General features: G+C 47.9%; 2 protein-coding genes across 2 annotated transcripts; one reads left to right on the top strand and one right to left on the bottom strand.

Moving 5' to 3' along the window:
* The first annotated feature begins 9,832 nt into the window (after positions 1–9,832).
* On the top strand, positions 9,833–17,800 carry LOC135186289 (E-selectin-like). Its single transcript, XM_064163927.1, is given in 11 exon segments — positions 9,833–10,113; positions 10,778–10,860; positions 10,985–11,170; positions 11,802–11,987; positions 12,095–12,280; positions 12,548–12,733; positions 15,087–15,110; positions 15,113–15,193; positions 15,648–15,669; positions 15,783–15,853; positions 16,748–17,800. Coding segments are annotated over 11 exon segments (1,350 nt in total). The 3' UTR covers positions 16,792–17,800.
* Positions 17,801–49,846: 32,046 nt separating this feature from the next.
* On the bottom strand, positions 49,847–70,048 carry MYL1 (myosin light chain 1). The gene is made up of 7 exons (XM_064163990.1): positions 69,788–70,048; positions 58,644–58,671; positions 55,336–55,479; positions 53,064–53,237; positions 52,020–52,097; positions 51,485–51,534; positions 49,847–50,168 (listed from the first exon to the last, which is right to left on the bottom strand). The coding sequence occupies exons 1-6, from the start codon at positions 69,905–69,907 to the stop codon at positions 51,506–51,508; spliced, it is 573 nt and encodes a 190-aa protein (XP_064020060.1). The 5' UTR covers positions 69,908–70,048; the 3' UTR covers positions 49,847–50,168; positions 51,485–51,505.
* Positions 70,049–70,511: the final 463 nt, after the last annotated feature.

The following is a 70,511-nucleotide window of genomic DNA, read 5'->3' as shown; positions in this document are numbered from 1 at the left end:
CTCAGATCTCAGCCCAAACGCAGGCTCAAACCCCTCCACAACAGAGCAGTGGTGTAAGTGTCTGTTGGGCAAACTATTTTCACATGAACTCTCATGAAGTGTTTTAATTTACAGCTACTAGAAGAGAGTTGGAACTGGATTGCTGAGAGGTACTTAATTTTTGTCTGTTGACATAAAAGCATCATTAACATGGTTAAAAGTACAGACTTAGGAATATGAAATGCAGATGTAAGCTTTTAATGTCAGTAAAGAGCTGCTCTTAAAAAAAAAAACAAGGGAAATGAGTCTCTCTTCCTAGATGTACCTATGTCTGTCTGTTCTGGTTACCTGAAATCCCACCACAGTCTTGTCTTTGCCTAATTTCGGTTATTACAGCAAGTTCCACAAAGAATTTTAGATAATCTGAAATAAGTTCCCACTGCATTACATTTTCAGAAGCTGCTGTTCCTGATCAGTGTTTCTCAAGCCAAGACCTAAAAATGTCCTACAGAAAGCCAGACTCAACAAAATTCCCATTCTAGCACTTCATGACCTCCTCACTCAGAGGAATTGCCTTTAAAACTTTGTCATTCCAAATCAACTAGCCACTAATTGTGGATGTCAAGATGGTATGAGAGGATCCCTGGTTCTGTTCCAAAAGAGCATAAAGCCTCAGTCTCTAAATGCTGTATCAACTGTTGCTCGGGATCTGAATGCATTTTATCTGCTGGTGGCGCTTAAGGTTAGGTGCAGTTCACCAGAGGAGATTTGGCAGTGGCAGATGGATGGAGCAATTGCAAAGTTTGTCTTAACCAAAGCACTGCTGTTAATGTGTCAGAGCAGCATTTCCTATTGAAAAATGACAACCCATCTTGCATTCAGGATCTGCTCTTAACTTGTGGTTCTTTTGTTACAGTTCTTCTGCCTAGACAGCACTTTCCCACTTTGTGCTTTTGGTTTGGTGGGTTTTTTGTTTTGTTTGGCAAGTGGTTTTTTTCGGTTGTCTTGTTTTGATTTTTTGTTTGTGTTTTGGGGTTTTGTTTGTTGGTTTTTTCTCCCCCAGGCTAAGACCATTGTACTTGTTTCTATGGATTTGTCCTCATTTCTTTAGGATCACATCTCTAAGTCATCCAAATATTTGAGGCATAGCATTATTTCATTTGGAAGAGATCCCTAAGATTGAGTCCAACCATCAGCCTAACACCACCATGGCCATTAAGCCATGTCCTGAAATGCCTTCTCTATGTGATCTTCACCATCTCCAGGGATGCTGATTCCTCCACCTCCCTGTTCAGCTTATTCCAGAAGCCTGACTGTTGTCCTACATTGATCTTTTGGAACTCTTGCAATTCCACAAAGCATGGTGTCATCTGCAAATTGCCTTAAGCATTTTAGATGGTAATTTACCATCCAACTTACCCAGATTCACAGTTTACATTAGATTGGAAGGGACCCTCAAAGGTCATCTTGTCCAACCCCATCCTGCAGTAAGCAGGGACACCTCCAACTAGATCAGGCTGCACAGGGCCACATCAAGTCTCATAGACTCAAACAGGTTGACAAGGTGTGAATTCTGTCCAGCAGTTCCAGTAAGAGCCCTAGCACTCTCAGGCAGCCACAGGGATCTCACCCACAAGGTGACACTGGCCATGCCCTCGAGCTGGGCATGCTGAGTACCTGAGGAACCCTGTGCAGCACCTGCCAGAAAAAACTTCATTCCTCCATGGGGTAGCCCTGGCTCTAGAAACAAAGGACTGTTTTATCTCAGCACTGCTGTAGCTATCAGTATCACCAATCATCAAATCAGCCAGGTTGGAAGAGACCTCCAAGCTCATCCAGTCCAACCTAGCACCCAGCCCTGTCCAATCAACTAGACCATGGCACTAAGTGTCCCATCCAGGCTTTTATTGAACACCTCCAGGCACGGTGACTCCATTGCCTCCCTGGGCAGCCCATTCCAATGCCAATCACTCTCTCTGGCAACAACTTCCTCCTAACATCCAGCCTAGACCTCCCCGGCACAACTTGAGACTGTGTCCCCTTGTTCTGTCACTGGGTGCCTGAGAGAAGAGCCCAACCCCACCTATCTACAGCCTCCCTTCAGGTAGTCGTAGACAGCAATGAGGTCTGCCCTGAGCCTCCTCTTCTGCAGGCTGCACACCCCCAGCTCCCTCAGCCTCTCCTCACAGGGCTGTGCTCCAGGCCCCTCACCAGCTTCATCACCCTTCTCTGCGTACATTTCAGTACCTCAACATCTCTCCAGGGATGGAGCCTCCACCACATCCCTGGGAAACTTGTTCCAGTGTTTTACCTTAAAGTAGCTCAGGTTAGTTCAGGAGAAACCCCAGGAGGGCTCATCTATGTAGTCCTTTCAGGCTGACAGTGATCTTTGAACATCTACACTTTGAGCAGTGGTTGTGTCTGTCCTGTGCTCATTTAATGGTGATTCCAGTGAAGTGCTATTACATTTGTTTGCGTATAAGAACATCTCATGGGACAGTATTAACAGCCTTAATTATAGCAAACTCTATCAAACTAGTGTTCTTTGTTACTCACTCAACCTTGAAGTACAAGCTAGAGTGTTCTGCCAAGAAGAAGTCAATCACATCAGTGGCAGCCATTCTTGACAGTTTAGTAGCCTTCTGCTCTTTTTTCAGTGCTTTTCTTTAACATGGTCGAAGTATCTTTTAATCACCTAGCACTGAGAGAACTGCTGGATGAGGCTGCTAAACCCCTCCCTGTTCCAAAACTCATGGCAGTCTGGTGCAGTCCCCACTGACTGGAAAAGGGGAAACAGAACTCCCCTTTTCAAACAGGGTAGGAAGGAGGAGCCAGGGAGCTCCAGGCCAGTCAGTCTCACCTCTATGTCTAGTAAGATCATGGAGCAGATCCTCCTGGAGGCACTGCTGAGACAGGAGAATAGTGTAGAGGTGACTGGCTACAATCAGCATGGCTGCACTAAGGGCAAATCCTGCCTGACAAACCTGGTGGCTTGAAACATGGGTTTGAGGGGTGAAGCACTGGATGGATGCAGAACTGGCTTGATGGCCGCACCCAAGGAATGGCTGTCAATGGCTCCATGTCCAAGTGCAGGCCAGTGACAAGTGCAGTCCCTCAGGGATCAGTCCTGGCACCAGTCTTGTTCAACATCTTTGTGGGTGCCATGGACAGAGGCATTGAGTGCAGCCTCAGCAAGTTTGCTGCCCATACCAAGCTGTGTGGTGCAACAGCCAGGCTGGAGGGCAGGGATCCATCCAGAGAGAACTGGTCAGGCTGCAGAGGTGGGCACAAACCAAGCTCATGAGGTTCAACAAGACCAAGTGCAAGGTCCTGCATCTGGGTCGAGGCAATCCCAAGCACAAATCCAGGCTGGGCAGTGAGTGGCTGGAGAGCAGTTCTGAGGAGAGGGACCTGGGGGTGCTGCTGGATGAGAAGCTCAACATGAGCCAGCAGTGTGCACTTGCAGCCCAGAAAGCCAAGCAGAGCCTGGGCTGCAGCAGGAGAAGTGTGGCCAGCAGGGCCAGGGAGGTGATTCTCCCCCTCTGCTGTGCTCTGCTGAGACCCCACCTGGAGTACTGCATCCAGTGCTGGAGCCTCCAGCCTCCACAGAGGGATGTGGAGATGCTGGAGCGTGTCCAGAGCAGGTCCAGGAGGATGCTCAGAGGGCTGCAGCAGCTCTGCTGTGAGCACAGACTGAAAGAGTTTGGGCTGGGCAGTCTGCAGAAGAGGAGGCCTTCCAGGATCTGAAGAGGGCTACAAAAAAGCTGGGGAGGGACTTTTGAGGCTGTGAGGAAGTGCCAGGACTGGGGGGAATGGAGCAAAGCTGGAGGTGGGGAAAGTCAGACTGGACACGAGGAGGAAGTTATTCAGCAAGAGTGGTGAGAGGCTGGAATGGGTTGCCCAGGGAGGTGGTTGAGGCCCCATGGCTGGAGGTGTTTAAGGCCAGGCTGGATGAGGCTGTGGGCAGCCTGCTCTAGGGTAGGGTGTCCCTGCCCATGGCAGGGGGCTTGGAACTGGATCCTTGTGGCCCCTTTCCAATTCTGACTGATTCTGTGATTCTATAGCATCTTTTCTAGGTCTTGGCATGGAAGGCCTGGCCTCTAATTACTTTGATCTTCCTTTCCTAGATAGATTTGCAGTATTTGCATTTTGTCATCCCTCTGACACCTCTCCTAATGCTCCCAAGGGTAATTACTGAGGGTCTGCATCCTTAAGCAGCAACTCGATTTGGTGTAAATAATCTAAATAGTCTTCAGTCTCACATCCTTTGATGTGTTCTCTCTTCCCAATCCATATCACTATGCAGTGACTTTGTCTAGAAAGAGATTATATGTGACATGTCCTCTGTCATTGCTGTCCCTCTTTAAAGAGCAGACCTGGATTTTGGTATTCTTGCTGCTATTATATTTATGTAGCCTTTTCTTACATGTTGTGTGTCATAATGGCCTATTGTGTAAGCCTTCCAATGGGAGAACTAGAAGACCTGGAAAAGGAGGTGATCTGGGGGATTCTCATTCATTCATTAAAAAAAAAACCCAAACCAACAAAACTCCTGGACTTAGACTTGTGGAAATGAGGATCTGAGACTTTTTTTAGTCTCCTGCTTTTCTGGCATAGAGGAATTAGATTCATTTGAAATAATGATGTCTTGTGTTCAGATGAGAGTGGACAACAGCACCTAGCTGAGGGTCACACAAAATCAGATATTTACATCCTCAAAGTAATTGGCAAGAGGAGGGGAAAAAAAGAAGCAGAAATGTGAAATAACAGTAACAGTGAGAAGAGAATAAATCAGCAACATGGAAGCCAGCTAAGAGGCAGTTCTGGCTTGTACAGCCTCAGTTCAACCGAGGTGACTTTGTCAGAGTTATGTGTCTTGAAATACCTGTGTGACTTAGGAAGCAGTGCAGGCTTTAGCTCACAGGAATCTCAGTCTTCCCAAAGTTTTAATGAAGAAGTTTTGACCTCTTAGTTTTGTGCTTTTGAAAATGTTTTCTAGGGTTGCTTTCTTTGTTTTCTTTCTTTCCCCCCTATTCTGTATTTTCTTTTTTCTTTCTATTTTTTCTTTTCTCTATTTTTTTCTTTTATCTCTCCCCTTTTCTCTCCTCCTGAAAATGCTGCATTCATGTTCATTTTCCATTACATTATAGGGAGATAAAAACATAATTAGTCAATGGCAGAATTCCCTGGGAAAAAACAGAAAGAGCCCCATGTCAGTGATGCATAAGGGAGCACTGCCAACAAAAAGAGGCAGCCTTTTTTGAGGCTGGAGTTTTTACAAAGATACTACTTTGGTGGTTTTTTTAATGATGATGATCTCCTGCAGACAAGAGGTCTGGGACAGCCCCTGGGAAGGAAGGGTGCTGTAAACTGCGAACCATTCTCCTCCTTCCTTCAGAGATTCCACTGGCAAAGCACTTCTGATGAAGTTTGCTCCACTCAGCCTCAGAGCTTCTGCCAGGATGAGAATGAGAGCTTACCAGCAGGAAGTTCATAAAATGACTTGGAAAAGTGAATCTCCAGGAAGAGAGGTAAGATTCTCTACCTCCTAGCTTCAGAGAGGATTTAAACTGTTTATGGAGTTGTCTCTATTTTTGCTGCATCTACAATTAGAGCTTGTTGTGGAGGGGGATTTCTCAGTGCCTACGCCTATTTTGGCAGAGGGGAGAAATTAATTGGGGCGAGATAATTTATATAAAAATACATATTTATTAAATTCAATATTCTGAACTCTCGCCACCCCCAACCACTGTATATTAACATTAAAGTTCAGTACACAGTTATGAAAACAATTTAGGATAAAATATATACAGGGATTTGTTATTTAACTAGCAAACATTCAAACTATATACAGAGAGAGGAGTTTTCCCCACGGCTTAATGCCCCTCGAGGTCTTTATGCTATTAGCCCAGCAGAGCGGGCTGAAACTCTTTCTGCTCTATGGCAGAGGTAATTTATATTACAGAGGTATTGAAGCTTTTACTCACAATCCTTATTAATTATTAATTACCCTCCAGGGCTGTGTCACAGCCTGTGCCTAATGTCCAGTTCTACAGGGATCTCTGCCCGTGGACTTGGGGGATGGAATCTTCCCAGCTTGAGGGGAAAGGATAAATCTTCCCAGCTTCTGGGGAAATAGGTTTTCTCTAACCTTTTCTCCTGGCGAAGAGGCAATCTCTGCCTTTGGTGCTGCTGGCTTTTTCTGGATGCTGTGTCCAGGGATTCTGAGCTGGCAGGATTTCAGGAGCAGGAGAATAATATCGTGCTGTTTCTGGCACGGTTCATCACAGCTTCAGGCCGTGTGTGTGTGCAGACAATCCAGGGTCTGCTTCCTGGTTATCTCAGCGGCAGTGGCACGCTTACCAGGCAATGACAGGCAGCAGGCACGCAAAGTGTGCACAGCTGCTGGGAGTCTGAGCTCCGTAGGTAAATGCAATGCAGGATCTGGTCCTGATAGCATGATAGCGTGCAGATGTGCACAGCTGGCTTAGGAGGCTATAGGCTCCTTATATATATATATATGTGCAGGCTTAAATGAGCTCTGCATCTAAGGTACGCAGGCAGATGAGCTGCGAATGAATCAAAGCATGAGGGTCTGAGCCTCTGAGCATCAGAGCTATACAATGGCATCTGAGCATGGGGGTCTGAGCAGCTGAGCACTGCAAGTGAGGGTCAGAGCACGTGTCTGAGCCGTGCAGGTGAGTCAGAGCTGAGCTGCGAGTAGGGTCAGAGCACTTTGCTTACCTGTGAACCCCTATTTATTGAATGTGGGCTGAGATTAATGGCCTCTTTGGCCACTAGAATGACCAATCAGGTTGGCAGTCAGCCAAACCTTACCATAATAGGCAGAAGGCACTTGCCTAGACTATCCCAAATATGGAGATCACATGGGTTTACCCCAGGGAGACAGGGAGACATGAGCTGGGTGTGTGGGAGCTTACACAACCTGTTTACAACCAGGGGTCCTGGCAGAAAAACATGTCCAGCAAGCATAGGCATAAAAAAGCTTCTTTCAGGCCTACAGGCCCTCCACGACAGAGCTGCTGATCAGTGTTTTAGGGAAAAAAAATAGGAAATCTATCCACACTCATCATCATTAGTTTTACTGGGATGTGATTTACAGAACCCCTGTGAAATTAGGCCCTGCTGCATGATGTACATAATGTATGTTAAAAGTACCAGCCTCGGTTGGGGGGGTTCACAATCTGAAGCACACAGAAAGGTTGGCAGACAGGAAATGTTTTCATTCTTGATTTATTGATGAGCAGCTGAGGCTGAAGAAGTAATGGTCCTGACCCGATGCTACCTGTAAGCCTCTGGAAGTCTGGTTGTTCTAAGCAAGGCCTGGGCTTGCAGAGTGAGTCTGCGACATAGCTGAGAGTTAACTTCAACTTTCCAGAGGTTCTGATGGTTTGGTTGTGGCTAATTCATACCTTCCAGAATGTGTTCTTCTCCCAACAAACACTCAGTATGTTGTTTTTAATGCTCCCTGTGGTCAGTAGCTGACTTTGCTGTGCTTTCTAAGACTGCTTCAGTCTGTAGTAAAGTCTCATGTTTTGATAGTAACTGAGACTAGTTTAGCATGTGTTCTTTATCCTATCTTCTTTTCTGTGGTAGATCACTTTGATGGCCAGAGATCTATTAAAGTATGGAAACCTGACAACTTTTGTGGTGAAAAAAAAAGGGGAAATTCATGCCAGCTGAGCTTTCTACCTTGGAATCCAGGCTTAGACTGGCTCAAAAATAAGAGCTCCAACATGCACTGCATAAACTCTGGTTATGCTTTACAGGTACGGACGGGTGCTTCTCTGCATGCTTTTGTTGCAAGCACTCAGCAAGGGCTGTCAATGTGTCAAGCCTCACTAAACCTTACCCATAATGGTGAACTTCATGCCTGGATACCAGTTTGTCAGCTGAACTGCTTGATGGAGCTTTTTAAGTGCCTGAGTGGACATGGAACAAGGGCTGTCCTTGGTGGATACTTAAGTGAGACTACTCAGAACTCCTTCTGTATATAGCATTCAAGCCCCCTGCCTTATCACTGAAGTGGCCTCTGCGTGAAAGCACTCACAAGGATCAAGGAGCAGAGTGTAGTGGTGCAGCCAGAGGACAGTTGTGCAACAATGATCCTCACGTTTCCTGCATTCTTTTGCTCACAGGTGTGCTCTGAGCAGCCTGTGGCCACTTACCAACCCACTATAGTGCAGTGTCCAGGATTGCTGAGGCATGTGTCTCTGTACTGTGGACACCTTGCAAATGCTCTGTGTAGCAGTGCCATTAATCAGGGTATCCACAATGCAGGGACGTGACTGTAGTACAAGGCTGCTGCATTGTGTTTTCTACTTGAATTATTATATGCACTTGTTCAGGAATTGTAACTCTGTCGAGAAAAGGCTGTTCTGTATTGTGAGCAAGACTCCAGAAGAGTACCAGCAAACCTTACCACAGAAGAGAACTCTGCACAGTGTGCTGTGATCCACAAGGTAGAGCTTGTCCAGTGCTGCAGTTTCTTATTGGTGCCTTTCTTGATGAGATCCCAGAAGAACCAACAACTCCCTGCTGCAAGACATTATGCTGGGTGAGAAGTTGGAATCTGCTTATTCACGAAACTAAGTTTAACTGTCTTCTTCCTTCCTGCTAGCCTGGAATTGTCTGTCAGTAAAGCGAGGCAGTGTAGTACTTGGCAGCTTCGCAGCACAGTATGAATTTGTGGGAGGGTTGATTCAGCAAGGAGGAACATCAAACTCAATGTGTAGGGAGAGCCAGATCCTGGGGTTTTCCAGGAATTTTTTTTCCACATGGGATTTCCCAGTTGAGAGTATAAAAGGCTGTAGCAAAGGCAGGAGATTACACAGACCAGACACTTGGAGCTGAACTTAAACTTCAGGTCCATATTCAGCAACAGAGAGCAGTCACCGAGAGGTATCACAGAGGACTTTGCCACTTGGCCACCACAGCTTTACATCCTGTGAGTATAGATGGAGAGTGTGATTCTGTTTCATTCCTCAGGTAAAGGAAAACTGGCCAGATGGAATCCTGTGTTGGTGTTCTTCAAAAGCTGTTTACATGTAAATGCTCTTTTAATACTAAGAGCTCTCTTAAAATGAGAAGTGGAAATGTATTTTTAAAGTCTTTAGAGTAACAGTGTATGTGAAAAAGCTTGTGGGGACAGCATTTGATACTGAATGGTAAAAGTCAGTATTGTTCTTTACAAAGGTGCTCCTTTCTTCTCATGGCCATCTGTTTCAAAGCTACAGAGAAGGAAAAACTCTCAGAAACATGATTTACTTGTGGTTCTTACCCTTCTTACTTATGGCAAGTGTGCATTTCTCTGCCTAGAAAAGTAGTTAGATGGTAACATTAGTGTGACTGTTCTGTTTGGGCTCAGAAGCAAACAAGTTTGAAAACCTGCCCTGATCAACCTGAGACTAGCTTCACACAGAACAACCTCTAGCTGCAGTGGCCTGCTTCCCTGCTTGCCTGGCAGATGCACAGTTGGCTCCTGGAGTTTGCTCTGAAGCTTTCTGCGGTCAGACAGTTCCTCAGGCTGAAGTCTCTGCACTTGATGCTGAGGTGCTTGTTTTGAGGCTCGCTGGGTGCTTGTTTATAAAATAATTGCCACTACTACTTCTGCAGTTTCAGATGTTGACAAGCTTGCAGTATTTATAGGGCTTTGCAGAGCTTGCTCTTCTGGAGAGAGAGAAGGGGGAAAAAGCCAGACACCAACTTTTGGACCTCTTTTCATTCTAGCCTGATAAGACTGCAGGGGGTGCACTGTTGGAAGTACCATTATTCAGACCCAAAGATGACCTACAGTGAAGCAGAGCTGTGGTGCAAAGAGAGGGATACTAAGATGGTTGCCATTCAGAATAAGGAGGAAATCAACTGTCTCAATAACTTCTTGCCCTTCAGTCCGGGTTACTACTGGATTGCAATCAGAAAAATTCATGAGGTATGGACCTGGATCAGAACTAACAAAGAACCAACAGAAGAGACAGAAAACTGGGCTTCTGGTGAGCCAAATGGCAAAGGGAACAATGAGAACTGTGTTGAAACCTACATCAGAAGAGGAAAGGATGATGGCAAATGGAATGAGGAAAAGTGTGAGAAAAAGAAGGTTGCCTGTGCCACACAGTAGTGCTAAGACCTATTCTGATGTGCACCTCTGGGGGTGGGATGAGTTGTTCTGGCTGGTATCTCATACTGACCCTGTGAGCACTTGTATGCTTGTCCCAAGTTCTTGTTCTAAGAACTGCACTGATCTCACTTTTTAGCTCCCAAACTTTATACATCTTTTGTGAGCAAATTACCAGAGCCTCTCTAGAATCAGTGGAGAGAAACAGGCTCTTCCAGATGGTGATTTTCATCCCACTCTCCAGTGGGTGTCTCAGCTAGATAAAAATTACCCTTTTGGAGGCATCTGACCACCGGATTAGATTAGACACTTTGAGGTGGCTAAGGCTAGGTAATGACAACAGAAACCCAAGCAAGTCAAATATTTATCAGCCAAATTAGACCTGTGGTGAGTTACTGTAGTGTACACCTGCTGAGGGTTTCTGCCTACCTCATAGCAGGGTGCTCCTTTTGCATTTTGCATGTTGCTAGCATCTGCTTGAAAACAAGTGGTCATGCAGTTCCCAGCCAGTTGAATCCTCTCACTGTGAGCTGGTCCATCAGAGGTTTGCTTGTGTAGTGCCTGCAAGGCCAAGTGCCAGCCAGGTTTCGGTAGCAGCCATTGGTAAATCTTGTATCATTTGATTTTTTTTTTTCTTTTCTCCAGCTTCTTGTAACCCTGCAGTGGCCATGGAGAATGCATAGAGACTATTAACAACCACAGCTGCCACTGTCACCCTGGATTCTATGGGCCTGACTGTGAGTTTGGTAAGATTCCTCCACCCAGTGTATCAGCCAGGGCCATGTTCATGCCAGCTAGCAGGCAGTTTGTCTGCCTTGTTGCGTTGCCTGCTTGGCAAATGAGACTGACTGTGAATCTGTTTCTTTGAAGTTGAGACTTGTGATCCGCTGAGGAAACCTGATCATGGGAGCCTGCAGTGCAGCCATCTGTTGGAGAGCTTCAGCTACAACTCATCCTGCACAGTGCAGTGTGAGGAAGGATATGAACTGACTGCACTGGCATCTGTATGCTGTACCTCTTCTGGACTCTGGTCTGCCTGCCTTGCAGCATGCCAAGGTGAGCTTCTCAAGCAGTGACAGATGAGCTTTCCACCTTAGGTGTTACTCTGCTAGTAGCTATAAATTGACGTTCTGCCCTGTTCCTCTGTGATTAATGACATGGTGAAGGTGCTTTTTACTGCAGTGCACAGGTCTCTTTCTTTCTGAAGAGATTAAATGGGCAGGGTGAGTGCTCTAGTCCTGCTTCAGATTTCTTTGTAGGGAAAGACTTTTCTACTTCTTAGTGGGGAGCAGGGAGTGCAAATAATCTGGCTGTGAGGCTGCTCACAACAGGCAAGTTACTTGTGGCCATAGGATTACTTTAAAAAATATTCTGCTTAGTATCAGATCCTGGTTTAAGTGATTAAAAGCATCAAACTCCACCAAGCAGCAGTCAAAAATGGGAAAATATTTAATTGTAAGTAGTAACTGTCATGAGCTGCAGATGAATTTTCAGCTTTGCCTGAAGAGTCAGTCTTCCATTTTGAATTATTTCCATGCCTATCTGCTGTCTGAAATGGCAGCACAGAGCTCTCCTTGCTAAAGCTGCTGCTATTTAGTGAACATGTTGCTAATTTTCAGGAAAAAATTACTCCCCTTTTAATGGCTGGTTCCAGGCTGAGCTGTGTGCTGTCTGTGTTGCTTTCCAGCTGTGACCTGTCCTGCCTTGGGAAAGCCTGCTAATGGAGCTGTGAACTGCTCCCACCCCTCTGTGGAGCTGACCTGAGGTGCCACCTGTGAGTTCACTTGCGAGGAAGGGCTCACCCTGACAGGAGCAGCCACACTGCATTGTGGGTCTCCTGGGGCCTGGAACAAGCAGCAGCCATCCTGTGCAGGTATCTTTCCTTAGCCCTGCCCCGCCTGGGCGCTGGGGCTGTTGGCACTGGCATATTGCATTCCTGAGGCATTTCTGCTGATGTCTGCTGTGGTCTGTTTGTTGCAGCTGTGAGATGTGAGGCTGTAGGTAGGCTAGAAGGAGGCTTTGTGACCTGTGGCCACGCTGCTGCAGATCTGAGCTCTGGTTCACGTTGTGATTGCTGCTGCAAGGAGGGCTGTGTTCTGGATGGCCCCTCCAGCACGGAGTACACAGCACAGGGACAGTGGTCAGAGCCAGCACCAAAATGCAAAGGTAACATTTACTAGGTTGGCAAATACAATTTACTTGTCACTGGACACCACACAGAAATCTGTGTTCCTTTTTGGTCTTAACTGCATGTGCTGTCTCGTGTTGTCAGCTGTGACTTGCCTTGTCTTAATATTGCCTGATTGTGGCTCCCTGAACTGCTTCCACCCCAAAGTCAAATGAATTTGAAAGCAGAGAGTACATCTGGCAACGCAAAAACAGGGCCAAAGATAAGTCCTCAGTGACTCACAACGAGTTCTGTCTGCATTTCAGTTGTGCAGAGTGAACCACTGAGGACTCCTGAGAAGGGCTCTGTGGATTGCTCACATGGTGCTGGGAACTTCACCTGCAACACAGCCTACCTCTTCAGCTGTCTAGAAGGACGGAAGCTCAGTGGCTCTCGTGTTCTTGAGTGCAGCCCGTCAGGAAACTGGAGTGCCAGTCTGCCTACATGTGAAGGTATTTTACCTGTGACTAGCCCCAGAGAAGTGGCACTGGTTTTCTAGTCAAATAAGGTGTGGAAGGCTGGAGGAGGTAACTCCATCCAATGAGCTAGAACTTTTAGTGAAGTCCTGGGATTGGGAAGCCCCAAGTCTCTCAGTATGTTTTCTGAAAATAGAAGAGGGGAAGATTTCTAAAAGGCCTTGGTGAAAAAATATTGACTTCTTATCTTCACTTCAACCTGATTTCAGATTGGTTTGGTTTCTAATTAAAATGTTTTCCATGCTGAGCTTTTTCCACATGAATAAACTTTACTCTGCCCTGGTGAGGCCATATCTGGAGTACTGTGTTCAGTTCTGGGCCCTCCACATAAGAGGGACATAGAACTGCTTGAGAGAGTCCAGCACAGAGCCACAAAGACGATTAAGGGAATGGAACATCTCTCTTTCGAGGAGAGCCTGAGGGCTGGGACTCTTTAGCTTGGAGGAGGCTGAGAGGTGACCTCAGCAATGGTTATATAAACATGTAAAGGATGAGTGCCAGGAGGCTGGAGCCAGGCTCTGCTGGGCAATGCCCAGTGACAGCACAAGGGGCAATGGGTGGAAGTTGAGGCATAGGAAGTTCCATGTAAAGAGGAAGAGGAATTTTTTCACTGTGAGCATGGCAGAACCCTGGAACAGGCTGCTGTGGTGGAGGGGTTTGAGTCTGCGTTTGGGGTTAGATGTGAGGCCAACTTTGAAGGTTTTAAAAATAATTTAATAATATATACAAAGAGAATTTCCCCCAAACTTCTGTACAGCTAACCCACACAAATTCTTTGTACGCGGTCAGTGAAACTGTTTTACAGAATGTCTATTTACAGCAGGATTAAGCAATTTGGTATTGGTTTGGAAAGATTCTGGTTAGAGAGTCTGGTGGCATAAAGTGCCATGGGCAAAGCCAATGAAATTTCTTAGCTACTCAAATCGAGAGAGTTCAACTACTCACTAATTGGAAGTCACAGTCTCTGTGGTCCCAAATATGTGTAGCGAAAGCCACGGAGTTGATCCTCGTGGACTTAAATAATTCAGTTCGAATTTTTGGGGCGCGCTGAGAAGATTCCACGGGCCCGATTGGGCTGGAGCGGCCGGGCTGGAGCGGTGGCCAGCTGGGAACGCCTTGGTCGCTCGCCCAAGGATCGGTGCAGAGTACCGGGGGACAAAGAGTCCTGTGTAGCGGATAAAGGTAGTGGCCCCAGGCAACGAGGAGGCTAGGAGAGGTGAGCGGAGGAGGTGGCAGGAGGACTTTGTTTACCTGAATCGCCCTATTTATTGAATGTGGGCCGAGATTAATGGGTCCCTTGGCCACTAGAATGACCAGTCAGTTTGGCAATCAGCCAAACCTTACCACAATAGGCAAAAGGCACTTGCCTATTATGGGGATATGGGGATCACATGGACTTACCCGAGGGAGACACGAGCTCTGTGTGTGTGGCTTACACAGCCTGTTTACAACCAGGGGTCCTGGCAGGAAAACATGTCCAGGCAAGCATAGGCATATGTAAGCCTATTTGAGCCTGTGTGACCCTCCACCACAGCTGCCCAGGGGGGTTGTGAAGTCTCCCTCCCTGGAGATGTTCAAAACCCACCTGGACTCGTTCCTGTGTTGTCTGGTATAGGTGATCCTGCTTTGGCAGGGGTTTGGACCAGATGAGCTTTCAAGGTCCCTTCCAGCTCTGACATTCTGTGATTCTATGAAAAGCTTTTCTAAAGAAACAAAAGCTTGTGAAGAAATCTGTGTTCATGAGTCTGGTTTTCCATGGAAAAGTTTGTAGGGAGACGTTTATAGAAACTAATTTCCATAATTTCTTGGGTGACCTCCTCAACCAAAAGTTCTCACGGAGCTTTTCTGTCAAAAGCTGTAATTTTTCAGGACAGAAGTCTGAGCCTTGCATTCCCATTCCATGCAGCAAGAGCTCTGTTACTCAGATCCCAAAAGCTCGGCTGCACTTTCTTTGCTTGAGCAGAATTTAGATTGCTGAATAATGTCATTGAACTCAACTAGATTGCTCAAAGAGGAAGACAACGCAGTGGGAATTTAACTGATGATCTGCACCATGAAAGCTGTGAGCATAAATTGCCATATGAGACTGGAGGTTAGACAGAGCCTGGCATAGCCAGGGTGCTGCCTTGCCATTGCTTTGCCAACGAGTCAGGTGATGTTTAGTACACAGCTTTTTACCTCGTGTGTGCAGGATGTGTCCTCTGTGAGCAAGAGAAAACCTAAGCCTTGCAAGCTGCAATTCTGGCTCTTGAAAAAGAAGAGGTAGAGAGGGCTTCAAAAGACCACATATGCCTCTGGGTCTCACTGTGAACCCTTTTTACCCTTGCAGCTTCTGAACAAGCCAGCTACATCTCTGTGGCATAGCAGCCACCAGTGCCTCTCTGGTGTCCACAGCATCATTCCTCCTTTGGCTTGCAAAACGTTTCCAAAGAAAAGGTGAGCAACTGGGCTGAGACCACTGATTTTGTTTACCTGCCTGAGAAACGTTCAGTGGAGAAAAAAACCCTAAAACCTCCAAACTCCTTTGTTTGGCAGAAATGTGAAAGTTCTGATACTTACATTGCAGAAGCATTTTCAGGAAGCCTGCCTGCATGCCATGCTTGGCTTTTGGCTGGACACTGGAAAATAGAAAACAGCAAAGCCCAAATGTTCAGCAAACAAGGATTAGAAGGGAAAAAAAGCAACATGTAATGTACTTGTAATTACCACCAGGGACAGCCAATGGGCATTTGAGATGAGGCTAATGGCAGCACAGTAATAACTGTCTGTGAGGTTTGTTGCTAGGTAATGTGTTTTTATAATACATTTAGAAATAAGAGGGAGAGTTTAAGCAGAAAAAAAGGGGACTTTCATCTTGAAATGCTAATACCTTTTCTTACTCTTTTTACAGTGAAGAAATGTACTCCTTCCAGGTGAGTTGTGTCTCAAAATGCAGCATGAAAAGCACTGCAATCACTTTGCTAAAATCCATTTGCTATAAACTGGTTGTCATTAAAGTACGTTTTATTTTTGTTTTTTAGAGCAGCTGCCACAGCCTAACCACTGAATGCAGCTTCCATAAGTGCTGGCCAGAATGTCTGACTCCAGGTGTTTCAGGTAAGCACTTGAGATGGCTGCACTCAGAGGTTCTCTCCCTTTTAATTGCACAAAGAAATCATTGCTGCTAACTGAGGTGCATTAAGAGGAGAGTGGCCAGCAGATGGGGGAGGAGAACGTCCCCCTCTGCTCTGCCCTGCTGAGGCCTCACTTGGAATGCTGCGTTCAGGTTTGTGCTCCCCAGTTCAGGAGGGACAGGGATCTGCCTGACAGAGTCCAAGGGAGGGCTCTGAGGATGATTAAGGGGCTGGAGCACTGCCCTATGAGGAGAGGCTGAGGGATTTGGGGCTGTTTGGTCTGGTGAAGACTTAGAGGGGATCTAATAAATGCATGAGGGCTGGGGCTCACGAGGGAGAGGACAGGCTCTGCCCTGTGACAGGACAAGGGGCAATGGGTATAAACTACAGCAGAGGAAGTTCCACCTCAACATGAGGAGGAACATCTTTACTATAAGGGGCACAGAGCACTGGAACAGGCTGCTCAGGGAGGTCGTCCTTCTCTGGAGACTTTCAAGACCTGTCTGGATGCATTCCTCTGCGACCTGCACCGGATTATGGTCCTGCTCTGTCGGGGGGGTTGGACTCGATCTCCAGAGGTGCCTTCCAACCTCTAACATCCTGTGATCCTGTAATTGCTGTGCAATCGCCAAAACAGCAGGATGTGCTTTGGCACATGCATCTTGGCATGGCATAAGAGTTCCTAACAAGACTGATTTTATTGCTGTAGAAATGGCTACTCAGCTCCTTTAGGATAATTGTGCTTAGCTATGTGCAGTATTTAAAACACTTTTGGGTAGTTTTGCTACCTACTGCATACAAAATTCATCTGAAATGACAGCAGATACAATCTGTGCTGATTCTCCCACTTACAGAGGGATTTTATTCTCTTTGCCAGAACCGAAGCCATCTTTTCTTACATCTCAGGGTTCTGGAGAATGAAACTGTGTGCAAATCAGCAGCTGGCCAGATGTTTCTACCTCTTGCTGACAAGATGATTGACCTTCTGTATTGTTCAGAAATGTTGAGCTCAAGCTGTCTAGTATTTCCCTTGGAAACGAGCAGACAGTAAGACTCTGCTCTTCTGGCAAAATGCTGTCTACATTCAGTCATGTAGTTATCACAGCTGGGATCTTGCCATCTCTTGTCCAGATGGTGAGCAAATAGTAAGCTGCTGCCCAAGGAGGAGGCTGGTTTCTCCTCTGATCTACTCAAAGGTACCTAAGTGAGGTGAAGATGTGCATGAATTCACATCACTTACTACGCTGCCAGAAATGTCCTCTCTGGAGGCAATATGGGCTGGAACTGCAGAAATGGAATAAGCAGGATGAAAAGATACTCACTGAGCAGCTTGGAAAGCATCCATCTGTTGTCACAGTCAGTTTATTTGAAGAGTACATCCCAGGCAATAAATGTGCCTCTAATGCTATGGGCAGTTGTTTGGGTTTCTGCTGCATGTCCCAAAAAGCTTAGGGACTTTAAACTCTTCTTTAATGGTAATAGCACTAGGAATCATAGTGCTTATATGAGGTACTCTGGTTTCTGAATCCAGCAAATAGATCTGAAGCAACCTCACCCCTGTGGGACTCTGCACTGCAATGGGGGTGAATACATAAATGTTTAAGTCTGCAGTTTTTACTGTGGACATGTTTGTGCCGTTGACAGTAACTGTGTTGTAAAAGACTGGTTCCTGAGTAGGTCTGTGGCAGTTGATCTGGGCCCAGGTAAATGTAAGGTAGTTGAGAGGTGTGTGTGTGTGTGTATTTCATGCCTGCATATTATTTACAAATAAAATGGAAGTCTGTTTTATTACTCTGTTGAAAGACTTTGAACAAGAGTTTTTTTTAAGATATATTTAAGTTACAATGCTAATAAATTAAAGCCCTCTGACTTAAAATCTGATCTGTACTACCCTGTTTGTAACATTTAATAAAATACACTGTATATAATGCTCCCTTTTTGGAAGTGTGGGTCTTTAAATGGTTTGGATCAGTCCTGTGAATGTGGCTTCAGCAGCAGATTGTGAGGGGCTGGGGAAAGGTTGGCTAAATAGCAAAGCTGTTCCTTATTTACAGAACCACAGCACATTTGAGGTTGGAAGGGACCTCTAGAAATCATCAAGTCCAACCCCTGTGCCAAAGCAGGATCACCCAGGGGAACTGGCACAGGAATGCATCCAAGTGGGTTTTGAAAGTCGCCAGAGAAGGACATTCCACACCCTCTCTGGGCAGCCTGCTCCAGTGCTGTCACCACCATTGTAAAGAAATTGCTCCTCATGTTGAGGTGAAACCTTCTGTGTTCCAGTTTGTAGCTATTGCTCCTTGCTGTGGACCACCGAAAAGAGATTGGCTCCAGCCACTTGGCCCCCACCCCTCAGATATTTGCGCACATTGATCAGATCCCCTCTCGGTCTTCTCTAGACTGAACAGCCCCAGGCATCTCAGTCTCTCTTCGTAGGGGAGATGCTCAGTCCCCCAGTCATCCTCGTGGCTCTCCACTGGACTCTTTCCAGCAGCTCCCTGTCTCTTCTGAACTGGGGAGCCCAAAACTGGACACAGTATTCCAGGTGTGGTCTCACCAGGGCAGAGTCGAGGGGGAGAAGAACCTCCCTCGCCCTGCTAGACACGCTTTCGTAAGGCACCCCAGGCTGCCGTTGGCTCTCTTGGCCACAAGGGCACAGTGCAGTCCCATGCAGAATTTGCTGTCCACCAGCACTCCAAGGTCTTTCTCCACGGAGGTGCTTTCCAGCAGGGCAGCCCCCAGCCTGCACTGGTGCCTGTTGTTATTGCTCCGCAAATGCAGGATCCTGCACTTGTCCTTAACTGAACTTCATGTGGTGAGCTTCGTCCAGCACTGCAAGCTGCCCAGAGCCGTTGGATGTCTGCAGAGCCTCACTTAGCTGCCCTTGTTTCTGTAGCAGTCGAGGAAAGAGAAGCCAGCAGCTGGCACTGAGTGCCTGTGAGCAGCTAGCTGGCAGCTAGCACAGCCAGAGCAGGACCCCAAGCCAGCACTGCCAGTCCTGGGAGGAAGGAGGACTGTGTCCTGCAGAGCAGGTGCCTGCACCAGCCGCGACCTTAGCAAAGGGCACACTCGGAAGGCAGGGGAGCAGAAAAAGGGAAGCAAGTAGGTGAGCTTGGTGCATGGGTAACAGCACAAACCTCTCAGCCCATGCAAGTCTTTCTGCAGCCCTTTCTTCAGGCAAGTTAGCTGAGTGCAGGACACCATGGGCTGCATGAGTAGTGGTGACTGCTCTCTAGGGACCTCCACACCCACTCTGGCTTGGGCTGTAGCCACAGACTCTGGCATGGACTAGTGCTGGCTAAGTACCAGAGATGGCCACATACTCCAGTGGCCATGCTTCCCTAGCCCCTGGCCTAGCGCAGAAAGCTCCACTGATGCTCTCTGTAGCTTCTGCCAGGAGTCAACCCTTGATGTTAAACCATGAGGTTCATTCCTGCCTGGGCAAGGCTGGAGAGAAGTCATCAGGCCTCTCAACTCCCTGTGAGCAAGAGAGTCAGCTAAGAGGTGCTGTGCCACAGTGGCCAGGGCCCATTGCTGTTCATCCAGAAGCAGTTAAAGACCTGAGAGCGGCTGCCAGTGCTCCCCTGCCGTGACAAGGTGGGGCCCAACCACGTGAGCAGATGCAGAGCAGTAATCCTTCAGGTTCCCTGAGGGGACGCAGAGATTAGCCCTAAAGGCCCTGCTCTGAATGCCTGCAGGAGCTGTTTTGAGAGCCAAACCCCCACATGGCTCCTCCAGCCTGTCCTTGTTGTTATCCTCCGCATATATGTCACTGTAGCATCCTCTGGAGAGAGCAACTCCGAGCAGCATGGTTCCCACTCTGCTGCAATCTGGGCAGCCCAGCTTCTTTCCTGACCAGAGCTAGTGCTTCTAGCAGCTTTCCCTGCGATCTTAGTAGGGGTTTGCTGCCAGTAAAAAGGCTGTACCATTATCCCTTCTCTTTCTCCAACCCTCCATTCCTTGTGACTTCTACAGGCAGCAGGAGTTAAGACCACATTTGAATGGGATTAGTCCTCTCTCTCTCTCTCCCATCTATTGCCTAGACCAGACAAGGACTTCTTGAAGGGGATCTTCTTCCTTGCAGTGACTTTGAGGTTCTATCTATCCTCCTAATTAATGCTAGACCAGGACACAGGCAAAACCCCAGCCTGTACTCCTCTGGGTTGCTCCATTCTTGGTCCTCTCCTGGCACTGTTTCTTGTTGCCTCAGGATATGAATTGCCAGTAACAAGGGCATGGTGTGTCCAGGCCTTGAGGTTCTTCAGGAGGCTATTTCCCTTGCAGCACAGCTCTGCTGTTGTTTACTACCTGCATAGTTCCTGTGCTGGTGAGAACGGCTATGGGAATGCTTGCTGCTTGGAGGCCATTCAGTCACTCCACTGCGTCACTCCTTTACCTGGTGCAGCACTGTGTGACAACCCAAAGGCCACAGGGGCTTTGCTGGAGGGACTTTCCTTATTGCCTGTTGTTCAATTTCCCTGGAATTCCCCAGCTCTCCCTGGGCCTGTGGCATTGTTTGGAAGGGGATCTGTGTTTTGCCTGGCATCTTATTTTGGAGCGGCTGTCTGCTTGTGCCGTGGCCTATGGAAGCTGTGAAGGGGACATTAGCTGGGAGGCAGGCATGTCCTGTCACAGCTCTGTGTGCTTGCTGCTTGGCGAAGGGATGGGTTTGGTGATGTAACATAGCACCTTCCTGGGGAACCGAGCTGCCCAGGGGGCTTTGGCTTTTTACATCTGCAGACTGACAAGAGGAGGCTTAGCAACAAAGTTGTGCTTGAGCCTCAAACAGGTGGGCAGTGCTTGAGTTGAGGTGGGTGCTCCTGTGGCCCTTGGTGATGTGGACACTACCAAACTGAGTTTGTGTCTTCTGTTTTCATAAGTAGCCATCAAACAAGCAGTCATTTACCAGGGCCTGGCTGAAGTTGCCTTCCAGAGCTCCTAGGCTGGCCTAGATCCAGCTCTTGGCCAGCAGTTCTTCACTTGCAGAGGTAAGTCACTGCTACAGGTGCTGCAGCTCCTTGTGTGCTTTGCTGAGGGCTGGCAGCAGGGACTCTGAAGCAGCAGCTCCCGTAGGAGTTGGTGTTGTGATCAAATCACTAACGTGCTCAGCTCCTGTCCTGGGAGCTGTCAGAGGATATTAAGGCCAGGAGGCCAGACTGCAACATACAATGTTTGTGCATTGCAACTTAAGCCTCTGTGAGTCTGCTTTTTGTCCTGAGCCTTGCTCCTGTTTGGATTCCTCTGCTTGTTGCAGAGAGCTGGCTGGCTCCCTCCTTTTTGCTGGAGCATGCTGCTAACGTGTGGCTGGTGGCAGATATTTGACGAATGGTCTTCAGCCCTTAGACCTAGAGGAGCAAACTGCTGTGGTGAGCAGAAAGGTTCCACCAGACCACCACTCCCTGGGAGCCACAACTCGCGTCAATGAGAAATACAGCAGAGGTTAGCTCATGGACTCGCAGGGCATCCTTCTGTGGGCAGTGGCACTAGAAGCTTGCTAAAGGCAGAAAAGCAGGCATCAGGGCCCAGCCTGTTGTGGCATTTGCACAGTTGTACTATGGAGCTCCCTGGTCTGGTCTATGGCAGCCCTCAAGCAGAACTGCAGGCTGGATTTGACCAGCGGAGCCAGAACCTGCGGGATGGTTGCTGCTACTCACAGTATCACAGTATCACCAAGGTTGGAAGAGACCTCACAGATCATCAAGTCCAACCCTTTACCACAGAGCTCAAGGCCAGACCATGGCACCAAGTGCCACGTCCAATCTTGCCTTGAACAGCCCCAGGGACGGCGACTCCACCACCTCCCCGGGCAGCCCATTCCAGTATCCAATCACTCTCTCAGTGAAGAACTTTCTCCTCACCTCGAGGAGAAAGCAGCACTACAGTGTCTCACCTCAAAGGGAGGCAGACTTGGCCAACACAGTTCAGCACTGGCTCCAGTGGTGAGAAAGAAATCCACAGTCCAAAAAGTGTTTCCACAGCTGCTGATGGCTAGTGCTTTTCCCAGCTCAGGAAAGCTGCTGCCAAGAGCAGGACAGCAGGCAAAGAGCACAAATGCCTCCTTGGCAAGGCAGCAGATGCCCCCAGGCAGCTGCCAGCAGGTTTTCTGCCTGCATTCCTACTTCATGGAAAGACATTCCCTGAAAAGCCCAACAGTTGCTCAGTTGCTTTGACTTTCAGCCTGGGCCAAGTGGGACCTTCATCAGTTTCTCACCTTGCCAGCTGCAGGTGTGAAGTTGCAGGTGACTTACTTGTTTCTGGCACAGCCTCTGAGTGGGCAGGAAGAGGGAATTGCACCGAATCCATGCCTTCTGGAGCAGGTCTTGGGTTGTAGAGCTCATGGGTGAAAGGAAAAGGGTTAAAGGGGAAAGAGGAAACCCTTCATTCAGGGCTTATTCCACAGGATAATTTATGGGAAAGGAGGGGCTGCAATCAGGCAGGATGTGTTCACCTTGGGAACCTGGCCTAAACATAGAGGAAAATATAGCACAGCCCATACTACAAAACCCCAGGGATGTCCCTGCTTCACCTTACCTCACGTCAGCTTGGACAATCCAGATAACATAAAAATCACACACGGTGAAATGCTGGCTCCACACGAACCACCAACATATCCCACATGGAAATAATACAGTTTGAGCCAGAAAGACAGTGGGAATAGTCCTACATGGCCCTCTCCTTTACCTTGGCTTGACCTGCACTTAGAAATGAATCTTGGGCAGGATAAGCCTGTGATTGACACCTTCCGAGATCTCCTCGTCATGCACATCTCCATCCAGCCTCTTAGAGAGGGGCTGGTACCTGTGGTACCTTCACTGAGTGAAGGAATGAATTTGCCTTGGGGAGACCTGTGGTGGTGTTTGGCCATCTGCTGCCTTGCACTCACTGTTTTACTTACTCCTGATGACCAAGTCGGTCTTGAGCTGCCTCTTGGTCACAGGGACCAGGACGTGAGTGCAGTGTATGGGAGTCCCTAAGGAGGACTCAGCTGCCACCACCCCTCAGAGCTGCCTCTCGTGTCTGCAAACACAGCAGCTCAGTCGTTTCCTCCAGCTAGGTCTGAACATTGCACAGAGCAGTGAGGATTGGTAGTGGGGCAGGAGCTGGGATTGTGGCCTTGCAGCTGGTAGCTGTGCTGGGTCAGGAAGGTATTGTCCCCCGTAGTGTGTAACAACCCCTCCAAACAGCACAGAGGAAATGAAAGCAGGCTACTTGAGAGAGGAAAACAAAGCAATAGGTAAGGCTTTTGAAGCACCTGGCAGCTTTTCTGAGCCCAGCTCTGCTCTGCTTTCGTTGAGTGGCTTTTATGCTCTCTTTTCTGCACCAGGCTCCTGATGGGCTCTGAGGCAGTCACCCACAGCATGGCTGCCAAAGAACATCCTGACTTCAGGCCTAGGGGAAGCTCTGGGGAGGGTGATGACTCGGCCAGAATCTCGGCATCTGAGGTCAGTCATTTTGAAGCTGAAGAGGCAGGTCTGCAGCACTCCCAGGGGCACTCTTTGGATGAACTACACAAGCAGGAACCAGCAGAAGGGATTTGATAGGAGTTCCACAAAGATGTATTTCCTGGAGGCTCTTCCCTTTTGAACTTAGAAGTTGCACCAGGGCTGGTTTAGGTTGGACATGAGGAACAATTTATTCCCCAAAAGGGTTGTCAAGGTGTGATGGTTTGGGCTCTTACCCGCCCCCCCCACACTTTGTATTTGCCCCAGCTAACTCAGACGGACCCTGGGAATATAGATGAAGCAATTTATTTCCAGCTAGCAGAATTTACAAGCAGCTATTTACAATATATACAGTTATATACAATTATATACAGAAATAGACAAAGGATAAACAATACAAAAGCACAACTCCCCTCCCAGAAACCTGAGTCCCCAGGAGGGGCTCTCAAACCACCCCAACACCTCCCCCGGACCTCTCAACCTTACCCCAATCCTGAGAAAGGAATAAAGGTGCAACCAAGAGGGTAAGAAGCAGGGTAAGGAAGCAGTGATGTTAGAAAGATGTGTCTCGGTCTAAGGCAAAGCAAGAGTGAGAAACAAAAATGGAGAAAAAGTCTTTCTCCTTCCCAGAGCTCTCAGCGTGACTGTGAGAGAAGGAGACACCATGTTTTCATTCCACTGCCTGTTATCAAGTGCTTTTACCAGAACATTCCAGCTTGCTTCTAACTAGCACACAAGGCCTGGAGCATGCTGTCCAGGGCAGTGGTGGAGTCCCCATCCTTGGAGGGGGTTGAAAAGTTGTGTAGATGTGGTGCCGAGGGCCATGGTTCAATGGTGACCTGGCAGTGTGGGGTTACCGGTCAGACCCGATGATCTGAGAGGTCCCTCTCAACCAAAAGGGTTCTGTGATCCTAAAGAACGCTTCAAGAGAAGTGGCAGACAAAGAGCCCAGTGAAGGCACTGGCCTGGAGCAGGAGCTGTTGACTCCTCGGCTGGCTGTCCACAGGCTGATTCTGTGCCTTGTGTCTGCTGCCACCTCCTGGTCTCCTCTTCCTGAAGAGGAAAGATGGAGCAAGTCCAGCACCCCCAATCAGAAATCAGTTTACAGTCAGACAGTGACATTAACCAAGGAAGGTCACTTTTTCTGGAGACATGGAATAGCAGGGCCAGGCTGCTGGGGAGGATGCAGACGGCTGAGGCACATGCCTCTTGCTTAGCTTCTCCCTCCAGCAGGGCAGGCATTCAACCTGGCCAGATTCTCACAGTGGTTTTCCTTCTTTCTGTTGTGTAGCTCAATGAATCTGCCTCCCGGGACGCCTCTGCCCCCGGGGATGCTCCAGTCTCCTGGCATGGCTCTGTTTGCCGGGAAGCCTCTGCCTCCGAGGACACCTCAGCCTCCTGGGCGGCCTCTGCTTCCCAGACCACCTCTGCCTCCAGCGACGTCTCTGCTTCCTGGCTAGTCCCTGCATCCTGTGACACCTCTGCCTCCTGGGACGCCCCTGCCTCTAGCGATTCCTCTGCCACCAGCGACATCCCTGCCTCCAGTGACAGGGTCGCCCCCACCTCCAGTGACACCCCTGTCTCCTGTGATGCCCCTGCCTCCTGAGAAAACTGCCTCCAGGGACACCCCTGCCTCTTGGGATGCCTCTGCCTCCCGAGGTGCTCTGGCCACCCGAGATGCCCCTACCTCTGGGGCACCTCTGCCTCCAGACTTCTTTTTGCACTTGCACCAGAAGACTTAACTCTGTTTCTGATTTATTCTTTCTGCAAAGAACTCTCAAGGCATGGCCTGTGTTAGCTCTTGGCTGGGTGCCATGGGGTCTCAGCCCAGCAGCTGGGAGGGAGACACAGTTCTTTGGAATGTTCCAGTGAGTTAAAGTAAGACTCTGACGAGGTCATACACCAATAAAAGGGAGAGAGAGGGAGGAGAGAATGGAACAAGATATAGAGCAGGAGAGATGGAGAGAGATAATTACCACCCCAGGGTTCTTTGGTGGGACGAGGGGAGAGATGTTTCTGGGTACACTGCTGAAGAGTGTTCTGCTGTTGCTCCAGCTGACATTGCTCCAGCTTGTGATGTCCTGGGTGGCATTGCTCCAGCTTGTAGTATTTCTAGTGATGTTTTCTCTCTCCTTAATGTGATGGTTTGGGTGCTACCTGCTCCCCCCACTTCAGAAAATCACCCAGACTAGACTCAGCAACTGAAAATTAAGGAATGAAGCTATATTTACAGCTTAACACAACATACAGATAGACAGAGATATATACAGTTATATACAAATTAAAAGTAACACAGAAACACCTCCCAGAAACAATCAGAGTCCCCAGGAGGGCTCCCAACCCAAACCCCCTTCCCTGTCCCTCTTTCCTTCCCTTCAGAAATAACCAGATCAAGCCACGTAGATCTCAGGTGACAAATCTGGACATCTGAGTTGAGATGTCAAAAAGAGATGACAAGCAGGTTAGAGGAAAAAGAGGTTAGGTGGATTAGAGAGGTAAAGGCAAAGTCAGCCAGAGACCAGACCAGGCCACCAGAAAGAAGGCACAGCTCAAAGAGAGAGCTGAGCAGTGTGGGGGTGTGAAGTGCCTGTCTTATTTGTATTTTGATCAGTTGTGTTTCTCAGCAGAAGAATGGTGATACAAGGCACAGGTTGTTTTCTTCTTTCTTTTCACAGCTAAGGATTTAATTTCTCTCAGTAAAATATTTCAGTTAGTCTCACACCAGCACAATCCACCTCTCTACATCACTCAGTGTTCTGCTGAGAACTATCTGTCTAATCTAAAACAATATTTACACTAATGAATATCACAAGCTCAGCTCACACTTCATTCTGGCTGTCTCAGATGTAGGTGATTCACAAGCTCAGAACAGTTTGTCTCCTTCTAGGTGAGACGAGAGCAGGGACTCCCAGGTGACGCTGGGTTCGTGCTCAGCACTGTAGATTCTCTCGTAGATTGTGTCTTATTGGATGCCAATGGTGCCTAGAGCAGAAAACTCCTAACAGCTTGTATTATACACTCTGAATTTAAACTCTCTGGGGTAGAGTTAGATTTCTCTGTGGCACACACTGGATTTCACCACTCTCCTGCATTACCCAGTAGGTGTGACCAGGACCTTCAGCAGACACTACCCTTCAGACAGGTTTCCCTTCATCCAAGGGAGAAAATACCCAAACAGTTTTCCCCGACAGAAAACTGTTCCTTACCTACATCAGGAGCTTTATCAGCATCACTGTTGGTACCAAGTCTGATTGTGCAGGTCCTGCTCTGTTTACAGAACCCCTACTATTCACCAACCAGGTCCTTTGTCCCAGTTTTTCAGAGTTCCACCCCCCATGGCTTTTAGGGTGGTTTTCACCAAACCGTTGTAGCGCTCAATCTTCCCTGCAGCTGGAACTCAGTAGGGTATGTGATAGATCCACTCAATACCATGCTCTTTGGTCCAGTTTTTCATGAGATTGTTCTTGAACTGAGTGCCATTGTCTGACTGGCTCTGCTCCAGCCTAGCAACTACTAGAAGATCACCACAGACTCACAGAATCAGTCAGGGTTGGAAGGGACCACAAGGACCATCTAGTTCCAACACCCTTGGCATGGGCAGGGACACCCTACCCTAGACCAGGCTGCCCACAGCCTCAGCCAGCCTGGCCTGAAACCCCTCCATCACCTGCCTGGGCAATCCAGGCTCTCACCACTCTCATGGTGAAGAACTTCCTCCTCACATCCAGTCTCAATCTCCCCACCTCCAGCTTTGCTCCATTCCCCCCAGTCCTGTCACTACCTGATAGCCTAAAAAGTCCCTCCCCAGCTTTTTTGTAGGCCCCCTTCAGATACTGTGTCCCAGACTGGAGGCTGTACCAGCATCCCTCTTGCTCCCAAGACTTGCCAGCCTCTTGCTCACCCTTCCTTGCTGGTTTGGATGTCTCATACCAGGCCCCAGGTCTGTAGCCCCCCAGCAATGGGTGTCCTGATGCATTCGCATCTGCCCTGCTGGTGCAGAGAGAGTCGAGTGGCTGCTCTGCATGTGCCTTCTCTGGCATCCCTCCCGACACCAAGCTCTCCCTGAGGGCCTCACCTCTCAGGCTTGTGGCCAAAAGCAAAGCCTGAGGGATGGCTTCAAACCCATGGCAAGGGCTGCTCCAGGTGGCATGGCTGTTGGTGTGCCTATCCAGCAGCTGGCACCAACTGGGCCAGTGCAGGAATAGGGGAATGGTCTGTTAGTAAGGAAGCGTTGCCCAAAATGAAACAAATAGAGCATAGACCTTGGGCACGGAATGTGTGGGTCAGACAGACCTCAGAAAAGAAAGATAAATAGGATCCTGTGGCCAGGACTGCTCAGATAGTTGCATAGCAACATATATCAAGGAGCATATATCAACATATATCAACAAAGAAAGTAGGAACAGTATCTTTCACCTGAGCAGAGTATGTTAGCCAATCATGTAGCAGTTACTAACGTTCTTACAGTGATTTTAACCAATCAGCGACTAACAGGCTAGCCCTTCTGAGAGAATATATACCTGCCTGGTTTTCTAATCAAGTCGAATTTTGGCTTGCATCAAATCGTTGCCCTGTCCCTTCATTGCGGCAGGCCAGAGGAGCCACAGTTCTTGTGAGGTGAGTCCTGCGTGGGTCCAGGGCTGGGCTGGTCCCTGCCAGGAGCAGAGCACTCAGAGAATGGAGCCAGGGGGAAGGGCTCCTCAAAGGTCATCTTGTCCAGCTGCTGCAGTCAGCAGAGACACCTCCAGCTGCATCAGGCTGTCCAGGGCGACAGCAAGTCTCACCTCCAATGTCTCCAAGGATGGGTCCTCAGCCACATCTCTGGGCAAACCTGTTCCAGCATCTCACTACCCTCCTTGTAAATAACTTCTTCTAATGTCCAACCTCAACCTCCCCTGCTCCACTTTCAGACTACTGCCCCTCTCCTACCACCACAGGCCCTTCTAAACAGCCCCTCCCCAGCCTTCCTCTAGCTCCCTGCCCATATCGAAATGCAGCTCCCTGGAGCCTTCCCTGCACCACCTTGTTCCAGTTCTGAGCCTTCCCCTCTGCTCTGCTGCTGCTAGCTGGGCTGAGGGGCAATGGATCCCTTTGGCTGGCAGCTTCAGCAGCCTCTCCTCTTGCCTAAAGCTTGTTGCAAGTGTCTGTGCTGTGTGCCCTCTCCAGCTGCACACAGCAGCTCCAGCAGCCAGTGCCCGGGGCGGCGGTGGCAGCAGGCAGCCTGGCATGGATGGCAGCACTCAGCTCCTATGGCACTGGCAGCTGCTGGCAGCAAACGCGTGGCAGCTCCGCAGGGGTCCTGCAAAGCTGACGTTCGCTGCTCGCTCCCAGGCTCTTGCACACCCAGGCACAGTTGCGGTGCCCTCAGAGCAGCCTCGGGGTGGGGAAGAAACTCTCCTCTAAGCTTCCTCCGCAGCCGCTCCAGCGCCGTGTCCCGCACCCTGCCCGCACACCGCCGCAGCCCTGTGCCCATGGTCCCTGCAGCTCTCTTTGTTCCAGGGCACCGCAGGAGGCTCTCGCTGAACGCCTGCGCTCCTGACGCGGCCACCCTGTGCCCTGGCCGCGGCTCGCCGCCGCCCCGGGGCGCTCGGAGCCCTGCCCGCAGCGGCGCGGCACAGGCGGTGCGGGGAGCGGCGGCTCCTGCTGCGGGCTCGGCCGGGAGCGCTGCAGCAGCAGCTGCAAGGCGACGGGGGGCGGGCGGCGGCGCCTCCGGCTGCGGGCGTGCGGAGCCAGGGCGCGGCGCCGGGCGGCAGCCGCAGGAGAAGCTGCGCCCGGGGGTGCGGTGCCGGCAGCTGCCGATGCGAACCGGGACCGGGCAGCGCCCGGAGCAGCGACGGCTCCGCTCTGCCGCCCGCAGCGCCCGGCGGGGCCAGGCCGGCGGCGACAGAGGCAGCGACAGCTCCTGCAGCCCCGCGCCACGCAGCAGCAGCGGCAGCCGCCGCTCGCCCCCCCCGCACCGCCTGCGGCACCGGCGCCAGCCCCAGGGGACCTCTCCCGCCCCGGCGGGGCCGGAACGCGGCAGGGCGCGGCCGCGGCGCGGCGGTGACGCCCCCGAGCTGCGCGCCCCTGAGTGGCGCCGCCGCCGCCGCTGCCGGCGCAGGGCTGTGAGGCACGCACGGCCCCGCGCAGCCGCCCGTGGCTGGCACTGCCCGGGGCAGAGCTCCGCAGCGCAGCGATGGCAGCGGCGAGGAGAGCGAGGGGCTGGCAGGGAGCGCTGCAGGGGCACCCGCACAGCTCCTGGCTGCCAGCCAGCGGCACAGGCCAGAGCCCAGGCCCTGCGGAGCCGCAGCGGTGCGAGGCAGCGGCAGTGAAGCACAGGATGCGCCTGGGGCTGGGGGCAGCTCCGACACAAACCAGGTCGTGTTCAGCAGCTGGCAGCAGCGACAGCTCTGCCTCCAAGGGGGCCTGGGGGGTGGTGCCAGGCTGCTCCTCTTCCTGCTGGCACCCAGCAGCCAGAGCTGGCAGCCTTAGTGCAGCCCCAGGCTGAGAACATCCTGTCCTGGAGCTCTGAGCCTGCCACAGATGCATTTCCCCTTTCATCCTGCCACATCCTTAAAGGTGGAGATGCAGACACAGCACTCCCTGTGGGCACTGACTTGGCTGGAGAGTAGACAAACAGCACCAAAAGCTGCCAGCCTCGAGTGGGCCAGCAGAGAGGGACCCCAGAGCACAGCTCAGGACAGGGACATCTGCCAGCACCGCCGGCTCAGGCTGCTCCGTTTGTAGCTGAGGGTCAGGCTGGCAGGGTGAGGAGTGGAGCTGCTGCTGCTCCACGCCGAGTGTCTGGAGCTGGACAGTTCCTGCTCTCACCTGCTTGCGTCAAAGCTGCTGCTGCTGCAGGAGTGGAACCTCCTGGTGCTCGTGGGGTCCCACACAGCCTGCGAGAGGCAGAGAGCAGCTCAGGTGCAGCTCAGCACAGCAGCAGTGCTGCCTCTGCTTCCCTGCAGGGATGTCAACAAAAGCAGTTTGGGCTACACAGGCTCAGTGCCTGAGGATGCCCTGTGCTGGCTGCAGGCCTCCCTCTGATCCCTCCTGCTGAGCAGAAGTGGGAATGGGAAGCAAACATCACCCGAGGAAGCCTCAGTGATGGGGCACAGAGAAGCTTTGGTGTCTGACCTCAAAGCAGCCTCAGTGGTGGGCACAGGGAAGCTTTAGTGCCTGACATCAAAGTAGCCACAGTGATGGGGCACAGAGCAGCTTTGGTGCCTGACATCCAAGCACAAGTGGCACTGTGGGACTTTGCCATGGAAGAGAACCAACAACCTTCTGCCCTTCTGGCTGGAGCCTTGCAGGGCTCAAGCTCAGCATTCTGGGAAGTCTTCCTCAGACATCTGAGTTCTTGAGGCTGCACAACAGAAAGCAGCAGCTGCTGAGCTGCCAGTGAGCTGCTCCAGGGGTGCCAAAGGAACTGGCTTGTTCTGCCCTTGCAGGTGGCTCTGCTCCCTGTGCTAAGGTGACAAACCCAATGGAGCCAGCACAGAGCTCTTGCTGCCAGGCACTGCCCAGAGACAGCCAGAGGGACACAGGAGAGCACAGGCACAGGAACATGAAAACTGTCTGGGGCATGAGGGAGAGTGGGAGAAGAGTGAGGAGGCAGGGCCCAGGGTCCTGCACACCAAAGCTCGTTTTTGGGACAGGTGAGTTTTTCCTGAGACTTTTTGGTACCTCAGGAGACTGCAGCTGCCGCTGGGTGACCACACCAAGGTGCCCAGAGCACTACTCTGCATTAACTCACCCTTTTGGTCAGCTACTGGGCACTGGGAGTCCTTTGTCATGCCATCCACAGTCACACCCTGAGAACTGGCTGTGTGTGTGTAACTAGAGTAGAACTGTGCACGTTCTTTAGCCACAAAATCAGTCTGGTTCATCTTTTGTCACCTCATTCACTTGGAATAACAGCTTCTACTCACAGTGTTATGCATCTTCCAGCTCAAGAGATGGCCAAAGAATCTCTCAAATGTGAGGTGCTGGGAAGCAGAGGCAGTTCTGCTCTGCTGCCTGAGCATCTGAGGAGAAAGTGCCCCACTTACCCCCCAACCACCCTGACCCTGGAGGTGCCTGCTTTATTGCTTTGCAGCTGAGCATATTGGCAGAGACAGGTAAGCCCTTGATGGCAGCAGCTATCTAGAGAGGACTGCAGCGCTTCCTGTGAGCTTTGTTGGCTTTAAAGCCACCTGAGGCTCTGGCTGTGCTGAGAGGAGACTGCCCTGCTCTGCTGGTGCTGTGCAGTGGTGTCACTGCACCAGTGAAAGTGTGAGCATTGCTGAGTTGTTCTGAACACAGTCCCACTGAGGAAGGGCAGTTCTCTGTGGTGTGCTGGCAGCTGCTGCCCTCAAGACACCGTTTGGCGTTTCAGGCACTGCTTTTGATGGTGTAATTCTCTGGTGAGCAGCGAAGGCAGCAGTTGCAGAAGGGTTTCCCAGCTCTCTGTCCCTTTGAGGAAGAGCCCTTATCAAAGAGAAGCTTTTTGGAGGTGTTTGTGTCTGTGCAGGCTGCTTGCCTTTGCTGCTGCTGAGCTGTCCACAGCAGCATGCCAAAACCATCGAGGGTTCCTTCTGTGGGGGAGCAGGCAAGCAGAGCTGGCTGCGAGGGGAGCCTGTGCCTACCAACTCGCATGCCCCCAGTGCTGGCACTGCACCTTTGGTGTGCCTGAGCTGTGCATGACCACTGAGCCCCATGGATATGCAGAACCATTCTCAGAGCTGTGCACAGCAGCTCTCGGGAGAGGCAGAGCATTTGTGCGCCTGCCTGCTGCAGCTCCTGGGGTCTTCTTTGGTGGCCGCCGGGATGAAGGTCGAGTCTTCCTCTCCGGTCCCTCGAGTGACCTCGGGGGGGGGGGTGGCGCATGCTGCCTTGGTTGTGTGCCCTCTCCCGACTAGCATCAGACACTGATTGGCTGAGGCACCTCCTGCCCCTGCTCCCCCGTGTGACACACTGCATCCAGCTCAGCGCCAGTCGCATCCTGCACTCTCCTAATCCCTCTCTCTCTTCCCAACTCTTTGGATTCTGGTTTGTCTCATGGATTTTTCTGGCAGGAGCCCAGCTCGCTCCTCTCTGGGTGTGCAGATTTTAGGTCAGAGGTAGTGTGAGCACACTCCTGCATGTCTGCTCCCCAACAACATATTCCGGACACCTTGTTGTCACCACCCGCAAGTGACTGAGCAAGGACACGTTTGGCTCATCACCTGCTGCCACCATGGGACTTGGTGTCCCCAAGCAGGGACAGGCAGTGGAGCAAAGGTTGGCCCCATTACAGGGATGCATGGTGACTTCCTGACCTGTTGGGCACAGGAGGCTTGGGTGTGCCTCCAGATCTGCCAGGCACAGGAGGACACCCAGACCTGCCAGACCCAGGCTGCAGCCAAGGTGGCTGAGCTGGCTCCCTGGCCTTCCAGGCCCAGGCTGCAGATGTGTTGGCACAGCTGGCTCCCAGACCTGCCATGCACAGGCTACAGATGAGGTACACCTGAGTTGGGACAATCCCCATTATCAATACAAGCTAGGGGAGGACGTAATAGAGAGCAGCCCTGCAGAAAAGGATTTGAGAATACTGTTAGACAAAAAGCTGGACATGAGCTGACAATATCCAATTACAGCCAGAAGGCCAGTGGCATCCTGGGCTGCATCAAAAGCAGTGTAGCCAGCAGGTTGATAAAGGTGCTACCTTGCCCTGCAGAGACCTCACCTGGAGTGCTCTGCCCAACTCTGGGGCCCTCAACACATGAAGGACATAGACCTGATACAGAGGGTCCAGTTGAGGACCACAAGATTGATCAGAGGGCTGGAGCACCTCTCCTCTGAAGACAGGCTGAGAAAGTTTGGATGATTTGCCATTGGAATGGGCTGCCCAGGGAGGTGGTGGAGTAGCCGTCCCTGGAAGTGTTCAAGAAAAGACTGGCTGGGGCACTTAGTGCCATGGTCTGGTTGATTAGATAGGGCTGGGTGATAGGTTGGACTGGATAAGCTTGGGGATTTCTTCCAACCTGGTTGATTCTATGAAAGGGGGCCTGCAAAAAAGCTGGGGAGGGACGATTTATGAAGATGTGTGGCACTAGGACAGGGAGTAATGGTTGGATATTAGGGAGCAGCTCTTTATTATGAGGGTGGTGGAACACTGGAACAGGTTTCCCAGGAAGGTGGTGGATCTCTGAAGACATTCAGGGCTCAGACTAGGTGGGGCTCTGGGCAACCTGATCTAGTTCAGGTTGCCACTGCTTTCTGCAGAGGGTTTGGTCTCAGTGATCTCTGGAAGTCTCTTCCATCTGTGCATTCTATCAGTCTGTGAGTTCCTCTCGGGGCTGCTCCAGGTGCTGCTGAAAGAGCAGGCAGTGCCTCTCGGTGGCCACACATATTTTAGTGCTATTTTTATTTCACCTCCCCCTCCTTTTTTCCTTTTTGTATTTATTTTCCTTTTCCGCACCTTTTCCCTCTCCCCACTTTTTTCTTCCTCCTCTGTCATGGAAGGGATCAGAGCCCTTTTGCCCTGTTGCAGAATTTTCATTTATACACACAATTGTGGCTCAGAGGCCTTCTGTCGAAAAAGTCACAACAGTATTTCCTGTCTGCTTGCACTGCTGTAGCTGCTGTACCAGCAGACGTCCAGGCCTTGGGAGAATCTCTCCCTCAGAGAAACAAAAGACATAAACATGGCTATGTTTTGGAAAAAAGGTTCGAATTCTCAGACATGGTGACCACTGGACAAACATCTGCTGGGGGCTGACCCCTGGGTGGTTCCATAAGTTGTTTTGGTGAGAATTAGCCAATTGTATAAGTTGGTTATAACTTTGTACCAATCTGTAAAGCTAACGCAAGTCTGCCTGAGTTGGTTGAACACACCTCCTCTGAAACACTATAAAAAATACCCCCTTGCACCCCTTGCAACTTAACTTACCTGAGCCCCTCGCTCTCTACCCTGCTCTTACACCTCTCTTGCTCGATACCCTGATCGCTGATCACACACGCACACACCCGCGGCATTCACACCGCAAACAACCAGCTCAGGATGGCACCGTTCCAGGCGGGGCCCGATCCTTACGAGCCCCGGGAGTCAGCATTTAGCTCGACCGGACCCGCGGAGCCTCGGACAACGGCGCCTTAAAATCCATAAAGACTTTGAAACTTTTCTGAACTGCATTTGAACAGTGAGTAACTGACAAGAACTTAATTTAAAGGCTGAATAATCTCTCAAGCTTCAGTGAACTCTCTAAAAAATCACAGACTCTCTCCCTAAATCCTGGCATTTTCAAGCCACAAACTCTCTTTCTAAATTCTTTTATAAACTGTTGCTAAATTCCTGATTTCTTGTACATAATCATTCTGTGATTTAATTCGCAAACCGCATAGAAAGAACTTAGGTGGGATAATTGTAAATTAGTTTGGGGAAGGGGATTTCTAGTGTATAGAATATTAAATCATTTATACCTTTTATAAACATCGGCCTCGCATATCACTCCCCCAAACTTCCCCAAACAAAACTCCGTTCCACAACATCCTCTTTTCCCTTTCCCCCCTTTTTTTCCTTTCCCTCCCTCCTTTTTCCTCCCCCTCTTATTCTTCCCCTGCTTTTCTCTTCCCTCCCCCTTTTTCTTCCCATCTCTTTTCCCTTTCCACTGTTTTTTTCATCCCCCCTCATTTTCCTTTCCTTCTACTTTTTACTTCCCTTCCCTTTTCCTTCTGTCACCTCTTTTTCCTTCTCCTCCCCTTTTTCCTTCCCCATCCTCTTTTTATACCTCTATCCCCTTCCCTCCCCACCCTGTATTTCACCTTGCAGCCCTAACAGAGAGTCATCCCCTTGGGAAAATTCAGAGCTGTAAATGGGCAACCTGATCCAGATGAGGATGTCCCTGTTAACTTTGGGTGGTTAGACTAGATGACGTTTAGAGGTCGCTTCCAGCCTGAGTGATTTGATGGTTTTATGATCTTTCACTGAGCAAGGAGCTCCTATCTATTCCATTTACCAACAAAGCCCCTGAAATACAAATTGACTAGACAATAGATGCTACCAATCATCCTGTGATGAGGATTGGGTTAAAATTGGTTCCAATCACATCAGTAGGATTTGATGTGTTTTCCTCACTCCCCATGTGATGCTGGAGAACCTGAAAGCATTAACTAGTCTTGAAATGTCATGAAAAATTACAATAAAATGCAAGTTTTGAGCCTTGATGTTTGTTCAGAATTGAAAACTGACCAGCAAGATGGTAATGACTCTACAGGCAAAGTAAATCACCCCAGAACAGAGTTTTCAAAACCTCATAATTTAAAAACATTTACTGGGAAGTGAATTGTTCATAATCAGTTCAGAGAATTCCCGTGGTTTGTATGTTCCATTATATTGATCCACAATCTAACCCTGTTGCAATGGTTTTTAACAGATTAAAACCCCTACACCCTCCCTTTTGGTCATTCCCTTTTCAGCTGTAGTGTTCCTGCAGCCTAAGCCAGGAGATGGCACTCCAGGAATACTACACTCACAGAAAGCTCTGCCTGAAAGCAGCTTTGCAACTCGAAGATCATTGAAAACATCCGTTTGGAAGAGACCTCCAAGCTCACCCAGTCCAACCTTTGATGTATCCTAGTATTGAAGGAGCAACGCTAAACCATGTCCCTCAGCACCAGCTCCACAGGCTCCAGTCTGAACACCACCAGCTCCCTCAGTCCCTCTCTGTAGGTGGAAAGAAGTTTTCAGGGTGAAATACTTGCAATGCAAAGAGCTGTCTGTCTGTGCCTACTTACAGTCAGGAGCACCTGAATTACACAACCAGTCTCATCCTGAAAACCTCCCCACCATGGACAGGGACAACTCTCAACTAGACTTGGCTGCTCAAGGCCTCATCCAACCTGGCCTTGAATGCCTCCAGGATGGAGGCACCTGCAACCTCCATGTGCAGCCTATGCCAGAGTCTCTCCACAGTGAGCCTAGCACCTTGGTCTAGTAGAAAGCAGATAGCTGAAAGGGAGACTGGCCTTCCTGGGGATGCCCTGATCATCCAGTTTAGAGTCTTGGCAGCTTTGGTGCAGCAAGATCTAGCAGGGCATGTTGCACCACCATCAACATACTGCATCACCATCACCCATGCATGTAATGAAATGGAAAGGCAGCTGAGTGATGGCAGATATTACTCATAAGCCACAGCAAAGCAAACATGCTTCAGCTTCCAAGTATCATCAGTTCCTGGCATCAGGAAATACCTCAAACAGAGAGTGACAGACAGATGGACATTCTTCATAGCAGGTTTTTGGGGAGGATGAGTGATTGTAAAGAACTGGACATTAAAAAGAAATGTCCTTGGTTTTGCCTGCAGTAAACAGAGTAGGAATAGATGCTGCAGCAGGGCAGAGTGCAAGTGCATTGCCAGTCTCTTTCACAGGATCACAGGATGTTAGAGGTTGGAAAGGACCTCTGGAGATCTTCCAGTCCAACCTATCTGCCAGAGCAGGACCAGAGAATCTAGTGCAGATCACACAGGAGCACATCCAGACAGGGCTGCAAAGGTTCCAGAGAAGGAGACTCCACAACCTCTCTGGGCAGCCTGTGCCAGGGCTTTGGGACCTTTACAGGAAAGAAGTTCATTCTCATGTTGATGTGGAACTTGCTGTGTCCCTGGTACTGTTCCAGGGCACAAATGAGCAGAGGCTGTCCCTGTCCCTTCCTTCCTGACTCCCAGCCCTCAGCTGTTGATAGACATTGATTAGATCTCCTTTCAGCCATGTCTTCTGCAGACTAATCAACCCCAGGGCTCTCAGTCTCCTCTCATCAGGCAGTTCTCCAGTCCCTGCAGCATCCCTGTAGCCTTGTGTTGGAGTCTCTCCAGTAGATCCCTGTCCCTCTTGAACTGGGGAGCCCTGAACTGGAGGCAGTGTTCTAGGTGGGACCTCAGTAGGGCAGAGTAGAGGGGAGGAGAACCTCCCTCAATCTGCTGGATGCACATTTCTTAATGCACCCCAGGATACCATCCTTCTAGATGCTATGTCCTGGTTGGGATTGTGCTTCTCTCAGAGCAGCCCAATGGAACTTTACAGGCAAACAGCACAGCTAGGGTCAAGTGGCAGTGGTGTACCCCTTCCCAGTGCAGTTTGGTCCTTACACCTTCATTCCTCTCATATGAGGAGTGTTCCCAAGTCATAGAATGATAGAATGGTTTAGATTAGATAGGACCTCCGAAGAACAGTTCAACTCCTTGCCCTGGAGTCCAAAATCCCTCTCTCTCTGTGGTTTGACTGGGAGAGGAAAAGGCACAAAAAACCTATTCCCCCCCTGCCCTGCAGGCGTGAAGGGGGGGAGCAAAGGGCCCATCTGGCACATGGGCTGCCCCCTGCAGATGCCCACGCTGGAATCAGGCTGGTGATTGGCTGTGGTCTTCTCGCCTAGGAAGTGGTAACTTGGGTCTTTGTCTAGGAAGAGTGTAAATACTGGGGGACTGCCAGCCTTGGGGTTCCTGCCTTAGAGTTCTCCCCGCCTGGTGTCACGAGGGGTATTCTGCCGCCTACGCCGATTGTGGCAGAGGGGAGAAATTAATTGATGTGGGAGGGTGTTTTATAAAAATATTTAATTTATTAACTTGAATATTTTGAACTCTTGCCACCCCCAACCACTGAACTTTAGTATTAATATGGATCTACACATTCATGGAGGACATTATGCGAAATCTCAAACAGTAACTTGTTAATAACTAGCAAACATTCAAACTACTAAACAGAGAGAGAATTTTCCCCATGGCTTAATGCCGCTTGGGGTCAGTATACTGCTTGCCCAGCAAGGGTGGGCTGAAAGCTCTTTCTGCTCTATGGCAGGAGGCAATAGAAATTACAGAGGCATCAAAGCATTTACTCACAAGTTTTGATTAATTATCAATTACCCTCCGGGGCTACGTCACAGCCTATACTAGTGTCCAATCTGCCTGTGGATGTGGAGGCTGGAATCCTCCAGCTTCAGGGGAAAGGATAGTCTCTGACTTTGTGCTGCTGACTTCGTAGGCAGGATCTCTAGGTGCAGAGAAGTACGATGCCATGCAGACTGAGCACGGTCTAACGCTGGCTACTCAGGCTGATTGTGTGCAGACAGGTGGGTCTGCCTCTGGCAACTTGTGGCAGTGGCACACACCAGGCAGTAATAATAAGGCAGTGGGCATGCAATAGGATGCAGGGCTGCACTGGAGTCTGAGCTCCACATATATATACAGGCAGGCTTAAGTGAGCTCTGCAAGTGAGTACACAGGCAGGCAAGCAATGCGGGGGAGTAAGCACATTGTTTGACTGTTTACCCCCTTGTGGGCTGAGATTAATGGCCCCTTGGCCACTAGAAAGACCAATCAGGTTGGCAGTCAGCCAATCCTTACCATAATAGGCAAAAGCCGCAGGCCTGGATCTCCCAAATATGGCAATCACATGGGCCTTACACCAGGCAGGCACGAGCTGGGTGTGTGGGGACTTACACAACCACCTTACACAATCAGGGGTCCTGGGCAGGCCAGAGTTCATGGCACCAGGTGTGTTGAACCCCTTTGTGCTCGTTATGTGTTTACCTCTGTCTATAGGCAGAAAAACATGTCCAGGCAGGGCAAGGCATAAATAAGCCTATTTTCAGGCCTATGGGCCCTCCGTGGCACCTGGATATTTCCTGCAGAAAGAGTCCCCTGTCACTCTGAAGGACAAGCTCCTGAGAGACAGGACTGTCCCTGCTTTGGACGGCTTCCCACCATAAGCATCTCATTTATGCAGCTTGATAGGCTTTAACGAGCCTCAGAGGTCTTTTGAAAGAGAGCAGTGGACAGGCATCTGGACCACCCTCTCTCTCAGCCAGCCTGGCTCACCTGTGAGTGAGCTTTTGGCTCAGCCTGATTAATAGTGAGGGATGCTATGTTTAGTAGCTTAGCCTTCTCCAACTCCTGGCTTCCAAAATAGTCAAATTTACCTACAGTATCCTTGTAGATCTTCTTAATCTAACTGAATCTGCTAATTAAAATTAAATTAATTTCTGCATATAGTTTTTGGGGTGGGTTTCAGGAAAATAAAATAACTCTATTTTCCTGTATATTCCTGACTCGGACGCACTAATTCCCTGCCTCCACAACACTCCACCCTGTACTCAGCAGGAACATCCTCAACTAAGTCAGCTTGCCCCGAGCCCTGTCCAGCCTCACCTTCCAATATCTCCAGGGAGGGGGCCTTAACCACCTCCCTGGGAAACCTGTGCCAGTGTTCCACCACCCTCATGGTAAAGAACCTGTTCCTAACATCCAATCTCAATCTGCTCTGCTCTAGTTTGAAGCCATTGCCCTCATCCTGTCCCTGCAGGCCTTCACAAACAGTCTTTTTACAGCCTTCTTGTAGCCCCCTTCAGGTACTGGAAGGTTGCTCTTACGTCTCCCTGGAGCCTTCACTTGGCCAGACTGAACACCCCCAGCTCCCTCAGCCTGCTGTTCTTACAGCAGAGCTGCTCCAACCCCCAAATCATTTTCATGGCCCTCCTCTGGACCTTCTCCATCAGGTCCATATACTTCCTGTGGGCTTCTGTGTTGTGTGTTACTGCCCGAGCACTCTGACATTCGGGCTTTGTTTCAAACTGGTTCAGTCCAACAGGCTTTTCTGAGTTACTGGTTTCTGGCCTTTTTTATCATTCACAGTGTTAATAGGTCAGTGCTGCAGTTGGAAAGGATCTGCATTATCTTCAGCACCTGCTTTTTTGGGAACAATGCTTAATGAGTTCACTACAATTAATGTAATTTAAAGCATTATCTTGCTGGAAAAAATAAAAAATACAGTGGCCTTGCAGGATACAAAGTTAGCAAATAAGGAAGTTGCAGGTTACCTGGAGAAAGTGTTCAGGTGAAGCTCTGTGGGCAGATTTGTTTTGGTAGAACTTAGTGTTCCTGTTGTTCATTTGAGGAGAGTTGTGGTCAACAGGATGTAGTCTAGTTGGAGGCTTGTAGCTGGTATAGTCCCACATGTGTCAGTACTGGGGCCAGGACTGTTCAATGTATTTGTCAATGACCTGGATGAGGGCACAGAGGCCATAGTGGCTGACACACACCGGAGTGTTGTGCTGCCATTCATCTAGACCTGGACAGGCTGGAGAGTTGGGCAGGGAGAAATGGAATGCAACAAGGGCAAGTGTGAAGTCCTGCGCCTGAGAAAGAACAACCCCATGGGCCAGGATAGGTTGGGGACTGACCTGTTGGAGACTAGTGAAGGGGAAGAGACCTGGGGACCCTAGTGGATGGAAGCCAGCAATATGCTCTTGTGGCCAAGAAGGCCAAGGGCATCTTGGGGTGAATTAGAAGGGTTGTGGTTAGCAGATCAAAAGTGGTTCTTCTGCCCCTCTGCTCTGCCCTGGTGAGGCCTCATATGGAATATTGTGTCAAGTTTTGGGGCCCTCAGTTCAAGAAGGGCCTCAGGGAACTGCTTGAGAGAGTTCAGCACAGAGCCACAGAGCTGCTGAAGGCAATGGAACATCTTCCTTATGAGGAGAGCCTGAGGGAGATGGGGATTGGAGCTTGGAGAAGAACATTCTTATTGATAAAAATGTGCAGGGTGAGTGCCAAGAGGATGAAGCCAGGCTCTGTTCAGTGATGCCCAGTGACAGGACAAGGGGCAATGGTGGAAGTTGAGGCATAGAAAGTTTCATGGGAACATGAGGACATTTTTTTTTCACTGTGAGGGTGACAGAACCCTGGAACAGGCTGCCCAGTGGGCTTGTGGAGTCACCTGCAACTTTCTCTATGTTTTCTTGAGCTGGGACAGCACCGGCCCCATTCTGTCTGCAGCAGCAGTTTTGGCAGTGCTTGAGTGGTCTCCTGCAAGGGCTAAGGTGCATTTGGTTTGGTTTTGGTAACAACTTCATATAGAAAACTACTAATCAGAGCAATCTTTGGTTGCAAAGGTCCTCTGTCTCAGCATTTAGCCTGTGCTGTTGGTATGTACTTGGCTTTTGAATTATTTTTGATATTCAAGGTACAAATCTGGTGTGGAAGAACTGCCTATGGGTATGCCTCTCTTGGCTCATGTGCTGGTTTGAGGCTAAGTAGAATATTTTACTATGAGGAGAAGGACAAAAACAACAGTACCCTCTATCACTCATTTTTCTGCTGAGAAACAACACTCACTGCTCACACATTTCTCAGTTCTGCTTCTTCTTGCTGGCAGTCTGTGTGTGGTTGCCTCTGCCTTAACTCTAATCTAATTTGCAACCTGGGCAAATGCTGTGGCTAAGAAAACTGTGGGCACCCAGATTGGTGTCTCTTGCAAATATGTGGGTGTCCAGACCCCTGACTGCAGAGAGTGCCAGAACCTAGCACTTGAAACGGATGGTGGTGAAGACAAAACCTGTGTCAGGTGTGAGCAGTTGAGTGACTTGCTCAGTATGGTGTCTGGGATAAAGGAAGTAGTTGAGAGACTAAGATCTATATGGGATTGTGAAAGGGAAATTGACTGGTGGAGCCAGGCTATGCCATTTGTGAGGGAGGGACAGCAGGTCAGGGCTGCACATGAAGTAGAGGATCTCTTTTCCTCTTGCTACCCAGATAAGATGGGTAAAGAAGGAGACCTAGGAGATGAGGGGGAGTGGAGGCAGGTCCCTCCCCACAGAGGCAGGAGAGCCCCTTCCTGATCTTCTCAGTCTTACCAGCTTCTCTAGAAACGGAGGATCAGGCAGAGGATAAAGGGGAAAATCCACCTGCTCAGTCACCCAGGGTGAGTCAGCCAGCCCCAAGAATTAGGACTAGTGCAACGAAGGAAAAAAGGAGAATGATATTGGTAGGGGATGATCTTCTGAGAGGAACAGAGGGACCAATATGTCAGGCAGACCCCTCTCATAAGGAGGTGTGCTGCCTACCTGGAGCCTGGAGCGCTCTACAGACTACTATCCATTATTGATCTTCCATGTAGGAGAAGAAATAATGAGTGGTATTCCTAGAACAATCAAAATAAAAGACTTCAGGGCCTTGGGATGAATGGTATGAGATTCTGGGGCAGAAATTATCTTTTCCTCCATTATTCCACCTGACGGTGGAGAATTTGGATTAAGCAGCCGCGTGCAGTCTTTTAATACGTAGCTCCATGGATGGTGTCACCACCATAAATTTGGGTTCTTTAATGACGGTATGATCTGTACAACACCAGGCTTGTTGACACCAAACAGGAGTCAGCTCTCTCTCGGGGCGGGGAAGAGGGTCTTTGCAGAGGAGATTCTAGGGCTCATTGACGTCTTTAAACAGGATGTGAAGGGGGAAGGGAATAATGTCATCAGGCTTCCATGTGGAAAGGTGTGGGAGGACACACCACTGTGGAAGCAATGGGAGACTAGTAAGGGCTCTCAACCCGCTACTCAGAAGCATGCTGGGGACAAAATAATGCAGTCAAAGTCTTGCAGAGACAAGCCAGATCCTCTTCAGGTAGTAGCTGTCAACAGGGAAACACCACATGGGGATCTCCACGGTAGTAAAGACATGAGGGGTAGAAATAGATTGATAACTACAGAGGTGTCTGATCATGGACAGGATGGATCTGACCCTGGAGTTAAAATACAGACTGGGAAAAGAGTGCCCAAAAGGCACAGGATAAGGGAAATTCAGTCAGTAAGTCAGCTCCAACAGAGGCACAAATTAAATGCCTCTACACTACTGCAAGGAGCATGAGAAACAAACAGGAAGAATTGCAAATATGCACAAGTCAACAGGGTTGTGATGTCATTTGCATCACTGAGACATGGCGAGATGGATCTCATGATGGGAGCATAGGGATGTGTGGTTATAGACTTTTCTGGAAGGACAGGCTGTGGAAGAAGGGGAGAGAGTGTTGCCCTCTACATAAATGATAAACTAGAGTCCATGGAGCTCCACTTGGGGATATGCAGTGGTTAGACCTGGTGAGGTAGAACCAGGATTATGCAGTCCTCCTCACCTTAAGATTCTCTTAAGGATCTGCCTTGATGGGAAATGGATGTGACCTGTACAACGTAGCCCTGCCCTGCTAGGTATGCTTAAAGAACTTTGGGAACTGTTCACACCTGTGTGCTCTGATGCAGAGCAGAGGCACAGCTGACTGTCCCTTAGGCTGTCTGGCATGCAACAGGGAGGTGAGGAAGGAAAAGGTCAGCAGGTGAACCATACATCAGGGAGAAATGCCTCTCAGCAAAACTGAGAAGCTATTGTGAGTTGCCACTTCTGATGTTCTCCAGACTATGCCATACACGTGTTCTGTTCTCTCTCTTACCATGCTCCTCATTGCTCTGTTTCACTTGAGACCATGAAGAGGACACATGAGCTTCAGAATTAGCAGCTTTTTGCAGTTTAAAGATTGCGGCCTTTCCCCGGGAGTTCCCTTTCAGATTGCAGTGGGGTGCTTTGCGAGTATTACCTGCAGACTCTTCAGAGTTGCAGCACGGTGCAGCCCTCTCAGTGGGTGCAGTCACAGTGTGGCGTTCCTGGAATCTGTGATGAGCAGGCGGGCTGGACTCATAAGCTGAATTGGAGTCTGTGCCTTTAATACTGTGGCAAGCTACCGGTTCGCTGGTTTCGCGATGTGCAAGGGGACGTGGTGGACGGGCTGTGTCTGAGCGGATCCCATTTTGAGTGATCGTGTTGTGAACCCAAAGGCTGGCTTGTGCGAACCTCTGGTTGCAGCTGAGTTGAGCCTGTGCCATTTCTCTCCGTCTCGCGTTGAGCTTCATGGTGCAGCTGGGTCTTTTTTCAAAGGCCACATCGCCAGGCAGGTGGTAGCTGCTTTGACTCAGAGCAGGTTTTCCTCATGTTCAGTAGCTTCCTCCTCACCTCTCTCCTTCCTGCTCGCTGCAGGAGAGTCTCTCTCTGGGTTGGACTTATTTTTAGCTTTCTGTTGCATGGGGGCAGGTGCAACACAATCCTCTGTAACAGCACCAGTTTCTCTCTCACACGATTCCATGTCACTCAGTTCATGTGCCGAGGCAGAGAGCGGAGTCGCTGGATGCGCATCTGAGGAAATGAGTCCCGACATGGCTTTTGCCTTCGCCTGGGCTATGAAGGCATTTGCAAAGCCTTTAGACTGCACATGCACAATTTCCCATAGGTCCTGGCTTTGTGCCTTTCTGTCTTTTAATTCCTTTTCCAAGATCTGATCTTTTTCCTTTAATAGCTGAATTTTTTCCTCATAAATTTCAAATCCGACTTGTGCCCAGGCTGCCACTGAACCCAAGACCACAGCATAATATTCAACTGTAGACTCACAAATCAGAGAGTCAGAATTCTCAGCTAATTTAGCTGTAATTTTCTCTGGGTCTTTACAGCTTCCCCGAGTGCAGATTAAATCAGCTTCTGTCATTAGTCATCCTTTTTTGTAAAGAAGTTCCACAATAGAATTGCCCTGCATTCGCTGTGCCATAATGATTTGGTTGGGGCAATTTAGCTGGCAGAGTTAAAAATACAGTTATTTTTATTTTCCTGAAAGCCGTCCCCAAAGTATATAGAAATGAGTTAAATTTTATTTACAGGTTCTAACTTGGTCAGGAAATCTTCACAGGGGTGCTTATGGGCAATTTTATTAATTTAGGAAAGCCAGAACATTGGAAAAGGCTAAGTTACAGTTTCCAGATGGTACCCAAACCATCTGTTGGGTGTCTTGATAGCCATTGAGGCATCTAGATCTTCCCAGGCTCTAACAGGGTGCTGGGATAGAGGCAGATGATCTCTGACCTGATCTTGGTTCCTCTTGGACTCTAGACTTGGCATGGAGGTTTGCAGAAGTGCAGACAGAATGTCTTGTTGGTGGCTAATTCTCACCATGGCATGAGGCACTTAATGCCTTTTTCTGGTAAACTTGAGGCGTTTCCAGGTAGACAAAGCTTAAAGCATCAAAGCTAAGATGGTCTGGAGCATGAGGAAAAAAAGCATAATGTGTCAGGATAGAATAGGCAAAATCAGAGCAGAGAAACTGCTTGCCACTTAGCTCCATTTATATTATTTGCCCAAGTGTGGCCCCTTTGGCCACAGAGGCTAAGTGCCAAAACTGACCATATGAGGTGAAACAAGGGCTTGTTTCCCCTTATTTGGGCAAGACACTAACAAGTACATAAACACTTATGGGCACCTGTTTATCACTTTGGGAAGGGACGTAATGGCTCAAGCCATGTCTTTGCCCATATCACAGAACTGCAGAAATGTTCAGGTTGGAAAAGACCCTTGGAATCATCAAGTCCAACCCAGAACCCTACTCTACAAGGTTCACTCCAAGCACCACCTCCAAAATACTTCTAAACACAGTCAGGCTTGGGCACTCCATCACCTCCCTGGGCAGCACATTCCAGTGCCTGACCACTCTTGCTGGGAAAAAAAATCCTCCCTAATGTTGAGGGCTACTTGAGGCTGTTCCCTCTTGTTCTATGGCTAATGACCTTTGAGAAGAAACCAGCACCAACCTCTCCACAAGGTCCTTTCAGGGAGCCATGAGGTCTCCCCTCAGCCTCCTCTTCCTCACACTAACCATCCCCAGCTCCCCTTCAGTCTCTCCTCATGGAATTTATTCTGCAGGCCCTTCACAGCTTCCTTGCCCTCCTCTGCACCGGCTCCAGCACCTCCATGTCTCTCTTGTACTGAGGTGCCCAAAACTGAACACAACACTTAAGGTATGGCCTCGCTAGAGATGAGTCCGAAGGGACAATCACCTCCCTGTGAGCACACACACAGCATTTCTGACCCCAGCCAGGATGCCATTGGCTTTCTTGGCCCCTGGGCTCACTGCTGGCTCACATTCAGCTGCTTGTCCATTACAACCCCCAGGACACTTTCTGCCAGCAGCTTTCCAGCCACACAGCCCCAAGACTATAGCACTGCTTGGGGTGGTTGTGACCAAAATAGAGGACCTGGAATATATGTGGTGACAGCTGACTCTTAATGAGTACAGCCTGTGTCAAGAGCAGAAATGCATTTCTGGGCTTGATGGCCACCTTGCCTCAGCTCTTCCTACATTTCCACCTTAGTTTTTCAGGCTGCATGCTCTGTGGTGCTGGTCACCACATCTAGTGCTGCATACCAAGAACAAATGTTTTGCAGCTTAACCTTCTTTGGGGATTTAAGCCTGTTGCAGAGGCGTTAAACTGTCAGTTGCATGGAGCAATGGAAAGTATGTTCACTAACAATATTCTATTTATAATACAAAGCAAATGTAAGATTGGCAAGGGGTGTCAGATGGCAGGAGCTGAGAAGTACTTTTTCTATTCAGAGCCTGAGCAGTTGCAGGATGGCTTTCCCCAGCTGTCTGAGTCTTCATTCGCTCTCTTAGTCAGAGAAGGAGCTTGATCATGGTGTGTCCTGTGCCACACAGCAGTGTAGTGGTACTCCTTGTGTGGATTATTTCTTTCCCTAGGTGAACAAAAAATATAAGGGGAAGCAGCCTTTTGTAAGCAGCATTCCACAGGAGCAGAGCTCTAAATGATGCTAGTGTAAGTAAGGATGGAGTAGGTTGAATCAAGTTCAACCTTTATATAGTTTTCAGGCAAAGCAGATTTCACTGCTCTCTTCAAGGTGATGCACCAGAGGTGGTTAGGCAGTTCCAAGTTCTGCTTTGGGTTGGGTACATTTTGGATTGGATTTATTGATGGAATCAAAGCTGGTTGAGGGAGAGATTTAGGTTTGGTGAGTTTCTCGGTTAAAAACCCATGTCGTTGCATTTTGAAAACATTTTGGTTCTGCATCTTCAAAAGAAATTTTAAAAGGTATGGTTCCAAAAGCTGTCACTAGCTGGAAGAGGCTGGAAATCAGGAGTGAGAGAGGTGATTCTGCCTCCCTACTCTGATGAGACGTCACTGCAGTGCTGCATCCAGCTCTGGAGCCCTACACACAGCAAGGACATGGACCTCGTGGAGTGAGTCCAGCAGAGGGCCACAAAAATGATCAGGGGATTTGGAGCAGCTCTGCTACAAGGATAGGCTGAGGGAGTTGAGGGTGTTCAGCCTGGAGAAGAGAAGGCTCCAGGGACACCTAATAGCAGCTTGCCAGTACCTGAGGGGGGCTACAAGAGGGCTGCAGAGAGACTGTTTGCAAAGGCCTGCAGGGACGATGGCTTCAAACTGGAGCGGAGCAACTTGAGATTGGATGTTAGGAACAGGTTCTGCACTATGAGGGTGGTGGAACACTGCAACAGGTTGCCTGGGGAGGTGGTTGAGGCCCCATCCCTGGAGATACTGAAGGCGAGGCTCGACAGGGCTCGGAGCAGCCTGATCTAGTTGAGATGTCCCTGCTGACTGCAGGAAGGTCAGACTGGGTGACCTTTGGAGGTCCCTTCCAACCCAGACCATTCTATGATTCTCTGAGGCTGCTATTATTTATAAATTAATCACCCCAGAATGGTTTTTTTTGTTTGTTTGTCTCATAAGAACATGGACATTTTTTTCACATATTTTTCTCTGTCCAAATTTGAGATGGGATTTTTAAAAATTACTAAAATCTTTGTATAGCATAAAAATCCTCTTCCAATTCAATATTTTGATTCTCAATTTATGTGAAAGGAGCATTCCCATTTCATCTGTTGTCCAGAAATACGTTTTTCCTGCTTTTATTTTTGAGGAATGACAGCAGTCTGGGTAACATGACCTGGATTCCCTGCAGTTACAGTTCAGAGAAATGCTACCAGGTTGGTTATGTCTCATAATCTGACATTTTGGTTTAGATGCAAATAGACATGTGAGGTTTTAAAAACGGGTGGGTGCAGGGCAACACCAAACCATGTCCCTAAGCACAGCTCCACAGGCTGCTGAAACACCTCCAGCCATGGGGACTGCAGCACTGCCCTGGGCAGAACATTCCATGGCTGAGAACCCTCTCTGGGAAGAAATATTTCCTAGCATCCAGCCTCAACCTCCCCTGCTACAGCTTGGAACCATTTCCTCTGCTCCTGTCCCTTGCCACCCAGGAGCAGAGACTGCTCCCTCCTCACTCCAACCTCCCTGCAGGGAGCTGCAGAGAACAATGAGCTCTGCCCTCAGCCTCCTCTTCTGCAGCCTCAACACCCCCAGCTCCCTCAGCCCCTGCTCACAGCTCAACTGCTCCAGGCCCTTCTCCAGCCTCACTGCCCTGCTCTGGACAGGCTGCAGCCCCTCAGTGTCCTTCCTGGAGTGAGGGGCCCAGAGCTGAGCACAGCACTGGAGGTGTGGCCTCAGCAGTGCTGAGCACAGGGGCTGATCCCCTCCTGTCCCTGCTGCCCACCCTGCTCCTGATCCAAGCCAGGATGCTGTTGGCTTTCTTGGCCACCTGGGCACTGCTGACTCATGCCAACCAGCACCCCTAGTTTCCTTTCTGAGTTGTATCATTCCAACCACACATTGCCAAGTTGTTAGCTCCCCATGGGGTTGTTGTGACCCAGGTGCAGGTCCTGGGACTTGGCCTTGTTGAACTTCACACAAATAGCCTTGGCCCATGGCTCTCACCTGTCCAAGTCTTGTTGCAAAGCCTCCCTGTCCTATAGCAGATCACCAGGGCCACCCAGCCTGGTGCCATCTGCAGATTTACTGGGAGTTCCTCAATCACCTCACCCAGATCACTTTAATGTGTGTCATAGTTCTTTTATTGCTTCTTCAGTAAAAGGTTAAACATATTTTAAAAAAATATTTCCCTTCTCTCAAAGTTTTTTTCCGTTATGCACATAGCAACTGCAACCCCCTGTCAACTACCTGCTGGCATAAGTCTCTGAACAGGATCTAATTCAGAGATTCATTTGGCCCTGTCTACCAACATGGTGAGGATTTAAATGGAGAGGGTTTTTTTTGGCTTTGGGAAGCCTCAGAAAAGAGGCAGCTGCTGTTTGAACAGCTGTGGTTTCTCCTGGTGCCAGCTATCCCCACTGTGCCCTGCTGCACCTGTTGGCACTTGAGTCGTAGGCATTTGCTGCATAGTAACTGAATTAGGTGAAGATGGGTTTTAATAGAACAAGATTAAGGCAGTTTCAAGAAGGCTTAAGGAAAAGAGAGAGGAGCTGTGTGGAAGGGCAGGTATGTGCAGGTAGCAACACTTCCCTGAGCAATAGCAATTCCCACTGCAGAAGAGAAAATGGAGCTCTTCTTGCCATGGCCTGGGAATGGTAGACTCAGGGCCAATGCCCACGTACCTCTTGGGGTGGCTGATATTTCTGATTGCTATTTTCAGTCATCCATAAAGCTATAAATACAGGCAGTAGCTAAGATATCATCCTAATAGTGCTGGGGAACTGCTGTTGCAGCATTTTGGAAGGGATTTACTGGGAAGAGTGGGTCTTGCCTGGTGCACCAGGACAAGTGCCACCTTGGGAGCCTCTTTCACAGCAGCTACCAGGTCTCCTTCTCTCCTGTCTGAGTGCTGGTGCAGGTGGTACTTCCCTAGTTACTCCTTCTCCTAGTCCTCAGAGCAAACACTTTACATTTAGATTAAGTAGAGTGACCTCCTGGGGATCTCTCTCTCTCTATGGAAACAAACAAACAAACAACTTTATTTTGTAAAATACAATCTGCTGTGAAAATAAATGAAGTGCCAAGTGCTGCTTTGAGTGGCTTTGAACAGCTTTAGAGGAGAAAAAAACCAGACTTTATAGCCAAAAAAAGACCACAAAGATTTATTGATGCTTATTTTCCAAGAGATGACATTGTTTCAAGGCAAGCAACATGGAAGGAGATGCTTGGGATCAATGGATGGATCCTGGATGGTAGTGGTTTAATCTTTTTAGCTTGCCTTGGTGGAAGTTCAGGCGTTTTATCTGAAGGTATAATGACACAGATGTGATCCCTATGGATGCACTGGTAAATTAAAATAGTGGTGGGGTTGGAGGCTTATCATCCAGTTCTGTGCAGCTTCCATGTTGCTGATGACAGGCTGAGCAAGACTCTCAAGTGTCATCTGGTCTTTCTGAATTTGAGCTATTCTGAAAAGGAATGAGAAAGGTGCATTTGAAGTCACTAGTCACTGAAGAAACACTTGTAAAATTACAAACTAAGCCCTTGATTTCTCATTTGAGGAGCCAGGACTTTTCTTTCCTGGGACAGAATAACCAACAGTGCAAATAAGCTGCAGACCCACACTTATTTGTGTCTACATTTTGAAGACAGCATATCAAGGTTGTGGATTGGTTGGTTGGTTCGTTTTCCTCTACTTGTAGAAGAACTGCTAAATGATTGGGTATTTTGGAAGCCCTCTTTAGACTATTTGAATACTCTTTTCAGATGAGTACTCTTTTCACCTGCAGTGATGCATCCAGCTCTAGAGCCCTACACACAGCAAGGACATGGACCTCGTGGAGTGAGTCCAGCAGAGGGCCACAAAAATGATCAGGGGATTTGGAGCAGCTCTGCTACAAGGATAGGCTGAGGGAGTTGAGGGTGTTCAGCCTGGAGAAGAGAAGGCTCCAGGGACACCTAATAGCAGCTTGCCAGTACCTGAGGGGGGCTACAAGAGGGCTGCAGAGAGACTGTTTGCAAAGGCCTGCAGGGACGATGGCTTCAAACTGGAGCAGAGCAACTTGAGATTGGATGTTAGGAACAGGTTCTGCACTATGAGGGTGGTGGAACACTGCAACAGGTTGCCTGGGGAGGTGGTTGAGGCCCCATCCCTGGAGATACTGAAGGCGAGGCTTGACAGGGCTCGGAGCAGCCTGATCTAGTTGAGATGTCCCTGCTGACTGCAGGAAGGTCAGACTGGGTGACCTTTGGAGGTCCCTTCCAACCCAGACCATTCTATGATTTTATGATTGTTTTTGTTTGAAGAACTGTTTTCAAGAGTTTGTGCAGGTATCCAGGCTGCTCTGTATTTACAAAAATCTGTCAATTATTGGTAGGTGATGCTTCAATTTTTCTCATTTCTTTAAACAAATAAACACAAAAAATCAATGTGCTTACAGCATAAATGTCTCATGAAGCCTTGCACAGATTAAACTTTAATTTTGTGTGACAGCAGGGATAAGGAAGTAATATTCAAGCCTGAGCATTTCCAGGCAAACTGAGCATTTCTTTTCACAGTTTGGATATGCATGAAAAATCCACCAAACTGTTTCAAACCAATTATAGAGCTGTGAACAACATCCAGGAATTTGCATTCCCATTTTCTTTGCTCTTGGATGCTAGTTTTGGTTTGTTTTCTTTGTATTATTGAGAAGATGGTGTCCTGTTGCTTTCACAACCTCTGTCTGGCCATGAGCAGAGAAGAAGGCTATGACAAACAGGCAAGGTGCAGATAAGGACGTACCTGGTGTCTGGGGAAGACCACTTAGACAGACAAGATGTGCTTTACAAATGCTGTGGAGAAATACAGATGTGCTGGTTAGAAGGAGCAGCAAATGTTACTTTGGGAACTACCTTTATAAAGAGAGGTTGTTTCTGAGCTGGTGACATTGAAAACTCCTCTTCTTTCTTAGATTTGACCCAATGACATGATAGAGTGGTCCAAGTGTTTAATATGTAAGTGTGATAAGGCTAAATATATGACAGAGCACTTAGTCAAAGTATTAGTGATAGGATTGGTTTCTGTCACTGCTTCTGATCCACAGAAAGTCACAGTTTAGAAACCTGGCCCTAACTGAAGGAGTCTTCTCTGCTCTAGCTCAGTCTATTCTTTTTGGGAGAGTGACTGTAAACAGTTGCAAGAGTTGTTTTCATGCATAAGCTCTTCAACTTATCTGTAGCTTTGTACAACTGATTTGCCTGAGAAGCTAAAATCCAACTGCAATGAAATGCAGAGAGAAGAAATGTAGAATGAGAGGGTATTGAATCCTTGGACTTACCTTCATAGTTGATGCAGCCATTGGAGTCTTCCTGACCTTTCATGAGTTCATCTACTTCCTCTTCTGTCATCTTCTCACCTGGAGCATGGAGATAGCTATTAGTCACACACACAACTCACCACTGCACTAAGGGTGAATCCTACATCTTGTCTTGTTTTCAGAGTTAGTTACAAAAAGACTTATAGATGGCCCAAGTTTCAGTAACTAATTTTCTTTAGCAGTTTTGCACGTGCACATAATCCCAAGGATTCTGGTTTGTCTTACAGAACAAAGAAATGGTGCAGCAAATCCTCTGTCTGTGTATGTCTGTCATGCAGCCTTTTCCCTCTAACCCTCAAATAATGAGCACCTCCACTGCCCAGTCCCAAGGCAGAAGTAATAAAGCAAACATTTTCCTCTAGGCTTTCTACTGAGTTATGTATTTGGTTTCCTTGTTGATTTGCAGTGAGGAAGCCTGGAGTCTTGTCTGGCTTTGTATTTCAAGAAGGACAGAGATCTACTGGAGAGAGTCCAACACAGGTCCACAAGGATGCTGAAGGGACTGCAGCACTGCCTGAGGAGGAGAGGCTGAGAGCCCTGGGGCTGCTTAGGCTGCAGAGGAGAAGGCTGAGAGGGGATCTGAGCAATATCTATCAAGAGCCGAGGGCTGGGGGGCAGGAAGGAAGGGACAGGGACAGCCTCTGCTCACTTGTGCCCTGCCACAGGACAAGGGGCAAGGGATGCAAACTGCAGCACAGCAAGTTCCAGCTCAACAGGAGCAACAATTTATTTGCTGTGATGATCCCAGAGCCCTGGCACAGGCTGCCCAGAGAGACTGTGGAGTGTCCTTCTGTGGAGCCTTTGCAGCCCTGTCTGGATGTGTTCCTGTGTGACCTGTGCTGGATTCTCTGGTGCTGCTGTGGCAGGGGGGTTGGGCTGGAAAACTTCCAGAGCTTCCTTCCAACTCCTAATATCCTGTGATCCTGTGACAGTCTTTGCTGCCTCTCTCTTGCCTTCAAAACAGCAGCAACTTCTGAAGTTCTCAGAGAGCTAATGATCACTCACCCAGAGTAGCCAGTACGTGACGGAGCTCAGCTCCCATGACTGTGCCATTGCCTTCCTTGTCAAAGACACGCAGACCTTCAACAAAGTCCTCATAGGTGCCCTGCTCCTTGTTGTTAGCAGCTGCTTGCAACATGGGCAGGAACTCTTCAAAAGTAATTTTCTTGGCATTCATCTCTGGAAAGCAAAGCAGCAGTTACTGTGTGTTAGAGACTCCTGTGTGTGTGTTCTTTCAAGCAGAGTTGCCCTGAGATGCAGGAGAGCCTCCCACCTGATTTGCACATCTCTGTCTTTCACTCTAGACTTCATTTGAGGATTTGGCAGGTACTTTGCAGAATACAGTCTCTGTTATCAGGGGCAGTCAATTTTCACATCCCTCTGGGTTTTTTTTTTTTGCCATCTCCAGCCTTCTTCTCACAAAACTGCCTATGCTTATGTGCATGTTGTATTTCTCTTTCAGAAATTAAACCTGCTCTATGAGTTGGTCTTTAAAGGGATTTTGTGAGGGAGGGACACTGTATAAAACAGCAAAACAAGTCTTTAACCCCAACAGTGTGGAAAAGGTAACAAGAGCAGGAGATTGTGATGTAGGGAAGTCTGAGATGGCTGATGTGTTACTGAGCTCTGCAGGGTCTCTTAGACATGGCAGCAGAGACTATTACAAAATAATTATCTAATTGAAAATAGGAATGTCCAATGGGAATGGTGTCCAAATTTACTATTGACATATTGAATGTGAAGGTTTAAGGACTAGCAGGCCTAGTGCATCTAACCCCGCTGCTTTTCAACCAGAAGTTGCAGTCCTCAGTGAGGCCTTCCCTAAAAGTTCTTTTGTTGGAGCAAGGCTAACAAAAAAAAAAAAAAAAGGATTCCCTCCTCCCCCTTTTTTTCACTGCAGCCTTCATCTGGGCAGGCTCTGAGCCTTCATCTGGGCAGTGATGGAAAGATGCAAGAGTTTTTCGAATATAAATTTGTTGCTGAAATTATTTTGCTACCCAGTTATATCAAAACCCTTGTCAGTTATTGTTGTAGTCACTTAAGCACTGTCATGGCCTCACCTCGGTTTCTCTCCTGCTCAGTGGTTCCTGATAGTGCTAATACTTAATGCAAGTCTTCCAAATTGTTCCTCAGAGCTGGCTTCACCTGGCCTGAGGATTTGGATATAATTTTGCCCATCTTAATGTGGTTCCGCATGACTGAAATCAGGGCTCACCTGCAGATAAGTCCTTGTAAGGAGCTAAGTACAGTACTTACCATTTATTTTACCTCTAAGAGGCAAGATAAAGGAAATAGAAAGTGACTGCTATAATAAATGGCTAACATACGCCTCAGCACACCTAGGTTTGTAGGAGCTTTGAGCAGACTGTTAGAAATGGGCTTGCAACTCCTCAGCAAGAACAGGGGCTGTATAGGGTTAACGCTCCAGGGGGAGTAACCCTGAACCTGACCCTAGGGGTCTTGGCCCCTCCCCAGGGGTGGGCCACACTCCAGGTGATGGTTAGCTCACCCCCCCCACTTCCTGTGCTATAAAAAGAGAGGGGCTTCCTCTCTCTCTCGCTTAGCTCCCTCTGACACACACACACACACTGCATACCAGCACACACGTGGCAGCCACGAGGCAGATCAATACCACCATATCACCCGGGTTGTATTTATCCCTTTTTGTATTTTGCTGTTTTCCCTTCCCTATCCTTTGTAAACTTCCCTACCTCCAATACCTTTTCTAAGTTATTGTTAAACTTTTTTCCTTTTAACTTCCAAATCGAGTGAGATTGATTTATTCAGGTGTGCTTATCTCTCTCTCTCCCTATGTCTAATCCCTATCTTTGGGAAAGGAGGGGGAAGAGGGGAGGGCACTCTATAAATTGTTATTGGGTCTATCAAATTTATTAGAGTCTCTGGGAATTTGCATTAGAACCCAAGACAGGGGCACAAGTGGGCTGTGAGTTGCAATGAGGGTGTATTACGCCCACATCCAGCTGACATCAACTGATAATTCATCATATCCTAACAATGAGGTTTCCCTCTTTCTGAAAACTGTATTGCACATCACCATCATCCTTTTCAAACAGAACTGGAGAGTTGGACAAGATGACCTTTGAGCGTCCCTTCCAAAGCGATGCAATCTCATCCTGTGAAATTCCATGTGTTGTTGATGCAGAGTCCTCCTTGCTCCCTACCAGAGCAAAAGGTCCCTTCTTCTGTGACTATGGATGTTGCCTAATTACAATTCTCCATCCTCAGAAGGGTCCATGAGAGGCTGCAGGGTACTTACCCTCTTTGCTGGGGTTGCCCAGGATCTTGTTGACCTCAGCATTTGTAGGGTTCTGCCCCAGAGCCCGGATGATATCACCGACCTGGCTCAAGGTGATCTTGGCATCACCAGTCCTGTCAAAGAGGAGGAAGGCCTCCTTGAAGTCTGCAAGGGAAGAGCAACAGTTATATTGAGCCAGGCAGTTCTATACTGATAAAGACGTGTGTCAGTTGTTTCCTGGCACTGTTCCACCAGCAATGGGGGAGTTGGCCAGGGGAATCTTTGGCCCGCAATCCCAAGAAGGACTCCTGGCCTCTGACATTTTGGTTTCACTATTTTTAAACTTTTGAATCTACCTTGCCTAGCTTTCCTGGCTCTGCCAGCCATTGATAGCATTGTGATTGACTCTGTGTTATTTTGAGCACAGGGCAAGCTGAGTCTTCTCTGAACTTTGCCATTCAAGAACAGGTTTCTTGATGTGACATAGCACAAGGTAAAAAATTGTTATTATCCACTCCATGTTAGCTCACCAGAGAACTAAGACTCTTCCAAGTACTCAGCAGTGCAGAACATCTGCCTGCTTCCACTGGTCCTACCAGCTGTCCTAGCATCTTAACTACACAGTGAATTTCAAATGCTTCTACTTTTGCTTTCCCTTAAAGATGACAACAATAACATTGTTATTTGTGTTTGTTCCCTCTCTTCTCTCCTTTTTGCAGTCTGTCCCTGCTTCTTTCATATGGATGAATTTCCAGCTTTTCCAGTGACAGTACTTGGGTGGTGCCTTGTTCCAATACATTTCCAGTTGGCACACTTGGAGACTTGGCTTCTTTTGGCACCACTAAAACCTTTGGCACCACATCAGTTTTCACTTATTTCTCTCTTACTGCTGAACAAAGAACTTGGTGTACAGACATTTTCCCTACAAGAATCAGCACAGGCAGCTGTCTTCATTGCATCGCCAGCCTTCGTCTTCTTTGAAAAGCTACATGTTAATTGCCTTGCCTTATTTTTCAGAGTTTTGGAGTGTTTGGTGCAAAGAATAAAAATAATTAAAGGGCTTTGGTTTGTTTTTTAAAGGGAGAAGAAGCAGAAGTCAAGAATCTAGTGGTGAGGTTCAAAGATGGCTTTTTATATTAAGAGCATTGTGGACTGTACTGTCGATTTCTTCCACACTGCAGTGTCTGAAGATGCTGTGGTTTAGGTCCATATAAACCAAGTGAAAATGTCTTTCCCTTGGCCATGCTGCACTTCCAGCAGCAAGAGAGGCTTTGTTTCACAGATGTGTAGATGGCATGCTCCATGCCTCGGAGCAGGTTTAGGAGTAATAAACTACATTTGAAATCACATCTTTGCTGATCTCGTGCTGGGGACGTGTGACACAGAGGATTTAGGTTCATGCTTTAGCCATTCATATGCTGCCTTTGTAGGAGAGCTGCTAACACCCAGTAAAACTGCTGACACGGGATGTCAGCCTGGTAGGCTGCAATTTAATGCATCTGAAACTAACCCTCTTACTGTCTGGTATGAGAGACTTGTAGCTCCTTCCTGCTATTCGCCTTTACAGCCTTTATTGCAGGATACGAAATCAAGACCTTCTGGAGACCTGTAGATCTTCCCCTTACAATATTCCAACTTGCTATCAGCTCCTGCTCCAGAAGCTGAGGTCGATAGAACTGTGGTGATTTATATCCTATGATCCCATCTTTCATCTGGAGCATTAATGACACCTAAAGCCAGGTATAAACCAATGCCAGTTTGCTATTAGAAAAGCCATCAGGAGAGAGTCTCTGTTTCGTAAATCTTGTGGAGTTTTATGTTCACTTAGATCTGAGCACTGTTTCCCAGCTTGGATGAAAGACCTGGTTTTAGTTCCGTCTCTCGGGTGTGAATTTCACTGCAATATATCTTTGTAGTTGTGTATACATATATACTAGCTATATATATATATATACACAGCTCGTCCTAGTTTATGCCTCTGCTGGAATAAGCACAGATAAACTCCTCTGTGAGGAGAATGCTACGCAGCTGTGGGCATGTCAGCCCACACTGAGGATGGGACACTAATGCTGCTGGGAAATTCTCCCCCTCTGAAGTATCTTTTAGTTGCTCCACTACTTGGTTCAGTCACCGCAGTGTTACAGCAGCTGGATGGTATGAAATACGTAGGGAAGCTGGAAGAAACACTGTGCTTTGTTGGAGATGTAGTATTTTTCCATAAACCATCCCAATCCCTTTGTAAAAGCTTTAGAATTTGAAAGTGAGGAAGAGTCCAAATGGATTTTTGTGACCAGGAAGGAGTGTTTTGACTGCAGGAAAACAAATATTTCCAGTTTCAGTTCCTGCACTACACCTTTCCGTATTGCATTCATCATGCAACCCCAGCACGCTGGTGTTCAGCAAGTTTAGGCCTTTCTTAAGACCTGCTTCTAGCTGTTCCTTTCTCTCTGGGTTTCTAGTAAATCCTTGTATCTTCCATTATAAACCCTTTGTAGACTTCTGGCTGTGAAGAATTTACTGCTGAGCGTTTGACACTTTTAAAACCTATGTTATTTACTCTAGTCCAAATGCATTTCCTAGGATATTTAAAATGCTCCAGCTTAGCTTTCCAGAGCTTTGGTGAGGATTTTCATTCATGTCAGAATTTTAAATTGGATCTTTCTAACAAGTAAGGAAAAAGTAAACATGGAGCTTGCTGGTGACTTGTGAAGCAGAGAACACAGCAAGATCGTCAAGAGTTGCAGCACCTCCAGACTGTTGTGCTTATAGGCAATAATTGATGCAAGTCACTCACTTGCTAGCTATTTCCATGCTTTATGAATGCATTAATGCCGTTGTTTCTCCCCTTCTACCACACCTCCCGGTAAAACTGACTTGTAGGCCTCTTGCATCTTCTGTTCATGTAAAGTTGGAATGCTGCTGCAACTAAGTTAAATTTTCATCCATCTCTCTCCTTTTGTTGTCCTTTATTTTCCCTTTGCCTTTCAATTGCAAGCCCTGTTTTCAGCATCCTTGTGCATGGTCAGTACAGGAGCACAAGTGAGAAATGTTCAGTAGGTAGAGTTGGTAACACCAGCACAGGTTCTCTCCATAACATGGCACAAACTCCTCAGCCTGGGCAGCACATAAACACCCAGATAAGATGTGTGTCAGGCTATGCTCAGGCTTGTTTAGCATAGGTCAGCACTTGCTCCTCTGAAGTTAAGAGTGTGGAGATTTGTACCAGCTGAAGTCCTAGCTCATCTTTTTGTAATGTTTAAAGCTCTGAGCCTGCAGCTCCTCCGTGAACCCACATATGTGTAAAACACATTTGCTCTCTTGTAACTTACCATCCTGCTGCTCCTTGGAGAACTCGATCTGTCAGAAGGAAATCAATCACAAAAAATAGCTTAGGAAGGGGGGGCGGGGGGAAGAACCTGCTTTTCTAAAGCATCCAGCTCAATCCATGAGTCATCTTCCAAAACAGCAAAAAGGTAGCCTGCCAGAGTCTCAGAAGTAATGCAGACAGCAGAACAGTTGTTAAGAGTGGTGACTATTTAGCATTCCTTTAGCAGTTCTATTCTTCCCCCGTCTTGCCCTCTGTTAAAAGCTTAACTTTTTTTTCACTTACCATTAATTTGGTCAGGAGTGAAGGACTGCAGTTGGGAAGAGAGAGAGAGAGAGAGAAAAGAGAACTAATACTGCTGAAAATGCACCGAGGGAAAGCAAATAGAACAAAATATCTGAGTGCTCCTACATCTGTCTTACCTAAGGTAATTAGGCCATGGCAACCTGAACTAGCAACTTCTCTTGTTAAAATGCATCACCCGCGTCTATTCTTAGAGATTCCCTTGGAATCTGCACCCCAGGGAAAGCCCTGAAGTCGTTAATGCACCATCAGGTCATTTACCTGCTTTGTTATGGCCATTTGGAGTAGTAGCGCTTAACAAGCACCTTCTCTTCACACTGATACAGAAATCAAACCAATTCCTGAAAGTTTGTGTTCCAAATTCAGCTTTTGGTAGTACATTATTTCATAAAATACTAAACTATGATTTACTTCTGTAAAAATATTACTCTTTTCTTTTGCCACTTTGATAGGTTCCATCCAATTTAAAAGTACCAAAATACTCAGCAGGCAGCACCATTAAATTGAAACCCTTCTGCCTGAAGCTCCAGGAGCTGCACAGCCACCTTTGCCTGGTGAAGAACTTGAGGCTAACCGGAAGACCTCCTTTATGTTCTTCAGGAGGAAAACCAAGCAAACCTGAGGTGCCTCCTGGACTGTCCTTCTCCACCCTCCCTCACCCCACAACTAACTTGAGTGAGAAGCTCAATTTTCTGCTGCCTGACTACCCAATAGCTTTCTAGTGGACCCACCATGGCTTAGAGTTGGAAAAGCGGAGCAGCAGACGGGCAGGAGGGATTAGCTGAGAGGTCTTGAGAGTGGTCCTGCTTTCCTGGCCTTTCTTCCCCTTATTTATCTGGCGGTGCTGACGGCATTGCCTGGATTAGGTGTCAGAAGGAAGTGGTCCCTCCCCTTGGTGAGTTCTTTAGCTTTCTTAGGGCAAAGTGACAGGAGGCTCCATGTCTTGATGGACGTCTTAGAAAGGCTATTTTTGGGAGACTGTAGAAGGGCAGGGAGTGGCAGGCAGTAAGTTTGATTTGTGTCAGCACTTTCTGAGTCCATACTCTCAAGAGGAGATATTCCATGTCCAGACTTAACAAGACTTCCTTATAGGGAAGGATTCTATTTCTCCAATAAGCCATAAAGTCAGTGAGCAAGGAGTGCTGAGGGTGAGAGGTGTCATGTTTGCCCAGCTGGCTGCTTTTACATGTAGCTTGCAGGTTGTGTTATGTGCAGCTATGGATGGTCCTTGTAGCTTTGCAGGGCTTTGCTCAACCTCTTGGATGGGCAACATAGGTTAATATTAAATGAATGGTGCTTGTACTTGAGTGCTCAGCTTGAGACATTGCTGGCTCTGAGCAGATTAACCTGTTGGCAGAGGTGGTGCCTGACTGAAGCTATTCTGGTCACACTCTGAGTACTTTAAAGGCTACTGAAAATTATCGGTGTGTTTTGGACCCAACTGTATTGCTAGGCTAGTGGCTGTTATGTGGCTGGGGGGAAAGAGTGTCACCGTGTCACTCTAGGACACTTTTCCTCTATGGATGGGGTTAGGCAGGCCACAGTTCACCAGTTGCTGTGATAGGAAGTGCTTCCGAGGTTTTTTTAGTGCCGTGGAGTCAAGGGGGAAGCTGTGACAGGAGTTAAGACTCCCAAAAGGCTTTGTGAGCTGGGGCTGTGTGAGCTGGGGCTTTGTGACTGTTCCCGATGGGGAAAGGAGTACTTGCTTTTTGAATTACAGAATAGAGGGGTCATGGTGGGACTACAAGTAGGGAGTTTCTAGGTAGGTTGCAGGAGGTAGAGTCTGCAGCTTCTTCAGTAGCAAAGATCTTGTCTCTCCAGGTCAAATTTCCAAATGAATGCTGTGACACAATGTACAAAGATTACAAAATTTTGCTGCAAGCTGCTTCCTTGCCACCTCAGCTGGATCAAAAGTGTCATGGAACCACGATGGGAATGGTTGTGTGACAGTTGAGTCCCTGTTGCCAGCACTAATCTCCTCTCTGATTTCTATTGATTTTCTTTGCTGAGCACTCACTGGTGCTCACATTTCCTAATGACAGAATGTGATTACTGAGAGAAGCTTTCTTCTGTAGCTTGCTTAGTTGCCCTGAAGAAAAGCATAAACTTTGTGAATGTCTCTTTGCAGTGTATTGAAGGCTCTGAAAGAAGCAATCAAATCTTAGCTTCACTGGGTTTGTGTTTGGTCGGGTTTTGTATTAAACTGAGTGATCAAAATATGTCAAAATATTTGGTTGTATTTGAGACATTAACCTCCTACCCCCCTATTTTAAAAACTACAGCTAGAGCTGCAAGAAGTTTTCTAAACTTGCCATTTTAGCTGGAAAAAACATCCTGTCCAAACAGATTACTTGCATTTTGGGAGAAATACTTGTGAAGTAATTCATACTGAGCATGGAAAGATGCTCCACTGCCAGTTGTTTCTCTGCTCTTTGTAATCTGTTAGCCAGTGAGAACAGTGATGTGTTGGGGAAGGAGCACAGCCAAAATCGTGTGGTTGCATAGGAAAGGGGGTTGGTACATTTGTCTGGATTAGATAACAGAGGTTTAGCACAGGGCAGACCTCCTGATTAGTCCTCGCTGGGGCTGGAACACTCAGGCAGCGAGAAAGCAAATACAGATCTTGGCCATCAGTCCCAATGCATTGGTAGAGGAGCTTTCTAAAGACTTTTTCAGAGCTGAAATGCAGCCTGGACCAGTGCAGCATGTTGCCTTTCGTGGAATTCTCCTCCTGCCCTCAGCCCTTATTCTCCAGTGCTGGTAACTGGGAAATGCTCCCCTGGAAACAGGATTTAGAAAAAAAGGAAATAAACATAAAGGAAAACATAGATTGATTTTCTTGGAAGTTTCTTCTTACTTCCAGATGAGCTTTGTGGTTGCCTACAACAAAACTCATGCTAAAAGGCTTCAGATGCCAAGCAGAAAATAACGGGGGGGGTGGGGGTGGGGGGGGGTGGGGGGTGGTGCATTTATCCAGGGCATAGAAAACTGATACCTGGGTTCCCCATCTGGCTTGAATGGGCTATCAAATAGGTATAGACTGAGAGGAGATAAATATATAAGCTGATTGATCTTTTGGCACTGTGAGACTGGCTCAGAATTTCAAGGAGCAAACAGGAGCACACTACATCAGCCCTTTGTTTTGTTACTTGTTCTCAAATAAAAAGCTCACTAGGCAGAGTTTTGCTGGGGAGAGAAACACTCTAGCATGAGCAGGGTGCATTCACTTGAGTGAAGAATCCCTGTTTTAAGCCAACAAGTTCTGTTGGCTCCTAAAATGCTGCTCACTGTGAGATAAAGTGGTGTATATATATATATATATGTATATATATAATAATTTCAAACACCCCTCAAAAAAACTTCAAGGGTAAGATTTCTTATTCTGTAAGGACCTTTCATAAACTTCAGGGGGTAAGGAGAAGTATTTTGCAGTGGTCTGATGTTTGTTCTGATCCCAGCAGTGTTCTCTGCACTGTCAGGGTGACATGGTGAGTCACAGAATCACAAAATTTTAGAGGTTGCAAGGGACCTCCAGAGATCATCCAGTCCAACCTCCCTGCCAAGCCAGCGTCATCTGGAGGAGTTCACACAGCAATGCATCCAGCTGGGTTTTGAAAGTGTCCAGAGGAGACTCCACAGCCTCTCTGGGCAGCTGCTCCAGGGCTCTCTCACCCTCACTATAAAGAAGTTTCTCCTCACATTGAGGTGAAACATTCTCTGGTCCAGTTTGTATCCACTGCTGCTTGTCTTATTGCTGTGCACCACCACTGTACATCTCTCCCACTTGACACCCACCCCTCAGATATTTGTACAGATTGATAAAAATCTCCTCTCAGCCTTCTCTTCTCCAGACTAAACAGCCCCAGGACTCTCAGTCTCTGGGCTTTATGGAAGATGGTGAAACTTCAGGGAGTTTGGTTTGAAATAGTCAATGCCCTACTGCCCCCTCCTAACTCCAGAGAAATAATGGAAGGTTGAAGGAACTGGAAGACCAGAAGGACCTGGATTTCTCTAACTCAGCTGACCCATTATTTATGGACAGAGTTATTATCCAGAAGGTTATCTGTGGCAGTGAAGAAGTGGTGCTTTTGGCAGTTTGTTCGGGGGAGCAGTTGAGTATTTTGTTGTTGTTGGTTAGTTGAGTTTGTTTTTCCTAGTTTGTTTTGAAGAGCACAGCCTCTCCCTGTATAGTTGTGGCCACTTTCTAGTCATCTTGTTGCAAGACAGAGGCATCTTGACCAGATCTGAGATGCACTGGGTGGAGTGGATAGGGTGTATGCCACTCCAGATCACCAAAGCCTCAATTCGCACACATCTCTGTTTCCAAATTATTCTCAAGTTCCTCATTTCCCCAACAAATCCCTGCTTCATGGGCCTTACGGGCGAGATCTCTGCAGCACGGTGCTGTGCCCGGCCATTTAGGCTGGGGGATGCTGGGACTGAGTATGGCTGTCCCAAGTGACAATCCCTTTCTGCTCATTGTAAATCTGTACATGTCTGGACAGGGTTAAAATCCAAGGAAAAAATGCTGCTGGGAGTTAAAGCTGCTTTAGCTGGTTGGTACCTTTTGGGTGAATTACAAAGAAGGGAAAATTTATATGATTTGATTAGAGAGTCACCAGATATTTCAAGGTACTCTCTCTGTAGAAGAGGCTGAGAACATATCAGATATCTTGGAAAATCAGAGAGGAGAAAATGGGAGAGTGCCTTAGGATACTCATTGTATTTTTAGCCCTCTATTCAGAACTAGATTTTGTCATTATTATTTGATTTTTCTAGTGGAGATGAGCTAGTTCATGTGATATCTGCCTGCCATTAGCATCTGCTCCTGGACTGATACAACTGCACATCTTTTCTGGAACACACCACACAGCTCTCAAGCCCCTCTGAGAACTGGCTTGTTGTTCTCCCATCCCTCACCATGGTGCAATCGTTTGTGTGGTTGGTGGCACAGATTTTAGAGAGGCTGCTTCTCATTTAAGTAATAATTGACTACCTGATGGATTTAGCTTTTCATGAGATGGAGAAACATTAGGAGCAGATGAGCTCTTGAAAAACAAAGATCTGTTTTGAGAGGAGAGATGCCCAAAGAGGTGGTGAAAGCCACGTCCTTGGAAGTTTCACGGCCAGGCTGGATGTGGCTCTGAGCAACCTGCTCTAGTAGAAAGTGTCCCTGCCCATGACAGGGGGCTTGAAATTAAATGATCCTTTGGGTCACTTCCAACCCTGACAATTCTGTGATTCTGTGAAATGCAATTGAAGAAACACTAAAACTTACCATTATTAATACTGGAGAGAAAAAGAAGGCTGAGAGATAGCCATGAGGTTTGGAAGAGTAGTTCAGAATCTCTGGGTGTAATGGACTTAACTGCAGATTATTTTGATTATTATTTATTTTTATTTCCTAAGCATTCTGTGTAACTTTCCAATCTGTTTGCATGTAAATCTTTGAATTTCACAGCTGCTTTACAGTGGTGCAAAAAACTGGAGTGAGCCCTGCCAGTCAATTAAATGTGTGGGAGAGAGATGTGCTCCGCCTGTGTTATTGGGCATTTGGAACAGATTCTGTTAGCTTTCTGGTGTGGGGAGGAAGTGCTTGCATATAGAAGTGATTCTTTTCATGCAAAACTAAATGCACTTAGAGGACATGGAGGGCAACATGAGGCTCTGGAGCCCTACCCTGAAAGGAATTTGTTGTCTGCACATGCCTCCCAGCGACAGTGCTGCAGCATTAACGTTATTGAAGCTACTGCTGCTAGACATTTAAGTGCTCTGTGGCATCCCAGCCAGGCAAAAGTGCTTGTTGGCAATGGGTATAAGATGTGAAAAGCCTCACCAAGCGAGGGCAAGTTTCCAGCTTGGTTGTCTTTCCTTACAGACAGCTTCTTTCTTCACTCGTCAGCAGCTAAATTTGTCACCTTCTTGTTGCCTTATGTAAGAAACTCAAATATCCTGTTACTGTCCCTTTCAGTCTCCCTGTGCTCTAAGGTGCTTGAAGGTGTTTCAGCAATTCTGTGCCTTGCCTCTGATCTGTCAGCTGGGGAGGAGAGCTTTGCCAAGTCACTTGAGGTGGCTCTGTAAGCTCTTGGAATGTCACTCTGTGCCATTTGTTTTAAATCCCACTCTTTCCACCAAAGCTTTTCATTTCCCAGGTTCTCCAAGTGCTGCAAGTTTGGTTATTTTTAATGCTGCCAAAGCTGGGAATTACAAAAACGGATCTTAGTAATTTTTTAAAAAAAAATCATTATTTCCCAAAAAATTGTTCAGGTTAAGAGACGTGAAGAAGCACTTGCTAACACATATGCATAGTCCCTACTGTTGAGGTACTTACTGCTTAGCAGCACTTTAGGAAGAAAAGGAAGCACATTTCTTCTGAACACTCTTTTGTCAAGGAACTTAAGTGGTGGCTTTTGTTTGCTTTTCCTTCTCGTTTTCAGCAGTGTCCTGAAGGGATGTGTCAGTGTGTAGCTGAGTCTGATGTCCAAATTACCTGTCCTGGGACACACCTTTATGCTGTACCTTGCCTGTCTAGTGGTTTATCAACTGCCATTGATGTGTTTCTGGCATCAGTGGTGGAGTTCACTAGGGCAAGGGATTTGGCTGAGGTTGCTCTGCTGAGGTGAATCCCAAATGGTGCTGTATCTCAGTGGTCATAGTGGTCTGGATGGTGTCAGGTAGGCAACTTTACATTTCTTAAGTTTGATTCTTATGCTTGTCCCCTTCCTACCTGAAAGGGCAGTTGGGACTGGTGACCTTGTCCAACTGGTGTATCAGCTTCAGTCAATCTTTCTGAAGTCATCACCAGAGCTGGAGCACGCAGAATCTGGAGACCTGTGCCAAAACCTTCAGACAGAAACTTGCCAGTTTCTAAGAAAACCCTCAGCACCAGGAGCACAGCTACTGTTAACACTCCTGTCCTCACTCCACAGCTCCATGTGGACTTTGTCTGCAGTTCTCGGAGTGTTTCAGCTAACATCTGCAGTCCTGCTGGCCCTGTAGCCCAGAAGCTTTCTGTCAGTGCATTTTAGTGAGTTTCTCTCTCTCTCTCTGGTTATATCCAACAGAGTGTCTGGTCTGAGGTGACCTACTTGAGTAGTGAATATGATAAGGATTAAGGACACTTGAAGAAACACTTTGTACTGCCTTCAGATCTCTGTATGTAAAAACAAATGCTTCCATGCAGCAAGCTTTGTCATGCATCACACAGTTACCCAAGGCCTTAGCAAGTCCTCCCTAGCTGATAATGTTAACTTATTTTTCCCATAGGTAGCTTGTCTGCAGTTGGGCCTGACTGGGGTCATGAAAGCGCCGGCACGGAAAGCCTTGCCTACCAAGTGAACATCACTTACACCATGGATCCTTACAAGAAACCATGTTTCTCCTCACAGAACGTTCTCAGGTGTGAAACCCACCACGGAGTTACATGTTCTGATCATCACCTGCAGAGCAGAAGCCTATGGAGCACTGCACTCAGCATGTCCAGCACCCAGACCCCAAAACATTCCAGTCAATGCTGTGGGCCCGGCTTCAGTCTAAGGGCTGGTTGCCTGTGCTGGGAAGAGCCCTGATATTTCCAGTAAATAGTGCACATTTCCTGCTGGTGGTAGAGATGAGTTAAACTGATCTGGGCATTGTGAAGTTCATTGTTTCACACTGCTGCAGAACCAAGCATGAGACATTGCTCATCATTAATGTCTGACCTCAGTTGCTGCAGAGGCAGACCTCTGTAGCATTTCTTCTCAGTCAGCAGACATCTCTTAAGAAGTGTCCTTGGCCACAGGTTTAACTATAGAATTCTCGGGGGTCTCTTCAGAAAATATGGCCATTTTGCCTTTGATCATGGCTGAGATGAAACCATTGCCCTGTTTTCTTCTTACAACTCACTCTTTTAACCTTTGTTCTTATTGTTCAAATCCAGGCCATGTAATAAGAGGAACTGGGATTCTGAACGCAGTCTGGAAAGGCTTGTGCAACATTTTTTTGTTATTTCCTGAGTGGTGGGTAAATGGTCTTTACATTTCCATTAAAAAACTAATTCTTCCTTCCCTGCCTTGGCTTTCTTGCTGCAGTGGTTGTAGTATAAACCAAAGTTGAGAAAGAGCTAAATTTGATTGATAAAAGTTTTTAGCATCTAGTTATTCCTGTTACTCAGGTTTACAGTCCATAAATGGTGCTCAAAACTAGAAAATCCTTTACAAGCTGCTATTTGTACTAGCAAACTGCCAAGTATTTGTTTTAATTGGGTCAATTTAAAATGGAGAAATAAAGAACATTAAAGAGTGAAAGGCCTGTCTTGAGTTCTGATGGCAACAGGCAGTTCGGGAGTGCTTGCATTTACAAGAACCCAGGTTTTGAGACCTCTTAAGAGAAGGGAGATGAATCTAAGTTTCAAAGTGTGCACCCCTGAAGACTCAGAAAACAGATTCCCTGAAGATGGGCCGAGCAGGGCATCTGAGAAAATAGGTAACACCAGAAGAATCACTACCCACATTTGTAAACCATCACCTTGTTTGTTTTGGAAAATATCGTGATCTCTGATGCCAATTTCAAGTGAGGTGCACTGCCAAATGTGGCTTATTTGGCTGCTGCAAACCCTTGTTAGGCCCTTACCCACTCCAGCTCTAACAGTTAGAAGGGGCTTGGATGTCTCTTCCTGAAAGCTGACAGGGCATTTCTGTGGGTTTTCCTGCTGTGGGACTCCCCAAGTCATGGTGGTGCTGCAGCCTGGTGTTCCCAGCCACCTCATCAGTAGCAAGCTGCTCATCTCCCTGAAGAGCACAAGGGAGCCCACTCGATGCTCATGTTCAGAGTGCTGGAGGATTTGACTTCACACCTGGTAAATCAGTGCTAAGAGAAGAGCCCCAGGACAAGACTGTTCACTGCTCCTGGTTAAAAGATTAGGTTTCTAAGTGCTCTTTGGTTCTAGAGCTTTGCTGGAAATGGTGCTTTGTCTTTTTCACACTGAGACTTTAGTGATTGGATGGAAGGATTCAGGATTAATTCATGCTAAGACTCAGAAAATTTGGCTTCCTGACTCTGCCACATCTTCACTTATTTGCCACCAGGAATAGTAATGCTGAGGTTCTGCAGTTAGTGTTACAAGAAGAGTTTCACTAACGAGCCCAGATTTTACTCCCTCACTGACATAGAAAAGTATTTCAATGGCTATTAGCTTTCAAAAGGAAGAGAATTTAGGGATATTCTCTACTTTTATCACTGATAAACACTAGAGTGTTCTCTTTGCCACCAGTATACAGATTTCCTGCTGTCATAGTGAGCTGCCTGGTTAAAGGAGTGAGCTGCAGAGGATGCTTCAGATTGTTCAGCTCCTGATCAATTAGTAAGTCTATTTATGTAAAGATAGATTAGCTAGGATCTCTGGAGCTGAAAATTCTATTTGCTCCTAAGGAGTTGGACATAGAAAGCTATCAAATCATATTAAATTATTTGGTAGGGAATCTAGCTTGCATTCCCCTTCATCTCTGGAGATGAGTGAAATATTAAGTCTGAGCTCATTTTCAGACAGTATTCTCAAAAACAGTGGCCTTTTTCTGTAGCCTTTACTATGATCACCTAAAGCATTTTAAAATGTCACTTTTTTCCCCTTCTTGCACGTTTTTTTTCTTTGCCAGTGGGTTCAGCTTTGGCCTTATGAGAAGCTACACAGTGTTTCAGAAAAAGACTGAGTAATGATGGTGAAAATGGAAGTAAGCTTCAAGCAGGTTGTGATCTCAGGACTGTGGGTATTAAGATAGCTGAAAGAGAATTTATCATGAGATGAAAATGAGGAGGTCCTATTTTAGGAGTCTTTGTACTCCTTTTCTCCATAATAGGCACGATTCCTTATGTAGAATTTAGCAAATTGCTCTTAGGACCAATCAGCTTGTCAGGTAGGTGGAGAATAACTATTTATAGTCCTACTCTGAGAAATTGCTCTGTCTTTTCGTCCCTCTAACCACTTGACGTCCCTCTTTTCTTTCCTAGGTAAAGAAATTCCCATATGGAAGAGATTTCTCTGTAGGGGTATCCATGATGTTGGTCAGCACACACAGCCCGCAGCCAGTGTGAGAGGGAATGGAAATGCAGTCAGGCAAACCCCTGAAGTGTCTTCCTCTTGGCTGGTTTCAGTTCACATCACCTTGTAAATTTTGTGCAAACGTGTAAAGCTGATAGAGAATAGCTGGAAATGCTGGGAATGCTGCCAGCTGTGGCTTTTCCAGCTCGGGGGCTTGCTCAGTGTTTGTTGTACAACACAAATGCAAAGATAATAGATGAAACTGCCAAAGCCCTCTTGCTAAAAGCCTCTTTCCTTTCTGCTTTTCAAGGTGAGCCCTGCTGATCTCAAAACACAGGACCAAAGGGGCATCAGGCGCTTGCCAAAATTTGGGAAGGAATTTGAAAGGAAACTGCAAAATGATGTTTGGTTTGAGCAGGGTGCTATGGGAAACTCACTGCATTGCAAGTTTCAGTAACCCTTTCCTCTACTCATGCACCTACTTCTATGGGGTTTTTTTCTTCCTTTTTTTTTCCTTTTAAATTTAGCTTTATCAAACATCTCAGAGTGCTACTGATCTCTTAACAGGTTCTAAGGGCCACATTCGAAAGTCCTTTTGAAATCACCAGGCTTCACTGTTGAGTTAAACCATGTGTCATGCCTGAATATCCCTCCAGCTACTCAAACAGTCAAATAAAAGCTCAGGCAGGTCAACAAATCCATCACCTGTGGTTAACTCATTCATTTCACTGCAGTCCCCACATGGGAACCAAGCACAAGCAGCCTTTCCTTGCAAGTCTGAGCTCCCTTTGCCCCTGAGGTCCATGCTCAGCACACGTTCATCCATTTACCTTGATGCTCTTGAGGTCGATTGCAGGCTCTTTGGGCTTTGCTGGCGCAGGTGCAGGTGCAGGTGCTGGTGCAGGTGCTGCTGCTGCTGCTGGTTTCTTTACGTCCTTCTTTGGTGCCATTTTATGTTTCTTAAACTTGAAAAGTGAAGGTGTCTCAACCCCTTGCCCCCAAAATAAAAACAAACCAGATAAACCTTAAAAAAACAAAACCAAACCCAAAACCCTTAGTAGTGATTCCTGCAAGAGGAGCAGTGGTCAGAATGAGCTACAGCCGGTGCTTCGGAGGTGGACCCGGTGTGCTAAACTCTTAAGGGCATATATATATTTCACTTAGTGCCTTGTACAGTCCGGACACATGCAGCTGGATTGGACAGCTTGCTAATCAAGGGGGATGTCATTCCAGCTCAAGCTATAAATGGAATGTAAGAGTTCAGGGCTTCATAAGATCAAGGGAGTTCAGTGGCTTTTTTCTCCTCTCTTAAAAACCCAACCTGCCTGCCTTGTATTTTGTTTTAATGGACGCCAAGGAGGGGCAACTGTGACAAAGACAGTTTCAGACCTGCCTCTGACATTCAGGCATGGATTGAACTGATCTTTTTTTCTCATCAGAATTTCAGGTCTGCTTAAGCAATAAATCTTTCCTTCCCTTCCCTCCCCTTTCCCCTCATGCCTGTGTAGTGCTCCAGGAGGATTTAGTTTCAAGCAGGAATTTTGACTTTCGTGG

The sequence above is a fragment of the Pogoniulus pusillus genome, chromosome 24 (assembly GCF_015220805.1).
Source record: "Pogoniulus pusillus isolate bPogPus1 chromosome 24, bPogPus1.pri, whole genome shotgun sequence".
Taxonomy (NCBI): Eukaryota; Metazoa; Chordata; class Aves; order Piciformes; family Lybiidae; genus Pogoniulus; species Pogoniulus pusillus.
The sequence above is the reverse complement of the archived record's forward strand: the minus strand, read 5'-3'. Positions and strand labels throughout refer to the sequence as shown.

Coding starts and splice junctions, on each gene's coding strand:
- MYL1 (XM_064163990.1), bottom strand. CDS start 69,907: ATGGCACCAAAGAAGGACGTAAAGAAACCAGCAGCAGCAGCAGCACCT. Junction 52,098..53,063: donor TCACGTACTGGCTACTCTGG/GTGAGTGATCAT, acceptor TCCATGCTCCAG/GTGAGAAGATGACAGAAGAG. Junction 51,535..52,019: donor TGGCTGCATCAACTATGAAG/GTAAGTCCAAGG, acceptor ATTTCTCCACAG/CATTTGTAAAGCACATCTTG.